The sequence below is a fragment of the Hypomesus nipponensis genome, chromosome 6 (genome assembly GCF_054491055.1).
Source record: "Hypomesus nipponensis isolate SF chromosome 6, ASM5449105v1, whole genome shotgun sequence".
In the NCBI taxonomy this organism is placed as follows: Eukaryota; Metazoa; Chordata; class Actinopteri; order Osmeriformes; family Osmeridae; genus Hypomesus; species Hypomesus nipponensis.
This window is the reverse complement of record NC_140366.1, coordinates 15382734-15450000: the sequence shown is the minus strand read 5'-3', so window position 1 is coordinate 15450000 and position 67267 is coordinate 15382734. Positions and strand designations below refer to the sequence as shown.

The 67267-nt window shown below is 46.7% G+C and overlaps 2 protein-coding genes and 1 long non-coding RNA gene across 5 annotated transcripts in view; all 3 read left to right on the top strand.

The window, feature by feature from the left end:
* bcl11bb (BCL11 transcription factor B b) overlaps positions 1-2879 on the top strand; it is a 27043-nt gene extending 24164 nt beyond the window's left edge. For both annotated transcript variants that reach the window (XM_084700690.1, XM_084700689.1), the window contains exon 3: positions 1-2879. This exon is cut by the window's left edge. In XM_084700690.1, coding sequence (XP_084556816.1) covers positions 1-1281 — 1281 coding nt within the window. In that variant the 3' untranslated portion in view covers positions 1282-2879.
* Positions 2880-10584: 7705 nt separating this feature from the next.
* LOC146287272 (uncharacterized) lies at positions 10585-13566 on the top strand. 2 transcript variants are annotated; one of them, XM_084700392.1, is made up of 4 exons: positions 10585-10604; positions 10819-10871; positions 10972-13217; positions 13320-13566. In XM_084700392.1, the coding sequence occupies exons 1-3, from the start codon at positions 10597-10599 to the stop codon at positions 13200-13202; spliced, it is 2292 nt and encodes a 763-aa protein (XP_084556518.1). In that variant the 5' UTR covers positions 10585-10596; the 3' UTR covers positions 13203-13217; positions 13320-13566. The 2 variants fall into 2 exon arrangements, with proteins under 2 accessions (XP_084556518.1, XP_084556517.1); XM_084700391.1 differs by having other exon boundaries at positions 10589-10604; positions 10816-10871.
* A 34281-nt stretch (positions 13567-47847) lies between these two features.
* LOC146287271 (uncharacterized) lies at positions 47848-48993 on the top strand. The gene is made up of 3 exons (XR_014758392.1): positions 47848-47987; positions 48473-48543; positions 48690-48993. It is a non-coding gene; the product is annotated as an uncharacterized LOC146287271 (long non-coding RNA).
* The last annotated feature ends 18274 nt before the right edge of the window (positions 48994-67267 follow it).

The following is a 67267-nucleotide window of genomic DNA, read 5'->3' as shown; positions in this document are numbered from 1 at the left end:
AGGCCCTACAAGTGTCACCTGTGTGACCACGCCTGCTCCCAGGCCAGCAAGCTGAAGAGACACATGAAGACCCACATGCACAAGTCTGGCTCCATGGGCAGCTCACCCGAACAGGGGATGAGAGGCGAGGGAGGAGAGGGGGATGAGAAGAGCCGAGAGGGAGACGGCAGGGGGGCGGAGAACGAGGAGGAGGAGGAAGAGGAGGAGGAGGAGGAAGAGGAGGAGGAAGAAGACGAGGAAGAGCTGAGAAACGGCAGCAGGCCAGAGTCCAACCTGAGCGAGGACTCCGAGTTTGGCCGGAGCAGGGAGCACAGACCCAGGACGGCCCCAGAGGACAAGGCCCTGGAGGGGGAGAGAAGGGCAGAGAGTGTAGTGGGAGGCATCATGCTCCCATACAACCACCTGGAGAATCATCTGAGACTGAATCCCAACAAGAGAAGCCTGGAGAGGCAGCCAAACGGGGAGGGAGGGGAGGGGAGGGAGGGGAGGCAGGGAGACTCAGGGAGGGGCGAGACGGACCGCGTCTTGGAGAGAGAAAGGGAGGAGAGACCCGTCATGAACGGCAGGATCAGCGCATCAGAAGACTCCTTCACCGGGCTGTTCCACCGCAGACCCACCCCCATCACCAGCCCCAACAACAACAACAACAACAAGAGGATCAAGGTGGAGAAGGAGCTGGAACTGCCCCCGGTCCCGCTCATATCCCCCGAGAACGTCTACTCCCAGCTGCTGGCTGGCTACGCCGCCTCCCGCCACTTCATCAGGGAGCCCTTCCTGGGCTTCACAGACGCTCGCCAGTCGCCCTTTGGCACGTCCTCCGAGCACTCGTCCTCTGAGACAGGCAGCCTGCGCTTCTCCACCCCCCCTGGAGAGCTGCTGGAGGGCGGGGCCGCCTCGGGCCGCAGCGGCAGCAGCACCCCTCACCTCCTGCGGGGTCCCGGGCCGGGGAGACCCCCCAGCTCCAAGGAGAACCGCCGCAGCGACACGTGCGAGTACTGCGGCAAGGTGTTCAAGAACTGCAGCAACCTCACGGTGCACCGGCGCAGCCACACGGGGGAACGGCCCTACAAGTGCGACCTGTGCAGCTACGCGTGCGCCCAGAGCTCCAAGTTGACGCGCCACATGAAGACCCACGGGCAGTTTGGGAAGGAGGTGTATCGCTGCGACATCTGCCACATGCCCTTCAGCGTCTATAGCACCCTGGAGAAACACATGAAGAAGTGGCATGGAGAACACTTGATGTCCAACGAGGTGAAACTGGAGCAGGCCGATCGAGGCTGAGCCCTGGGTTCTGTAGGCCGTGTCAGAGACTCGGAAGCCACTCTCCCTCTTCTTCAGTGTGGGACTTGGCTGGATCATCTTTCTCCTCAATAATTTTGAGACAATTTCAATGTTTATTCCTTTCTTTTTTTCACTGTCACAGAAACTGCTACCTGAGAAATGTAAACCAAGGGAAACTTTAAGGAGACATCATCTGATACGCCTAATTTAGTGTTTCCTGGCAACCGTCTGAGGATTCGCTCATTGCTGGATTTGTGGAGCCTTTCTACTGTGCAATAATTTCTGTATTTATTTGATTTTTTGTAATATTTTGCATGTGCAGGTGCATCTTTGTGGGGTTTCATATGGACTTAGTTTTAAAAATGTGCTAAAAAGTTTTCTAAAAATGATAACTGGAAATCTAGTCACCCTGAAATAGAAAGTAGATTTTGTTTAAAATTTTATTTTCCTGTAAGGAATCTTGTCATATCCTGTAAGAGTGTTTGTGTGAAGCGGTCAACTCCTAAAAGTAATGATAGATGTTTTCTAGATCTTCTTAGGTCAACCCCGCGGATAACAATCCATATTCTTACAGACATGAAGCACTGAATGTCAATTATGACAAAAAATATATATCAAATATACATTTTGGGATTTAAAAAATCCTATGTAGTCTTGGGAATCTAAAAAGGGGGACAGTCAATTTTATAAATGACAACTTGTCACTCCTAAAATCTGCATGTGCACTACAAATGTACAGCAACTGCAACAGTAATACTGCCCCTGCAAATCCTGTCCCAGTTTGTAAACGTGAGGAGGGCACATGACTCTCAGAAACATGTAGGAGCACCCCACACTGGGGATAATGAAGATTAAAAAAACGTTTTTTTTTAATCTAATTGTTGGGAAAGAAAACAGTCCTGTAATTTGTTTATGCCATGTAAATATTTCATTTTGTTAAAACAATTAAGAGAAGAGAGATTATGCCCAAACACCATTTCCATTCTGAAGGGGCACTGTACTAAAACAATCAGGGGAAGAAGCTATTTGTGTTGTCTATCTGTCCTGAGTAAAAAGTATGTACAATGTCGTTTTAGAAGACTCACCAGAAGACTGCAATACCGATCTTCTCTAAAGCGCTTCCTAAGGCTACGCTGTTTACATCGGACACAACTATAGAGACTGGTCCCCCTACGACACCTGAGTGTGTTTAATCAAAGCCAATCCGTTACATTAGATTCAAACGTACCACTTTGTCTTCGTACATACATTCCACTTCAGAAAAAAATTTATCTATGTGTATGTGGATTTCTTTTTGACTTGGGTGACGCCTCGCACCCCTCAGGATTTGCAGAACGGTTTTGAATGAAATTCCTCATCAGCGCGTGTGTTTCACCTGCGTGTGCTCTAAGCCTTTAGCCGACGGTGTATTTTCACAGTTCAGTAACTCAGATTTTGTGTATTAGAGCTGCTTTGGAAACGGCAGACTGTTCATTCCCCACTCAGAGTGATGTGGATTTAACTCTCCAATAATAGATTTGGAGACACTGAGGTGTGTTCGTGACTTTTAGGGTTTACAATCGTTTTTCTTACCACCCCCCCCCCCCCCACCACCACCACACACACACACACACACACGCACACACATACACACACACACACTTCGTCCGTCCCTGCATTTTTGTGAAATGGAAGAAAAAAAATACGCTGGCTGAGTTATGGTAATTTCCAACACAGCTTTGAGTGATGACCGTGCGACCTTGGCTTCTGATTAGATCATTCTAGTGGTGAAAATGTAAGATTGAAAGAAATAAATGAAAGACAGGCAGGCAGATAGACAGAAAGAAAGAGTGATAGAGCGATAAAGACCGAAGGGGAGAGACCTGAGTAAGGGTCAAAGCCATTCAAATGAAATTGAAAGCTATGAAAAGTGTGTTTTTACCCAAATGCTAGTCCACTGGTCAGATCTGATTGAAGGGAATGAGAGACAGAGGACAAACATTAAGCGAGATTGAAGTTAGAGATGTAGCGTAAGTGCTTGCCTATCATGCTTGGTCAGTTGTTTCATAGGACAGCTATATTTGACCCTATTCACCAGGTAGATATCTTTACATCTCAGATATTGACTAATCTACCAAACTAAACTTTTAGAGCTTTATTTTATGATATCATTCGATTTGACAGACAATAGTCTTCTATATCAAATTTCTGTTGGAGGGCAAAATGACACCTTGATACCTTCTCAGAATGAATTAAGTTGACTGAGGAGATGGAATACATTTGGGGGATAAAAACAGGTTTTGATCATCCACAAAAACATGCTTATCTGAGTACATTACTATCAGCAAACATTTGTGTTGCTGTGCACTTCCATTAACTTGACTTAAAGCCAATTCAACGAAATATGGACCCAAATCCAACACAATTATATTTAAATACATTTAAGTAATCTATACTATTGACCCAGGCCTGGTAGCCTGTAAATGAGTCTGAATGCCTCTGAGAACAGCTATGCATTAATTCTGCCCACTTCAGACCAAGGAAGAGTTGAACTTTGACCTATTGCATTGCAGACAGTGAATAGGAGAAATTCTAAACAAACCAGAAAGTCAATCCATACCAGGACATGCAGTCTTACGATATGTTTACAGTGCTGAAGTATGCCATTGACAAAATCCTTTGTGTATGTGTTTGAAATGATAAAAGTATTATTCTTTCTTTCAATGATTTTGGTTTCAGATGTTTTGTGAATGCCATAACGGTCGGATTTGTGTGTTTTTGTTGGTGGAGGGATTTAAACTTGTAACAAATTTTTCTGTAATTATTTTTGTTCATTGTAGCCTATAAGTATACACAGTGTATATTTAAAATTGATAAATGCGACATTTTACAAAAGTGGTGGAAACAGTCATATTTCGTAGACCCAATTAAAATGTAATTCTCTACAAACTTTTTTATCAATGTAGGCCTATAATGTTTATAGTTGATTCCAGGAAAAATATGCTGTTGTGGATGTTCAATAAAAAATACGAAAATTGATAGCATCCATAAACACAGACGAATCTTGGGCTGGGGATTATGCAATGGCTTTTGGGGTGTGATGCTTTTTAAAAAGAATCTTAGAAGGCATTCATGGACAACATTGTTTTATCTCATGGTTGGTTGAAGTTCTTGTGATCGCACTTAAAATTGTAATTTTAACACATTTTCGAGTTTCACATCTTTCTCTTTTCACTACTTCTCTTTGTACAAAACTCTTTTTCCTTTTTTTCCTTCTTTTTTGAGGGAATGCATCGTTGTGAAAAAAAATGTTTTAGAACAGTCAATAGGCTGTTTTAAACATATATGTATTTTTGTAATGTGTTGAAAAGATCAATACGAGAAAGTCAACAAATCCAATAAATGTTGCAAATGCCCTATCATGTTTGTAGTCATTATCCTCATTATTGTCCAACTTCCATAATGACATTTATAATTTAAATAAAAAATGCAATCAGTCTACACAATAACCAGCTCTAAGTTAGTGTTACTTATGTGATCCTACGGTGCCCTCATAACACCTGCCCCTTCTATGGTATTGGCCACTTTTCCGATTGTGAACCATCCGAGAAACTTCATTACCTCATTTCCTGTTGGGCCAGCTTCTTGTTGTCCAGCAGGTGGGCCTTTTCAGTGAGAAGAATGATTTAAGAGAAGGAGACCACCAGCCCAGCCCACTCCATGGACTATTCAGATTCTAACAATCACCAAGACCTGCTCTTGAGGGCAGGCTGGGAGTATACAGCTCTGGACAAAATGAAGAGACCACTGCACCTTTTTCTTTCATTTAAAAAAAAAAGGTTGAGAGGGAACATTTTGAGTGAAGAATAGAAGGGTAAAATATAAGAGGCCACTGCACATTTTACCCGTCTGTTCCTCACTCAAATCGTCCTTCTCAACTTTTTTTTTAATTTAAGAAAAAGGTGCAGTGGTCTCTTAATTTTTTCCAGAGCTGTATGTGGTGACCCGTTTCTGTGTGGTATTTATTCCATCCAGCCAGCTCGGTCTGCATGGTGGAAAACTAAAAAAGATCAGGTTCCAAATGTGAGTTCCTAGCCAATCAGAACCTGTTGCCGTGGGGTTTTTGAGGTGAGGCGGAGAGATAATTTCACGGACGGCTCGTTTGTATTCATTTGTATTCATTTGACAAAGAAATGTTTGGTGCTTCAAAACAATCAGACCAAAGAAATACCCCGTACTGAATACGAATTCACATACACTTATCCTGCCGAATCTTCCAGGAGCTGATATTGAGACTGACAGCAGCTCGTAAGTGTATGTTAAACTGCAAGGTAACAGTATTACTGTTGGTATTTGCTGTGGGCATCACCCTTAATTTTCCATTGAGTCCCAGACTGCTTCTCGATAAATGAGTTCTGGCAGGAAGAGCAGCCGCTCTTTAGACAAGTCTTGATGTGAAGCCAACACTAGTCAAGCCTGTCCTCGCCTCTGCCTCTAGGACATGGCGTTGCATGACAGACAGAGAGAGAATGAGCGTGTGTTTGTCAGAGTGTTAGTATGAGAAAGGCAAACAGTGAGGAATCTACTCTTACCTCAACTCAACCGTCTCAGCATGTGTGTCTCTGTGTAGTGTGCTCTGTGTGTGCCTGTGTCACTGTGTGTGTGTGTGTGTGGGTGTGGGTGGGTGGGTGGGTGGGTACGTGTGTGCATGCGTGCGTACTATGTTCCACAGTGTGTGTGACTTAGAGGTGACATCTGCTTGCCAGGTCCGATTCTGTCTCTGCTCTTCTGGACAACAGACATGTTGTGGTGAAAAGACAAGACGTTCCCAGAGCTCCCATCTACGGCTGCCTCCCTGGTACTGGTTTAACCCCTCCGACCTCCCGCCTCTCTCACTCTGCAATACTCACAAGCCACACGAATGCCCCTAAAGGCATCCCTTCAGGGCCACTCTGGCCACCAACAGCCAATGTCATAGTTCATGTCTGACATACAGTTAAAAAGATCCCTTTAAGCAGACGTTGTCACGGAGGCCCACCCTGCGTTTGCACCAAAGGCATCATGGGAAAAAAGTGGTCTCTAGCGACAGTGGTGAGGAAGTCCTGTCTCCTCCTCCTCAGAAAGGACCGGGCAGAGAGACGTGGCCTCCGACAGAGAGCCGGAGAGAGAGAGAGTTCTAAAATCACCGTGTGGAGAAAAACCACGTCCTCGGGGAACAGGGTGTCAGAGGGAACGGCGGTTCGGGTCTGGACCACACAGAACCGCCACAGTCCTGGCTTCCCTCTGGATCACAGGGCACCAGGTCCCTGGAGCCTCACCAGCCCAAAGACACTCACTAATCTGCTGGCCCCGACCAGGGCCCAATCACACGTCGGGCAGGCTTGGCCACGCCCCCCCCCTCTCCCCCCCGGGGGCGGAAGAGAGGGAGACCAGAGCAAATAAGGCCCAGCTGCGGCCCCTGGGAACTGGAGAGAGGGATGAAGGGATGGAGGTTGGAGAGAGAGCTGTTTAGAAAGGCGGTCGGGTGACAGCGAGCAGTGTGGTCGCACAGCGGTCACTCGCCAGCTGTGAGCAGGGAAGACGCCGTTCCCTGGAGGGCTCTCGGACCTAGCAGAACAAAGGATCTGTGGTCGTGGCGATGGTGGAAGTAAGCACAGGAAATGCGTACGACATACTGGGAGTTTTTTTTCTTCCAGTTTTAGTGGAGACTAGACCGTGTCATCCGGTATTAAAAGCTGCGCATTTCAAACCAGAAATTTTCAACTGAGGCTCCTACAATCGTCTCCTTTGCCCGGGTTGCATTGTTCATACAAGAGTAACAGAAAAACTGGTCTATTGTTCAATGTTGCAACACTCTGATTTACTTGAGCCCACCCAACCAAGGAGCATCGCTGTTGAAAGGGCAGTCTGGTAGGATGAGCTTTGATGATAGCCCCCCCCCCTGACTCCAGAGCGGAACGCCACCTGATCTAATCCAGTTTCACGCAGATTCATCCTTATCCTTACAACACTGATCCTGTTTTTATCACTGAAATAACTCCACGGGTTGCAACAGTGCGTGTCTTCCAAGACTACCTGACATCTCTCTGCAGAGGAAGAGTTGGGCAAAACGTTTATTTATCTTCATGCTAAAAACACTGCCTTCCGCCTGCATATGAAAGCTGGTTGTAATCCTTTCCCTCGCGTGTCCAGTGGTCTCCCTCGCCCTTGTTCTCCTACACAACCCCTTCCTCATGCTCTCGTCCTCGTTTTCAGTTCTCTCTTTCTATGCTGACGCATTCTCCATCCACCTCTTCACCTTAAGCCTCTCTTCCCTCCCTCCATCCATCCCTCCATCCCTCCATCCATCCACCTCTCCCCGGCATCCCTCGATCTGAGTCCTCCCAGGGCAGTCAGACCTCCTCTGAGCAGCCTAACACAGGTAGATTACTGCAGCGGGATGGCTGGCTCCAGTGCCGCCCCCCCCCACCCCCCACCCCCTCCACCGTTCCCCCACGCCATTGTTGACATTGGACACATGCTCGTCGTGGGGAAATATTCAATCTTTCTCATTTGATTTGGACTGTAATTATGTCGTAAAAACAAACTGGCTGTGAAGCCGTGGCCCGCCAGTGTGATCTGCCTTCATCGTGTGCAGACTGGTTTAATTATAGGCCTCGCCGTCACCCATCTTTCACTGGACAGATTCTCCTGCTGTTTCTTTAGGCCTTCACATTCTTTTATTGTGCGTTAATCACAAGGCAACTGATGCAGTTTTCTGTGGCTGGGGGTAGGGTCTGACACTAGTCTACACACATCCTGTGGATGGGGGGGGTGGGAGCGTTGAGCTATGCAGTGGAATAGGAGAAGGAAATGGAGGACTTCTCAGTGGTTTGATGATATGATGTTCATTCCACAATAGATGTTCAGATCAGGTGAAGTATTTTTTTCTTGAGAATAAAGGAGAGATTGTGAGGAGAGATAAATCACGGAAGTCACTATCGATATCTCTCCACAATTAGAGTAATTTGATAATGCTCTTACGCTGTACAGCTTCCACAGAAAATCATATGATAAGAATTCTCTCTTGGAGATGAAAGGTTCTATGGCAGTTTTTTGTGTCAAAGGTGAATCTGAAAGTTTATTATGTTTCTTTTCTATCTTAATGAAATGATGAGAGGGACTGAAGCGTGAAGATATTATCTGTTTTTATTATTCTTCCTTCTATTATCTCCACACATTGCCTAGACTCCTCTTTAAGTACGTGTTCGCAGTTCTTTATCTATGACACGGTTAAGCATAAAGAGATATCTTTCTTTGTCAAACAATTTGTTGAAGAAGGTCATTTGGCAAGTAGACTGTGCTGTCAAATGTGTATCCTTATGTGTACAAAGGCAAAGAAGAATACGATTTTCAAAACTGTGTTGAATGGGAACCTCACATTAATTCTTTGTGTCATAGTCACACTTTATGGAAGGGGTCTCTAACCCCAGTTTCTGGAAGGCTACACCGCTGCAGGCACTCCAACACTGATCTAGCATGCTAATCAAGCACACAGGATTCTAATAATTAGCGGGTTTGACAACTGGGATCAGAGCGAAAACAGCCAGGTAGCTCTCCAGGGAAAGGGTTGGAGACCCTTGCTTTAGAGTATGTGTTCACTTCCCAACCTTCACCACGGAGAGAATCCCAGCCACAGGACCCATTAAGTAAGCAACACCTGGGTGTTAATACACTTTGAGACTTGACAAACAGTCCATCTGAAACGCTGTCCTCCTCCGGGGCATTGTGTTCCATCCCAAACGAAGAGCAGAAGCCCTATTCATGTGAAGACATGAAGACCCAGCAGCCGTACAGGAAGGCAGACGAGGCTCACAGTCCGGGGTCTGTGTGCCCCCTAATGAAGGCGTGCGTGAATGAGGAGAGAGGGACGTGGAAGGAGTGGTGGGGGGAGGGTCGTCCGACAAGAGGGGTTACCCCCTTGTTTTATGTCCCGAGTACCGGAGGATAAAAAGAGGGCGACTCAAAGCGGCTGGGGGGCAGTGGGAGAGAGCGGTGCTGTTTTTGTCTCGCTTCGCATTTGATCCCTTCTTAACCTGTGTTGTGACAGGTGTGTGCAGCAGGCCCAACTTAATTGCCTTTTTTTCCCGTGGGTTATTCTCTGTCTTCAGAGAACCTGACAGACTGTGCACTCACTGTAGCTGCGGTTCCAGACAACTCACTCGCATACAAGCAGAGAAAAAAGAACAGACAAAGAACGACCATATTCGGTGTTACAAGAGGCTACCTTCCAAACCTTTTAAATGAGAATCAGACATCCGAGACACAGTGGCTGATGGATTCGACAGTGTGTTTACAACAAACACAGTGAACTGCAGTAAGCATGCTGTCTTGCTGATGCTGCTGTTCTGCAGAGGCCACAGTCTGGCCTTGCGGTGCTGCCATTACTGTGCCAGGGAGAGAGTCATAAAGGTGATTAACAGCCACCTCTAATTAAAGATCAATGGAGAGTCTTTGGAAAGTGATTTGTTCGATGAATTAGGAAGCCCACTGTCCATTAACGACATCAAGCAATGTCAGAGTGATGGATGCTGTATTGATTTTGTTTGGTTTGGCCACTGCTCAAACATAACAATACATCAGAATGGAAAACTTAATCGCAAAGCATGTTCAATACATCCATGATATCTTTTCATTTGCAGCAGTGTTTGTTTTTGAATACCCCTTGGTTTGGACCCCACTTTGAAAGAATGACTAGTGTCACTATACACCAATCTTACTTTTCTGCCTTTTTACATGGCATATTATGCAGGTTAATAGTTTTGCAAAACTTACATGGGGGAGGGGTGGGGTTAATCTTTTGTTTGGAAAAGTCTAGTAGTTAATGTAGGCTATTTGCTTGATCACTGACAGACAAGATAACATTGAACATTAACAAATTCAATTATACCCTCAAGATGGCTACTTTGAGGAAAGAGCACTGAGTGTTGGAAATAGTCTCAATATCAGGACACAGGAAGTGAAAAACTGAAATGACACCATTCCTTTTAGCTTTCTAAAATGTGATCTTTTTTAGCACATTTACATAGACAATGGGTCATATTATCTTGCCTTGCAATGCCATTGGATAAATGTGGTCTTTCAAAAAAAGAAATATAGCAATTAGAGAGCAATTTTTTTTAATTTTACAACCAGGGTTAACAATTTACCTCCTTTCAGACTCCATCAACAGCTGTTCTCCATTATGTAATCACATTCAGATTGGCCAAAGGCTTGTCTGCCACATGTAGCCTACCTACTTAAACCACCTGACTTTAACGGAACTATTACTTTGGGATCATCATGGCTGTCAGTGTCATGATAAGGTGATAGTAAAGTTATTTGCATTTCACAATGTATGCGTCATTTTTTGGCTACCCACATTGTTCTCATTGTTTATGATCATTGACCTGTGCAACTTTTGTAAAGCTCTTTCTCGTAAGTCGCTTTGGATAAAGGTGTCTGATAAATTCCTTAATCGGGGGGAGGGGGGAAGTGGTAAAGAAATGAAATACTAAATGTTTCAGACTTCCACAGCAGACTCTGTCTGGTTTTGCTGAGCTGGAGTGTTCGTTGCTATGCTGGTGACCAAGGTAAGAAGTTCCAGGCTCGAGGAACACACCGTAACATACTGCACATGTAGAACACACTGCAGCCTGATCGCTAACTTATTTTTGCCCTCACTCCCTCCAGGTGTACATTGGTCTTATCTGAGGAGTCTGAACTCGGACCATGGCGCTTTAAAGGGTGGCTATGGACCAGGCCCGGTCACCAATCAAACTGTAGACGCGAGGTTCCCTCTGAGACGTCAGCTTTCTTTGAGGAGAGAACCCAGTAGCAGCTCCAGGAATGCTTCCCGTGTTCCTGTGTCTGTTGTCTTGAGACCTACGTATCCTGCTGGAGGGTCTCAGCAGAAAGGGAGGGTACCTGCTGCTGGTTTTGCCAGGACTGCTGCGCATGCCTCCCCTGCCACAGGACAGGCTGCTGGTTCAAGTCCAGGCAATGTTGCCCCCAGTGTGCGAAAACTAGCTATTAAAGGCATACCCATCAACCTGAAGAAGCCTGCCTCTTCCCAGCCTGCCAAGCCTGCCTCTTCCCAGCCTGCCAAGCCTGCCTCTTCCCAGCCTGCCAAGCCTGCCTCTTCCCAGCCTGCCAAGCCTGCCTCTTCCCAGCCTGCCAAGCCTGCCTCTTCCCAGCCTGCCAAGCCTGCCTCTTCCCAGCCTGCCAAGCCTGCCTCTTCCCAGCCTGCCAAGCCTGCCTCTTCCCAGCCTGCCAAGCCTGCCTCTTCCCAGCCTGCCAAGCCTGCCTCTTCCCAGCCTGCCTCTTCCCAGCCTGCCTCTTCCCAGCCTGCCTCTTCCCAGCCTGCCTCTTCCCAGCCTGCCTCTTCCCAGCCTGCCTCTTCCCAGCCTGCCAAGGCTGCCTCTTCCCAGCCTGCCAAGGCTGCCTCTTCCCAGCCTGCCAAGGCTGCCTCTTCCCAGCCTGCCAAGGCTGCCTCTTCCCAGCCTGCCAAGGCTGCCTCTTCCCAGCCTGCCAAGGCTGCCTCTTCCCAGCCTGCCAAGGCTGCCTCTTCCCAGCCTGCCTCCTCACACAGTTCCCAACCGGTTCCTGCCCCTGCCCACCGCTCCAAACCTGCCCCTGCCCACAGCTCCAAACCTGCCCCTGCCCACAGCTCCAGACCTGCCCCTGCCCACCGCTCCAGACCTGCCCCTGCCCACCGCTCCAGACCTGCCCCTGCCCACCGCTCCAGACCTGCCCCTGCCCACCGCTCCAGACCTGCCCCTGCCCACCGCTCCAGACCTGCCCCTGCCCACCGCTCCAGACCTGCCCCTGCCCACCTCTCCAGACCTGCCCCTGCCCACATCTCCAGACCTGCCCCTGCCCACATCTCCAGACCTGCCCCTGCCCACATCTCCAGACCTGCCCCTGCCCACATCTCCAGACCTGCCCCTGCCCACATCTCCAGACCTGCCCCTGCCCACATCTCCAGACCTGCCCCTGCCCACATCTCCAGACCTGCCCCTGCCCACATCTCCAGACCTGCCCCTGCCCACATCTCCAGACCTGCCCCTGCCCACATCTCCAGACCTGCCCCTGCCCACATCTCCAGACCTGCCCCTGCCCACATCTCCAGACCTGCCCCTGCCCACATCTCCAGACCTGCCCCTTCACATGGGTCTCAGGTTTCCCCAGCCCGTTCAAAGCCCTCAGACTCTTTGCATCGTGCGTTTGTTGCTTATCCAGGCCTCCTTGGGAAAGCGGCTTCTGTCGGCTCTGGTACTCGGGGTTCCACTGTCTCTGGGAAGGGCAAAGGTGAGAGACCAGAGCCTAAAGACTCAAGCCCTGTTGTGAGGAAACCTGATAAGGGCTCTAAAAGTTATTCTGCTGAAATGTCCTCTAGCTCGGCCAGGCAGGAGGAACCCATGAAAGCCCCTAGAGTCAGGATGTGGTCACAGAAGCCTGACCTGATGCCCCTCACAGATTCCAGTGAACTGGTACCTGGTGAACTTTCCCACCTAAATGCCAAGTATGAGCACGGGGATGAAGTCTTTGAGACTGACCTGTCTCATCAAGAATCACCTCGACTACACAGCTCTGAAGAGGCCTCCACTGAATCCATGCAACTGAAGCCCCATTGGGCAAGCCATGAGGCCCAATATTTCCACTTTTTAAGAGGGAAACTACCTCCAGGCACGCTTACTCACTTCAGCAGTAACTACGAGCATGGGACTGACCACTGGAGAGATTTCCATTATTTGCGGATGCCCTACCCTTACGTACCAGTCTCAAGCGAAGAACTGGCTCCTCAGCATCCGATGTGGAAAGGCCACAAGATTCGGGTACAGGATCCACCTGATGTTTCCAGTGGCACTGAAGGCAAGAAGCCCAAACGATTCCATGTGAGCCGTGGCTTCCATCCAAAATAAACCTGCCCTTTCCAGGTATCTCCATACATCCATGTGTTGAGGTTTAACTTGCTGACTATCTATAGGCGACCCTGGTTCATAATGTCTTACACTGATGGATGTTTTCCTCCACCTCAGGTTTCAAGCTCAGGAAGATGACCAAACCAACTTACAAGGATGTCTTAAAAAGCATAAAAAGCATTTTTATTCAAGTTCAATCTTGTAAACTTTGCCGTTGGGTTATCATGTTATGAATGCCAATTGATAAATCAGGATGGTTGGTCTCAGGAACTATTTCATATACACAGTATATTCAAGCTTGAGTTGGTGTATATGCTTTGGGCCTGATGTCATGTAATGAATAAAACCAATCACCCACTGAGAATGGCTGACTTTGTGCCAAGTTTGCGTGGCTGCTCTACATGGTAGCAATTTCCGTCTCTTGAGAATGTGCTTCCTGACTTCCAATCAGAATGGTATTCTGAAGCTCGCTGTGGTTCTATTCAGGCCTTGTGAACAGCCCTTGTCACTAACATGGCTGCATGGAGGCCACAGGCCACCAGCTGGATCCACTTGTCTGCCTCTGGGTCCCATGGCCTGGGAGCCACTCATGAATCCCAAGCATGGCAACATTCCTCTTAATGCTTTTTGTAGTAAGTCACCTTTTCAGTCCTCTCAAACGTGCTAATTTTTCCTGGCTGATTAGTTTGAGTCTTGGCTATCAGGATTGGTGGTGGTGGAGTGTGATGGACTAGATAAATGCAGTACAGGAGACAACGCATCTAAATGACTCAGGTTCAGTACCCCTTCACGCGCTCAATTTGTTAGCAATCCAAATCTGATTTGGCTCTGTGCGAGGAGACAGTGAAGACCATTATTAATAGAGGGCGATCGATAATTCCATATCGCGTTTGAGAACCAATCTGAATATGTTATCGTAGCTTCTGAGATGTCCACTGCCTGACAGTGGATGAAATGTGAAACCAGGCATTAAAAGGAAAACATCCTGTAGGCGTGCCAATGGGCTGACAAGGTAGCAGGTGACATCCTCATGCACGCCCCTACCAACATGCACACATGCGTCCAGAAAGCCAAACGCTTCCACAAAAATTTGCATGGTGCTCAGTAATGCATTAGTGAACATCACTTGGCAATCTGTTCATACGGGCTTAATTGGATTTTAATACCGCCTCTGATCTTGTTTTCTAATTAACGGCGGTGGCTGGCAACCAAGCAGAACCGTGCACCCGGCCCCACCTTTGATCCCAGCCATATGGAGCTGCTCCAAGCCTGGTGCGTTGGGGGTAAAAACCCTTCACCTAGACGTGGGTGAACAACAGGCCTGGAGAATCAGAGGATGGAGAGAGGGGGAATGAGGATCAAGGCTGTGGGAATGCTGGGATGGCTGGACGAGGGGAAGTGGTGTGCTGGGTGGCAGCAACACGCACGCGGGTGCCGTCCCGGCATCCCGATGGCGTTGCGATTGATTCATTTCTCTTGTGATTAGTTGTGATCACAGATGAATAAAATATGAGAGGCAGGGGGCCCTCGATGTGAACACCACCGCTGCTGACTAGAGGGAAAATATCAATAGTTTTTCTAATCTCTTTCTTTCTCCCCCTTTTGACAACTTTCTGGTGAAGGGCTGCCAAAAGATGTCCTTTCTCTCCCTGCCACCCTCCCGCCTTCTACACTTGACGAGATGTAAGCCTTGGGTCATGTATCTATCTAGCACACCGCACCGCCATTAGCGACTGAACGTAGCTTCTCTTCAGGGGCTTGCTATACACAGCACCTGCTCTAATTGCAGGGTATCATCAATATACGTCCGCACCGGCTCTTTCACACCTTGTTTGGCAAAGCACTGCCTCACCTATTCTGACTTTCCCTCAGAGAAAGTGTAAGAAGGAGAGAGAGACAGAGAGCGAGAGAGAGATAAAGAGACACCCTGACACTGAATAGCTCCTTTAACAATGACAGTGAGTGAGAAAGCAAGGCCTGCTCCCTCCTACTAGTGATTGCACCTGAAGGAGGACCATTCACATGGTGTAGTTGTCCTTCATAGGGCAATTATTTGAATAATGCAAATTATCTTTAAGAGGGTTTGGCACAGGCATATGTTTTTTTTTCCTCCTCACCCTCTGTGTCTCCAAACCCCCCTCACCCCCACCTCGCTGGTTTCCTGTGAATGGGAAACTTATTGTGCCCCAGCTTTTGACGAGAAATGTATTACGACTGAAGTGGGGAGTCTAATGAAGATGCTTGTGGAGGTTTGAAGGCTCCTTCTCTTTCATGCTGGTGGAAAGGGAAAACCTTGCCCTTTGCCCGTCGTCAGCCCCAGCCAAAGCGGTAAGGTGTCACAAAGTTTCTGAAATATACATGAGTAATAATAAATAAATGTGTTTTTCAAATGCCATATGTTTAAAAACATCATGATATTTGTCTTTGCCAACACTGAATGATTGAAGTGCTCAACTGCCTTCCCTGAGTGGAAAAAAGACAGCTTGTGTGCTATAGCTAGCAACTTCCCTGTTTTTCTTTCTTTCCAACTCCGTTTATCTTATTTTATCTCACAATTTTTTCTCTCATTCCCAAACAAACGTGCACATTTCTCAAACACACACACCAGCTTGTCTGCTGCAGCCTGACTTTCACTCTCTCCCCACCCTCGCTCTTTTGTTCTCACACCCTGTCCTCACACACACACGTGAGTTTGTCCAGAACACACAGGACAGAAGCCGTTCATCTCGTTCCTCAGATGTCAAACAGGCCTGTCAGTCAAACTCAAATTCACCGAAGGAAGCTACACAAGGTATCCATCCACAAACACCTGGCAGTGTTTCCTCTGATGGTTATAATTACAGACAAAGCTGAGATGTAATATATACAGTTGGTCTCTTATTTAGGCCAGCCAAGTTCGGCCACAATGATCACAGGCACGTTTGTTTCACTGAAGATGATTCAACGTTTGAGTGGGTGATTCAAGTGAGTCATAAGTGAATCTCTGACTCCAGGGAAACATACAGTAGTTGAGCTTGAGGAATGCCCAAGGGGGATTTGAATAAACTAGATGGGCTCACCCTCATATATTATTTTTTTTATTGCAAAGCCCCGCTCACAAATCAAGACAAAATATTTGACTCCTAAAACTGAGTTCTAGAATTCCAAAATGAAAAGGTAACTTAGATCGAATGTCGTCTTTGACTCATTCCACAAGAGAGGGAGAGAGAACACCCATGTTGGGGTCAGTTGTGAATTCCCCTTGAAGGTATATATAGGTGCATAGTACAACCAATGATACTATATATTTGACTCTGAGTTGCCGTCAAGCCATAATTATGTGTTCCATAGAATGGGAACACACACAAACACACACACACAAACACACAAACACACACACAAACACACACACACACCCAGGCAGTGTCCGCATGGCAGTGAGAACCCACGCCCAGTGTTCTTACCCCTGGGTAATTTTGGCATCGGAACAGAAATGGGAAGGCAAGTCACATCAGCATTGCAGGCCGTCCCTAGGGGAATAAGATCAACATCAATGAAATACCAAGGCAGTTAGCGAGGAGAGCTGGGCGGTTAGCAGCAGGTCCTGAAAAGACCTACTCCGAGACCGAGCTTGCTCAATCAGCGTGGGTAATCGAAAGCAGAGTGATAAACACGTATGTAAATACAAGCTTGATTTATAGGATGTGTCTGTTACGCTGCCAGGCTCACACAGCAATCGTGTCAAGACGGGCTCAGAAAGACACCACTTCTTCAGGGCGCAAGAATTTCTGCCTTTGACGTTCTACTATCGAGAGGACACACACACATCACATAATGTACATTTGTTTTTATTTGGACCTGTGTGAACCCTGGCTTTCACAATTCTCTCTGCATATCATTCATCCATTCGGAGAACCAACTGTCGGTTAAATGTGCATCGCAAGTGTCGCCTTCTAACCAACGCGTGGACAATGTGAAGCCATGTGAAGCCTAAGGCTCGGAGCCAAGGTTTCTGTCGGGGTTAGGATGCAGGTTCAAGGAGTAGTGCAGTGGTTCTCAATCCTGGTCCTCAGGCCCTCCTACCCTGCATGTTTTAGATATTCCCCTGCTCCAACACACCTGATTCAAATGAATGGGTCGTTATCAGGCTTCTGTTGTGCTTGATAATCACCCATTTATCTGAATCAGGAGTGTTGGAGCAGGGAAATATCTAAAACATGCAGGTCAGGGGGGCATAAGGACCAGGATTGAGAACCACTAGAATAGTGTGTCTCCTACGACCCAGAAGAGAAAGATTGTGCAGGTCAAATCAGAACTCCTTTGTCACATGGCAATTCCGTTTTTTTTTGTTCCCTTTAAAAGAAGAGATTAAGTTGTCAAACCAGCGGCCCAGCTCCAGCCTGGTCTTTAGAGTGGATGTGAGAGCAGTCTGATCTCCACCAGTGCTAATAGCCAGGGCTTAGCAGGGAGCAGAGAGAACACAGGAGGGAGAAGGATGCAAGGCTTTAGGATCACTTTACCTGGATTCAGCCGTGTGGCGCTGGTGGATTAGGGCGCCGGGCCTGGTGGCACGCTAGTCTGCAAACGGCCCGATCAGACACACACACACGTGCACACGCAAGCACACACACACACGTACACAAGCACACACATGCACACGCTCGCATGTACACACGAGCGCGCGCACACACAAAATGTGATCGGTGTCCTTGCAAGTTGCGTAACAATTCAGGTTCTTGAGCGGTCCTGAGCCCTGGAGCCACTCCTGCGATCCTCCCATGTTTACCCTTCTCCGGATCCTCTGCTGTCAGACGGAGCTATCGTCAGAGGCCCACTCAGACAACCACAAACTCATGGCACCTTTTGAAGTCTGTTCCTGGTCTGATACGACACAGTGAGGTCAGTCACTCATCCGAAACCTCCGAATCACCGACCAGAGAGGAGCGATTCAGGTTGTTCTTGGCACCGGGACCTTGCAGCGGCGTCCTCCTCTGTCTCGTCTCTTCCATCCCTCTTTCTCTCCATCCCTCCTTCCCTTCCTCCCCTCAGTACCTGATGACTTCTCCCCCAGTTTTAATTGGTAATTATTTTGCGGGGTTTAATGCCTTTATTCAGACTGTCAGTGTGGAGTCAGGAGAGGAGGATTAGGTGCCCCTGGGGGACGAGACACTGGCACGGGCAGGACAGCTCATTTTTACACGGGCAGAAGAGGAGGACAGCTCATCTTTGATCCGGTCGGGGCTTCGCAGGCCAGAGGGGTGACAGCTGCACTTTCTTTAGCCCACATTTGAATTTGAATTCTATCTTAGGATGCAGCGCTGTGCGGACTTGGCAGGGCAGTTGGGTAATCTGCTCGGCGCAAACGCCTGGTCTTTCTTCCTGTGTGCCCTCGCAGAGATTGGAGTAATTAAAGTTAAATGGAATGCATTAAAAAACTCACTTGTGCCTAGGCTGTGGAGGCCGTGCCAACAGTGAATGGGGGCTAGGGCTGTCCTTTACACACTAATCCTCCACAATATATGTTCCCCATGCCACTTTGATGCAGCTCAAACCAAAACATAGGAAATGGCTACCAAGGTAGCTACAAGCCCAACGGCTTTCACCTCTCTGAGCTTCTTGAAGGGAGAATGCAGCCCAACATTCCTGTCGCAGGGTTGATTGGATTCACCTCAGGCATGTTAGGTTCGTGGAGAACTGTCCGGTCTGGTTTGAAGCTGTTTGACGTTAGCAACAGACTCATGCATACAGTTAACTGTAGGTGAATCTGCAAATTTACCCTGATAAATGGTTGCTTGTGTAGGTATTTGAAACTGTACGCAACAAAACACAGCCCACCTATTCCAAAAACTAGTTTGTAAAGGAAACTAGTTGGCCCCCAGTTTACTATTGGACCTCAATGCAAGATGATGGACAATGATTGCAGTGAAGGAGAATTCCAGGGACCCTTATCGTTCCATCCCTCCATCCCTCCATCCTTCCTCCACATTCCATATTTCTTTATCCGTCCATCTTTTCATCCATCCATCCCTCAGTCTCTTTATTCCTTCACAACCCCATCCTTCCAGTCCTTCCTCCCCCCCAGCCCTCAGCCACGGGGCAGGAACCTGGCCACGCTGTCTGGGGTGGATGTCTGGGGCCTGAGGTTGCAGACCTGGGAAATAATTACTGTCTTCTTTCATTTCTGAAGAATGTGGACAGAACCAGAGCAGAAACTACAAAACCATCATCACAGCCCCCACACCTTCACCTCCCATCCTCCAACCCCAGATCTGTGTGATCCTAAAACCCTTTCAACTGATCACAGGGGGGTGTGAGTGGGGGAACGGGGGAGTGGGGGACAGACAGCCTGAGACAAACAGACAGAGACAGACAGACAGACACAGACACAGACACAGACACAGACACAGAGAGAGAGAGAGAGAGACCTTCCAAGGCAGACGCCAAAGCGGGGAGATCAGAAGGGGACACAACCTGGAGCAGCCCTGACGGACACCCAGACACGCCCACTACTCTTCACAAGTCGGACTCACAGGAACACTTCAGCTAATGGAGACGTTTCCCCTGCAGGTCAGGATTCAAGTGCCACATGTAGCAATCAGAGCATCTTTACTTTGTCCATTCACTTAGATTAAATCACGCGAAGGTACCTCAATTATAATCACGGCACCATTGTCCTAAATAAACAGGAATGCTGTCATGTGGCTGAATCAAGTGTGGTTGCACGGTCAGGAGTATGTATGGTTAAATAACTCTGTGAGCCACTAGTTTAAGTTTGATTCGTTGTGATTGCTCTGCTTCCTCAATGATAGTCTGAAGCAGGGAAGATATGAATGCAACTCGTCTCACAAGTTCTGGTTTTCACGGGCAGCACTTGAAGTGTAAATGGAAAGCATTAAAAGTGAGAAGACCTCCAATGTCTGGCTAAGAATGCACTTTAATAGATACCTGTCAGACGTAATTAACTATGTTTTTCCTATATCATACGCATTCCCATTGCCCCCAGGCAAAGTCTACTCTGTGTGTTTATGTGTGTGTTTGTGTGTACATATGTGTGTGTACCCTGTGTGTGTACATGAATCTGTCTCAGCGCCTTTTGCCACCCAGCGATTCGAGACAGTTTTAATTGCAACGCGACAACCACAAGAAAAGACCAGAAGCCCCATAAAACCGAGGCAAGCTGGCAGGCGTCCCGGCATGGAAAAGCTAGCCATGCCATAATTACAGGTAAAAGACCTCTAGCATGGAACGCCGCGGTGTGTTTATATGACACCAATCACACAAATATGCAGGTATTCGAACAATAACGCACGTTGTCCCGACAAGATGGTTGCTGATGGGGAGAGTCCTGGACAAGGAGTGCAGCTTGAAGACAGAATGCCTGTGGGAACATGAAAGGAGAGGGCGAAAGGCCTTCAATTAAAAAAGCTCAAAAGAGTTTAGCCAGAGCCTTTGTAGTATTTCCGGCAGCATTGTTCCAAAAGGAGAGAAAAAAACGCATCAATTATTCATGTGACATGATCCAGTCGTTTCTGTCTCAGGTGAGTCCAACTCCAGCGCTTGTCGCTCACATATCTGCGGCACACTGGGCCGACGCTCATTAGCGACACGGACGGGAAGATTTCACCGGTGATCAGCACAGTTACTCCTCCTCTGTCATCGCTGGGTTTCCATTGTCACTCCAGCGTCCTCCTGGGGTTGAATGAAACACTTCCTCCTTTGACTCTGTGTGTGACTGTGGTGTCATGAGAGCAGTCAAGGCCAGATGAGGGTGGGTCACGCATGATGGCACACACATTCATGGAGATAGGAGAGGAGGGAGAGAGGAGGAGAGAAGAAGAGGAAGACAGAGAGTGTGTGTGAGAGACAAGGGACGATAGAGTGAAAAAGAGAGAGAGAGAGAGAGAGAGAGAGAGAGAGAGAGAGAGAGAAAGAGAAAGAAAGACAGAAAGAGAGAGAGAAAGAGAGAGAGAAAGAAAGAGAGAGAGACATGGGGAATCTTTAGTGACTGCACTGACTGTCTATCTACAGAATATAAATGTACAAGTGGCACTCACTGAGCTCTGCATTAGGGGGATTGTGTGTTCTTTATCATGTGACTAATGTCCTTCTAAAGCAGCCAGTTCATTAAAATCAGACTTCATCTCTCAGTGTTCAAGAATCTCATCGATAAACAACATTAATGCATAAATCACAAACGTTTAAAGACAGCATCGTTCTCAGTTCGAAACTGAGCCCTTACATAAATCCCACCTTTGTGAGTAGTTTATGAGAGCTCTATGTGTGTTTTATGTTTTCTTTACGAGTGCATAAAGGCAGCATCTCGAATGACACTGTTCCCTGAGCTATTGAAAAAGAAATACATTTTACAGGCTCGTTTTCCATAACATATGCTCACTTTCCCACTTAGGAGCAGGCTGGATAAAAAAATACAAGGAAACATGTTTCTTCCCACCCCCCTTCTCTCTCTCTCTCTTTTTGTTGAGTTATTCATTCATTTGTTCCTTTATTCACTTCTTTATTTATTTATTTATTTATTTATTTATTCTCTCCTCCTGGTTGTGGTGATTTACTGTGCGGGTAATGACTGTCAAGGCAATTGCCTGCTAAAGTGGCGATCCAGAGGCCCACACGAAGGCCTCTGTTTATCACCGTATCGACTTCCTGACTGTAGCGTTGCAGACTCCTTTGTCACGGGGCCGGGCCACTCAGGGAGCGAGCCCGTCGTGATGGATACGACGGGAACTGACCGCCGTCAGGAAGACATTCTCCGACCATCGCTTTTGTCAGTATCACTTAGGGGCTGATAAACGCTGTGCTGAGTGGAGGGAGAGAGAGAGGAGGAGAGGAGGAGAATGTTGGGGGAAGCGGAGAGGGGAGAGGAGGAAAGGGGGAAAGGGGTTAGGGGAAAGAGGAGAGGGGAGAGGAGGAGAGGGGGAGAGGGGGCAGGAGAAGAGGAGAGGGGGGAGAAGAAAGAGGTGGGGGAGGAGGACAGGGGAGCGGGGGGAGGATCTCCCACAGCTCGGAGAGAGACAAGGAGGGTGGTCCTGGGTGGTGCTGAGCAGGAGAGAGACAGGGAGGGTGGTCCTGGGTGGTGCTGAGCAGGAGAGAGACAGGGAGGGTGGTCCTGGGTGGTGCTGAGCAGGAGAGCGACAGGGAGGGTGGTCCTGGGTGGTGCTGAGCAGGAGAGAGACAGGGAGGGTGGTCCTGGGTGGTGCTGAGCAGGACAGCGACAGGGAGGGTGGTCCTGGGTGGTGCTGAGCAGGAGAGAGACAGGGAGGGTGGTCCTGGGTGGTGCTGAGCAGGACAGAGACAGGGAGGGTGGTCCTGGGTGGTGCTGAGCAGGAGAATGAAGTGGGGAGGGGTTTCACCTCTCTAAAGACGTATTTTGTCTCTGAGATCAAGAGGAAGGAGGGGCTCTGGTCTTGAGAAAGGACACACACACTGCGCAAACATGCCTGCACACACACTCACACACACAATCACTAGAGTCGCAAGACCTAGAAACGATGTTATCTGTTCCTATTTTCCTGGGTAAGACAGCCACAGCAGTTCTCTCTGGTGGCTGCAGATTTACATATCTTTCTAGAGAGTATTTCCTGGTAAGTAGAGCAGTCAACGCTCTCCGGAGAGACACACACACACACATTTGTAGAGAAACATCTTAGCTAAAATAGAACAAAACAGTGTTACACTCCCTTTAATGATCCTACATGTTCAAAAGGAACTTATTCATGATCATGCAGGGGTAAGCAGGGGAGTCGTGGAGAAGGCATAAATCCTCCTTATTTAGGCCTTGCTGATACATTTGTTTCTGTATATGGTATTCACCCCCATTTCTTTGTGACAGGTTATATTTCCTCTGCCTGAGACTCGGTTTGCGATGAACTGATAAGGTGACCTCTGAACTCACAACACAGTCAGAGGTTGCGTTTCCTTCATGCGCTGACTGGTGGAATTTGGGCGTGGCTTGTCTGGTGTGTTGTGTGTCCGTGTGATTGACAGGCCTGATTAACAAATTGGGGGATTGGGTTGGAGGAGGATCTGACCCCTTTTCTCCAGACTCCATACATCACAGGGTCATGGTTTAAAGGTCAGGAGATAGAGAAAGGTCAATCTCATCTCCTGGGAAAGCTCGACCCTGAGGGCTTTCTGGAATTTTCACAACCTTTCACCTTGGCTCCCCCTCGTTCTTCTCTCTTTCTCTTCCTCCCTCCATCTCCGTTCTCGCAAGGTCCAAAGTTCAAGTTCACCGTCAGTCGAGCACAGACATGTAGAGCACACACTGGTGTGTCTGAGAGACGGTGTGCTGGGGAAGGGAGGGGGTTTGGAGTATACGGGCACATGTGTGTGTGTGTGTGTGTGTGTGTGTGTGTGTGTCTGTGTGTGCCTCGGTATACCTATTACTTTCTGTGTGTGTGTGTGTTTGTGCTTGTGCATGAGTATGTATAAGCATGTTTGTATCAGTGTACCTGCGACTATACTTATGTGTGTGCGTGTGAGCATGTCCCAGGAGTGGTTGGACCAGTCCCCCCCAGGCAGCCGTTTCCTCCCCCAGCCAGGCCTCCTCTCCTGGGCTTCAGGGCTGATGGCTGGCCTGATAAATGACCGTGATGGATGATGCCACTTTTCTATCATTATTGTCCTGGTTATCGTTGTCAGTGCTGATAACATACATCACTGTGTCCAAGATCATTTTGCGTGTGATAAATAACAGGCAGCTGGAGTAATGTGTTAAAACCATTTAGCCCTGTGAGTAGACCAATGAACTGAGGGCAGCTAATGGAGGTTCCACCAGGTAAGAGCACTGAATGTGAACACTGGATGAATACTCTGATCATAGTCTTTTATTATTAACTGTAAAGCTTACATTGGTGGTATTGGCATGTACTGTAGATTACAACATAAATAAACATACAGACAATTGACACTTCTTTCTTGCCACACACACACACAGCTGTGCACAAGAACACACACACACATGCAGACACAGAGGTGTACACACACACACACACACCAGTTGTGTCCTCTGCGAGTCATAACTTTTAACCCACTGTTATTGCAGAGAACTCATTCAACCATTTGTCTCCACTTTGTCAAAAGGATTAACTGATTTTGATGGCTATCATTGCAAATCTATGATGACACTCAACACTTTAAAGGTGATGCAATCACACCCGGCAATTTATGGATCACAGTCATTCGTGTTTAGATAAATTATGCTCTTATTAGTCTCATTTGTCTTCAACACTGATAATGGAAACCGTGTGATTTGCACAGTAACTAATTTCTTTGGATTATTTCATATAGACATTTCACACAGAAAGAGATAGCATCAATTACAGGGAAGAGATAACAGTTTCAGGAAGTATACGCTTCATCTGTGTGACTATCTAGCAACTCACCCCTTCTCATCCATCAGATAACATCTGCCATCTATCAGATTTTGCATTTCTGGAACAAATACAGCGAACAGCAACGAGGCTTGAGGAACAGAACATCTCTCTTATTGGTCTATACTTATCATGACCTTTGACCTTCCTTCGTGAGGTTGTGTAACATGACTTCCTGACCCTTAGCTATCAAGCTGCTGACCCTAACAGGGTGTGGTGGAGAGGTGTGTGAGGCTGTCTACACCACACACAGCACTGCAGCTCCACACCAAGCATGGTTGGGGTTCACCGACCAACCTTGAGTCCCGCTCCATGGACCATCAAAACAAGCTTTTCTTTCACATTCAATTTCACTCTCTCTCTCTCTCACTTCTCTCTCTCTCTCTCTCTCTCTCTCTCTCTCTCTCTCTCTCTCTCTCTCTCTCTCTCTGTCTCTCTGTCTCTCTCTCTCTCTCTCTCTCTCTCTCTCTCTCTCTCTGTCTCTCTGTCTCTCTCTCTCTCTCTCTCTCTCTCTCTCTCTCTCTCTCTTTTCTCTCTCTCTCTCTCTCTCTCTCTCTCCCTTTCTCTCTCCCTTTTTCTCTCCCTTTCTCTCTCCCTTTCTCTCTCCCTTTCTCTCTCTCTCTCTCTCTCTCTCTCTCTCTCTCTCTCTCTCTCTCTCTCTCTCTCTCTCTCTCTCTCTCTCTCTCTCTCTCTCTCTGTCTCTCTCTGTCTCTCGCCCCTCTCTCCCCCTCCTGATCATTACAGGGAGGGAACGTGTCATCTGATCCCACCAATTAGTGTCGGGTCCTCAGACAGGCCACAACTACAGCCCAGTCTGGAAGAGATATCCTTCTCCTGGGGCAAGGGGTTGGGGGGGTGGGGGGTCACATGTCTTATTGAGGGACTTATGGAACCTGCTGTGTCACCTGGGGTCCTCTGAAGAATAGGTCCCTCGACATTATGACACAGTGACACTGGAGGGCTATCCTGTGGCGTGGATGAGAAGACGGACACTTTTGTGCTGAAAAGCTTTGCAGCTGTGCTGTTGATGGGACCTGCTGGCTGTTGTGGAACAGTCCCTGAAGGCTGGTCAGGGGGCTCGACTGTGGAAGGGACACTATCAGGTCTAAAGGGAACGGGAAGCTCAGTATCAGTGCTTTGAAACCAAATGTTTCATTAGGATTTTGATAAATTCCAGAACTGTAAGTGGTCTGCAAACCCGATATGTGTAACTGGTTTCTAAACTAATCTTAGTTCTTAATCAGTTCAGGATAGATGATACCCACATGTTTGTTCAGGTGAAATGAAGACCAGGAGCACAGAAGCAGGTGACCTGGAATGGCAGTAAAACATCCCTCCAACACTGTCCATGAAAACCCCATCTATCTCTCTCCTCTTCCTCTTTCTCTTTCTCTGTCTCTCTCTCTCTCTCTCTCTCTCTCTCTCTCTCTCTCTCTCTCTCTCTCTCTCTCTCTCTCTCTCTCTCTCTCTCTCTCTCTTTCTCTCTCTCTATGTCTCTCCTCTTTCTCTCTCTCTCTCTATCTCTCTATCTAGCTTTCTCATCTTTCTCTCTCCTCTCCCTCTATCTCTCTCCTCTCCCTCTCTCTCTCTAGCTTCTCTCTCCAACTCTCTCTCACTTTCCTCCTCTTTCTCTTTTTCTCCCCCTACTTCTGTGACTCTTTCCACTCCTCTCTCCCACTCTTTGTCCATTCTATCTCTCTTTCCATCCATCTCTTTTCCATACAGACCATGTAGTTGATACGGTGTGTTTTGTGTGTGGTGGTGTAGTGACACAGTTCTCTCCCAGGGGCGAGTAACTCTGCCTCTCAGTCCGTGCTCTCTCCCTTGTCCCTCTCCACCTCGATCACCCTGTGGCCTGCAGCACCGATGCCCCTCGTCAGAACAAAACACACATGCAGGCCTTTCATAAGGCGCCTTTATCTTCAACTGACAAAAAGACAGCTTCACCTTTACACTGTCCCCATCCTGAGACCCAGAGCCAGGGACAGCCACCCTCCCCTCCCCTCCCCTCGCCCTCCCCTCCATCTTCCGTCTGCTTTTCAAGCTGCCCCACAATAGAGGTCGAGTAGTAGCTTTGGACATGGCCTCCATCGTGGTGTGTGAATAGGCTTGGAGAAAAACACACCTGCACCTTTGTGACTGAAGTGACAGACTTGTTTTGTGCGAATGTGTGTGAGCCATGGGCAAGGATAGATGAGGATGTGTTGAAGTTGGTTATTCTAGGCTAGGCTAGGCTAGGCTTGGCTTGGCTAGGCTACACTAGACTAGACTAGGATGGGTTGGGCTGGTTTTGGCCTGTCTCAGCCTGCTAAACTGGGCCAGTCTGGCCAATATACAACAGCGGGTGTAATGTAATGGTTTGACGTAATGAACATATGATATGGTCCCTTGTTTAACATAGAGGAGTGCCATTCCCTGGCAGACGAGTAACGATGTGGTGGGATATTTGCATTGAGTGAATACAAAGTGGGTCATTTGGAGGCAGCGTGTGTAGAGTCTGTCATAAAACCAGACGTGTTTACATATTCAGTAAATGCCCTGTCAATGTAATGTTCAAGTTCATTTTCCCCCTTTCAAATGTAGCCTAGGCCATTTGACTAGGTCCATGAAGAAATCATTATACCCATGACCTGGAGCCATTAATTAAATCAACCCTCTTCCTCTCCCTTCTCTCTCTCTCTCTCTCTCTCTCTCTCTCTCTCTCTCTCTCTCTCTCTCTCTCTCTCTCTCTCTCTCTCTCTCTCTCTCTCTCTCTCTCTCTCTCTCTCTCTCTCTCTCTCTCTCTCTCTCTCTCTCTCTCTCTCTCTCTCTCTCTCTCTCTCTCTCTCTCTCTCTCTCTCTCTCTCTCTCTCTCTCTCTCTCTCTCTCTCTCTCTCTCTCTCTCTCTCTCTCTCTCTCTCTCTCTCTCTCTCTCTCTCTCTCTCTCTCTCTCTCTCTCTCTCTCTCTCTCTCTCTCTCTCACTATAACAGACACACATACAGTGCACACACACACACCTACATTCTCATCCGCATTACTTACATACACGAGCACACAGGCCTGAAGGTAAATGACAATCTAACCAATGATTTCATGCAGTATTACTTATTGCTTCACATACGGCGACACTAGATACACATTAAGTATCATTAATGAATCTACCCTATTCTATAACTGAAGATATCCCAGCATATGAATCATGATCATCTGTGACTGCACGTTGATCATCACGTTTAGCTACATAAACAATCCACGGCAGTCAGCTCAAACCCCAGCCATCCAACCAGATAAATAGCTATCCAGCCAGCGAGCCAGCCATCCAGTCAGCCATCCAACCAGCCATCCAGTCAGTCAGTCAGTCAGTCAGATCCACACAGAAGCTAGGTCTGGGAGGAAGCAGCCAGTCAGCCAGCAGAGTTGTTTGGTGCAGCCGCTGGAGCCTGGCAGGTCTGAAGGCTTCCTGCAGACCAGAGACACAACCAGGCTGGCTGGACTGAACCCAGAGCTGCAGCCTGGAAACCTGCTCAACCAGTCAATCTGTCAACCAAGTCAGTCAGTCTGTCTGTCATTCCCCTTTTTCTGCTGCCACAGAAAAACAACTGCAGTTCAGTGTTTGATTCCCACAAAGAAGTGGAGCTCATTCCCTTCTAACTCACACACGCGCACACACACACACACGTTATTCACACACGCATGGACACATACATACACAAGAAGGAACCTGTTATAACCCCCCCCCCCACCACCCTCCCCCACCCCTTCTGGCTGCCTGCCAAAAGAAACGTGCTGAGAAGAACACTAATCCACTTTAGATGACAGCAGCTCAGAGTGGCCCAGACCCAGGCCCAACTGTGATACGGCGTCATTAGTCCGTCGTGTTGGGGCCTCTTGGCTGGGACCTCGTGTCAGAGGTGTGGAAGAAGAGGTGCCCTCGCTGAAGGTGTCAACTGTGTAGTGAGAGCAGTAGGGATCCCAGCGGAGAGCGTTATCTAGCAGGGTGTGACCTGCCGGGCAGCAGACAGGCTGGGGAAATACTCCTCTGAGGGCAAGTTGTTACGAGCACATTTTCGTGTAACTGATATGTTTTTAAACAAATCTGAATGCAAAGTGGGGTGAAAAAATGAAAATAGGGTGAAAATAAAGTTTGTGATGTAGAGCAGCTGAGGTATCCATCAAGTGTGTGTGTGTCTGTTTGTGTGTGTGCGTGTGTGTATGTGTCTGTTGTTGTGTGTGCGTGCATGTGTTTATGCATGAGTGTGTGTGTTTCTCTGTGCCTGTGTGCAGGTCTGTAAGTGTGTGTTTGTGTGCGTGTGTGCGTGCATATGCACAATTGTGTGTGTGTGTGTCTGTATGTGAATCGATCTGCTTCTTTGAGAGGCTTCATGTGTGTTTCCAATAGAGTAGAAGCACTGCTTCCATGTCAGCTACCAGACAGAGAAGGCACCACTACTGCCCCCTAGTGGTATCAAATATCACCATCAGTGATTTCAGGCCTGGAACAGCAAAAAATAATTTGTGTGGTATCAATTTCAATGTAGGCTGAGACAGAGGTATGTACATAAATTCTCTTGGAAATAAACCTACGGTTATTAAGACAAGGGGTGAACTATCATATCAGGATTTACCATTACATTCTTTAGTTAGTGTTACCTGATTGGCTTAATTTGATCAAGTGATATGTAGTACACTGGAAACTGTTTTCTTCATAAAGTTAAATTGATATTAGGATGAATATAAATCCACATAAGTCTAATTATTTACTTAGCCCTTAATGTGTTGTGGACTAAATGAGGCTGGTGTGGGATCTCGACATAAATGATATCACAAATTTCCTCCGGGTTACTGATTTGATAAGGAATAAAATTGAAGCAAATTGTTTTCATGAGAAGACCATTGTAGGTGAGAACCATTAATGTGAATACGGGGGATAGACAATGAATGTTTCATCAAAAACAGCATTTATAAATACAGTCACAGTTTCTGTGGCGTTCATGTAAGATCATGTATCTGAAACAAACGTTTTTTGTCCTCTGACCTGACAGTCTATGTGTCACAGAGCTATGAAACATTCTGAACCCACCCATTATCCGATACCGAGGATCAATATCCGATCATACATTGATCCAATATGTCTCTCACCATTAAGGGAACTCACACACATGAATGAATGACAGCCCTGTATTTACTGTGCAACAAGAGAGAGGCTAAAAAAAGGCAAACAGGAAGAAGTGAGAGAAGCCTGGCACCGGACCACCTTCACAGAGGAGACCACCTTAATGCTTTCCATCGGAGGTTCACAGAAGCACTTGAGCTGTAATACTTTAATTGCTCAGGGACTCAAAGTCTAATAAGGTTTCTAAATCGAGCTGCTTTATTTGTTTTCCTTTGACTCGCGGCAAGTGAAAAATGCAGCCACTCTAATTGGAGTGCCGTCATTAAGAGATGTGGGGAATAAAAGTTTCTTCCTCCCAACGACAACTTACAGTCCAACTGTTATTGTTTTTTTTAAGACTGAATTGTGAAAACCTCTGTCGTGGCAATCTCGTGGAGGAAGTCGTTTTGGTGAATGAATTCTTGAACAGAAGTGAATGGTAAAATAGAGGTTACAATTTAGTTTACACTTAAACCTTTTCTGTGTGATGCTGTCTCACCACAGAAAGTCTGTTGTGGATTATCTCACTAGTAAATGATTTCATTGTGGAGTTTTTGTGTGCGTGTGTGTTTGTGTGTGTGTGTTAGGGGGGCTGTGTATGTTTGGGGGGGATGGGGGGTGTTTGTGTGTGTATGTGTGTGTTTTACGGTGGGAGGACTGTGTCTGTATAACATGAGGATGCGTGTCTCTGTGTTTCTAGTTGATGTTTGAAACAACATCATCAACAAAAAAACGTGTTGATGCAGTTCATAGCCCGACAGTCCATTAGGCGTAAAATGTTGAATAATAAAATTACACAATTTCTAATTACTATCCAACTAATTTCTTTGTGATGTATACATTATTTCTGTAATTTTCTAAAGTAATGTGCAAGGCATATTTACCTTTACATCAAATTCAACAATAAAAAAATTATATTTTCATGACTTCTTCGTTTTAATTGAATTAGCAGTAATGAGTATGTTCAAGGTGTCTGTCAGATGGATATGTCACAGGTACAGTCTTCACCACACACACACACGGGTCCTGTACCTCACCTGACGGGACACACAATGGCAATCACAACTCAATTAACACCTTCTATAAATACATGTACACACACACACACACACATGCACACACACACACACACACACACACAGATAGAAACACCTAAAGTCTGGAGGAGGTATCACATCACAACAAGACCTCAATCAACACAATGCCACCAACACACAGCAGAGAGAAAAGGACATGGCTGTTTTTCATCTCAGATTGAGTCTCAAACTGTTACACCTGTTTTTATGAATGCCTGTGAGGTGACGAGGTGAGCCAATTATCTTCACAATGGTTCCTGGTAAGGTGAGGAAAACTAAAGTTTACTTTACATGTAGATAAATTAGCTATTAACTTTTGCTGTTGTCCTGAAATTAATTGACTTCAAAGATCAATTGACAAATGCATTTCTGTGAAGAACTGAAAAACAAAACCAGACAATTTTCCAAGTGCCCACTGTACACAATAGCATGATATCTGTGTGCCTGTAAATCTGTCTTGACTGACTGATGTTCCAGTTTTCAATCATTCACATGTTTAGGCAGTCGGTCAAGCCTTCTTTTAGCTTTACCAGACACATCACAGACCACTGACTGAAATCCACCTGAGAAGTTAACTCTCTCTATTTGTCTTTCTCTCTCTCTCTCTCTCTCTCTCTCTCTCTCTCTCTCTCTCTCTCTCTCTCTCTCTCTCTCTCTCTCTCTCTCTCTCTCTCTCTGTAACTCTTCCCCCTCTCTCTCTTCACCCCCTCTCTCTCTCCCCCCTCCTCTCTCTCTCTCTCTCCCCCCTCTCTCTCTCTCACTGTAATTCTTCTCCCCCCTCTCTCTCTTCCCCCTCTCTCTCTCCCCCCCTCTCTTTCTCTTTCTCTCTCTCTCTCTCTCTCGCTCTCTCCCTCTCTCTCTCCTCTTTTTCTCTGTAACTCTCTCCCTCTCTCTCTCTCTCTCTCTCTCTCTCTCTCTCTCTCTCTCTCTCTCTCTTTCTCTCTCTCTCTCCTCGTCTCCTCTCAGGTCCTTTCTCTGTCGAAACTTGCTTCTCTTGATGAGTCCTAGCAGGGAATCACAGGCTTGGAAAAAGGTAGGGCTGACAGAGATTGATGTCTCAGCGCTCCCCCTGATTCGCTGATTAAACCCATCAATCAATATGCAGAGGAGGTGTCTGATGCAAATGGATCCAATCAGGTGGAACGGAGTGGTGTGTCTGGACGTGGTGGTGAGTGTTGGAGGTGGAGGTGGAGGACAGGCTGGGGGCAGTTCAGTCTGCTGCCTCTGGGACTGAGGTAGCACTGGGCTCTGCTCCTCCTCTGTGGAGGTGGACTGGGGAAGAGCCATCACCATAAACACACTCTTATTACCATCTGATGATCGGGGACAATTATTTGGCGTAGCACATGACAGCATAAACAAGTGACATTGTGTATCGTCGATGTGTGGCTGTGATGGTTTATTTCTCACGCTCTCTCTGTCTCTCTCTCTGTCTCTCTCTCTCCGGTGCTCGCTAACACCCATGTACGCACCACACATATCAACACACACACACACACACACAGCCTCTTGAGCCTTGTACGGAGGCGGGACCAAGGGACTCATTTGACTAGTTAATCTCACATACACACAAACACACACACGAGCGTACACACACGAGCGTACACACACGAGCGCGCCAGCATACATCATCTGGGCACTCTCCTTGCTTAGTCCCCATCAACACACACTATCATATTTTCCATGTCTCTGTGTTCATCCAATCTCAGTGTAATGGTTCAGCTGGGACTGAGCCCAGATCTCCCCTCTGGGTCTTTCTGCCCCCTGAAGTATGTGTCCTGCCTTCACTTCAACACTCATTTGAATACAAGAGGCAGACGCGGTCGTTACTGGGAGTCAGTCCCTCCTCACTTGTCATTGAGACGGGTTTCAGACGGGTTTGGGAGTGACTCAACAGGGATGGATACAGCCTCTCTCTGGGGTCATGTTTTGGTGAAAGTAGCTATATGCACGTTGCTTTGATTTGTGAGCCGGGACAGCACCAGAAGCTGTCAGGCGGTGCTGGATGATTGTTTATTTTCAAGTGGTTGAAGTTCATTATTCATTATTGTTCTGTCAGTGCTGTGTCTCTATCACTACCTCCACTCGCCACCCTCACTCAAACAGCCCCAACAGACTGGCTGGTGATTTGTTTTTAGTAAATGACACGGCTGGCTTTCGGTGGCCTTCCTATTTTTGTGGGGGTTTTGTTGCAGGGTGGGGTGTTGTGTGAATGACACGCTGACACTCTGGTGACTCTACCCCTCCTTCCTCATTTCGTTCTCCTCCCACCCTCCTTCTCTCCTTCCATCTCTGACATTCATCTCTTCCCTCCCTCCATCTCCTCCTCCCATAATTCCTCCTTCCTCTCCCCTCTGTCTCCCTCCAACCCTGCCTCCCTCCCACTCCCTTGTTCCTTCTGCTTCCTCCCCTCCTTCCCTCCCTCCCTCCCTCCCCTCCTTCCCTCCCTCCCTCCCTCCCCTCCTTCCCTCCCTCCCCTCCTTCCCTCCCTCCCTCCCCTCCTTCCCTCCCTCCCTCCCCTCCTTCCCTCCCTCCCTCCCTCCCTCCCTCCCTCCCTCCCTCCCTCCCTCCCTCCCTCCCTCCCTCCCTCCCTTCCTCCCTCCCTCCATCTCAAGCCCCTCTTCCGTTTCCCACTTTAGTTCACTCCCTCCTTCCTTCCAACCCCACCACCTCTCCCACTCTCTTGTTCAGTTTTCCCTCTTCCCTTCTTTCGCTCGCTCGCTCGCTCCCTTCCTCTTTCCCTCCCTCCCTCCCTCCAACCCCACCACCTCTCCCTACCTCCCTCCCTCCCTCCGTCAGGACAGCTCAGAGAGAGAAAGAGAGGGCGACGGCGGCGGATGGAAAAAACAACGAGGCCCAAAATGTCTGCCGCCGGTGCCAGGGGGACCACAGGCTGCTCTCCCATCTCCCATAATCACCGGGGCGATGCTCGGATGCCTCCCCCATTTGCATAATGCCATCCTGACACTTTCACTTCCGCCATCCATCACCGCCGGCGTGGGTCCCGCGGCCTGCTCCGTCGCTCCGTCTCCCCCTGATTGCGTCCTGTGTTTATCTGCCCAAGCACAAAAGATTGATTCCCCGCTGTCTCTCGGCCTTATGTTCAGCAGATAGGGATTTTCACCGAATGATGAAGCACCCAGTCAGCTAATGATAAACAGAAAACACATATTCAAAAGGACGGTCTCCCCCCCCTTTTCTCTCTCTCTCTCTTCTTTAGTACACCCGCCGCTCTCCTCTGCCATGTGTTGGGAAGGGAGAGATGTCAGGTTAAGGAAGTGAACATACTCTGCTGGGAGTTCAATTTGAAACGCAATTGTTTTCCTGTCAGTCCTTCTACATTTTTTTGTTGATTTGCTCAGGGGGTAGAGAAAGAGAGAAGGGACTGGAAGGAAAGGGAGATAGCAATTAAAATAAAACTGTCGTTTTGATGGCTGGTCTTGTTCTGCTACATAGTACTGAGCTTGGAGATCTGACAGTTGCTGGTTTGAGAATGCATCCAGTCTGAAAGATAAAAGCATACATGTGTGAAGTGGAATAGCTTTTAAGAGCCTGGAATGGTTACAATAAGGTTTCTTTGCCACCACAGTAAGAGGTACAAACCAAATAAACACTACTGCATGTTTTGTTCAATTAATTTGGAAATGTGTTACAACTTGTTCATTTAACCCCTCTATACACGTTCAGTAATGATACCATATTTTTTTGTAGACAAACAATAATAGACTTCCATTTTGGTGACATTCCATCATAGCAACAGAGCAAATTGCTAAAAACAGTTGTGGAATGATTATCATGTGATATGCACATCTTGTGTTCCAATTTAACAGGTACACTGACACGATTTGTAACATAATACACAAACTGTTCCACGCTATGCAACCAGGATCCTGCATAGTAAACTTCCTCATTCAGCACAGTCTTGCTATGCGCACAGTATGCCAAACATCTCACCAAGTCTGCAAAGTTTCTCTCAGCGATAACAAAATAGCATTAGCTGCTGTCACATGCAGGAGAAGAGAGATTATTTTATTTATTGAAATGAGATTGGAATGATAAATCTCTCTCCCCATGATAAAACACTGGGACTCATAAGCCTAGTGTGGGGGATAGGGATTAGAAAAAGATAGAGAGAGAGAGAGAGAGAGAGAGAGAGAGAGAGAGAGAGAGAGAGAGAGAGAGAGAGAGAGAGAGAGGGAAGTGTGGAGGGTGGAGGGAGAGTAAGTGAGAGAGAAGGAGAGAAAGGGCGAGATAGGGAGAGATGGAGGCAGAGAGGGAGAGGGAGTAAGTGAAAGATGGGCAGAGAGGGAGTGACAAGAAATGACAAAGATAGAGAGACAGAGTGAAAGAGAGAAAGAGAGAGAGGGGGTAGAGAAATTCATAATGCATAATAAAACAAAAGGTGTCGTGGGAAACATCACTGATATTAAAATCAGAAGCAGACAGATCTATATGAAAAATGCAGATTTGAAAATGTAAATAACCTTGGCCCTAGGGGGGAGGGGGAGTGATTCAAGATAGGATGACAACATGAAGAGAAAGGCATTTATTTGGAGCTTTGATGTTATTCACAACCAAATTTATGCTACTGACGACCAAAATAATGCCAGGAAAAAAAAGGATTTAACACAGTGTTTGGCAGAACCTGTTTCATCCTATGGTGTTTTAAAAACATTATACTTTGTATTATCTGTATGCCAGACTGGTAATGAGATGATTCCCATTGAAGTGGGATACATGAATAATAGGATCAAGCCATTGTCCCCCGGACATTACTCAAGTAAGAAAACAGAGATGAGAAATGTTCTGAAGCGCTACCTGAATCAGACAATCCCAGACATAACTTCCTCACTTTGGAGACCCTCTCTCCAGATTTCTAAATGCGGCTAAGATTACCTTGATTTCTGTCCATGTACGACTGTCACTCAAAACAATGAGGTGTTCGTACATGTGCCATCTGTGTTGAGAGAAGCATAGCACCACAACAGTTTGTCTTCAGAGGTACAATAAAGCAAGTGCTCTTCAGGTGAATGAATTCCTATGGTACAGTCAATAGGATATGACAACAAAACGCAGCATTGCTAGTTGTCTGAAAGAAGCATGTTGAAATACAGAAGACCTTAGGTTTGACAGTAGTAACAGTTACACCCATACAGCGATGATTCAAACATATTGTTTCAACAACAGCTCCACACAATATACATAAACATTTACTGTCACTGTCATGTATGTACATAAGTATATATCATGTATTATGTATGTAATACATATATATATATATATATATATATATATATATACACGTGTGTGTATGTGTATATGTATATGTGCATGTGTATGTGATATTATTTATTGTTAATTTATCGGAAACTTTTATCCAAAGCACTTTTCACAGTTCAGCTGATAATAAAGGATCAGAAGCGTGTCGGGGTGTCAGACCCTACAAGCGGTTTGTATTTCACCAGGGAAAAATGATCTGGAGGGATCAATGAACAAATAATGTACAAACGATAACATAGAACAGTCTGTATACAGCGTTAAGATATCAGTGTCTGCTACAGGACCAGTCCCGTGTCAGTTGGTAGTAGCTTGCCAAGCCAGGCCACAGGGAGCATATGCATTTACCCAAGGTTGTCCTGGGTCAGTCTGGGCTCCTCAAACCCATAGCAGGGGCCTCACCCCCAGCCCTCTGCACAGCTGCTTCTAGTCAGGACCTGAGTCCCTCCATCTCTCCATCCCTCCACGCCTCCATCCCTCCTGCCCCACTCTCTTTCTGTTCTCATGCCAGGACTGTAATCAAGCCTTCAGTTTGTGGCCTGTTTCCCTAGCCTGGGTCTGAGCTGAGAAGTCACCACCAGACTCAACAGAGGGAGACATGGCCGGGGAACTGGAGAGGAGGAGAGGAGGGAGGGAGGGAGGGAGGGAGGGAGGGAGGGAGGGAGGGAGGGAGGGAGGGAGGGAGGGAGGGAGGGAGGGAGGGAGGGAGGGAGGGAGGGAGGGAGGGAGGGAGGGAGGGAGGGAGGGAGGGAGGGAGGGAGGGAGGGAGGGAGGGAGGGAGGGAGGGAGGGAGGGAGGGAGGGAGGGTCATTAAATATGTGTTCCTCTTTGTGAGATAAACCGGCCAAGGCTTCAAGAGAGGATTCATTTGTTTGAGAGAAGAGTGTTGTTGTTGGAAAACGTTGGCACTGTTGAAGACGATGCCCAAGAACTGTGACTGACGTTTGATCAGAAACATATGGACTACACATTCCAGGCTTTGCAGCAAGCTTGGGGCTGAGGCCGTCTGGATAGCTGGGTTGCCCCTCTCTTGAAATTTTTGTTTGGCAGAGACGAGAGAATAATGAGTGAATGTTGTGTATACAGTCGACATCCATTGGCGGAATTAGCCTGTCTATCTGTCCGTCAGTGATTGGTCTTTCTACCCGTTGCTATGAGAGGTTCAGCCTGCAGGTTTGGCTCCAGTGTCATCTTCCATCGCTGGAGGGAAAAGACTAACTTCTGGTCATGTCCAGACAGCCCATGTTTTGTTCTCTTCTGCTGAACACATACATGTCCTCTCAGATGACACGCTAAGAACATCCCATTATTCTAGAGCACAAGGGGGGTTTTTTCTCTCTCAAGGATGTGTTTTCGTCAGTGTTGCCTTTCAAGGCCAGGTCCAGTCGTAATATGTCAAGGTTGTTCCAAACAACAATGAGCTTTCTGACAGTGAAATATGAATGTAAACTTATAGCTTCCCTCTGCATACATAACTATTTTTTTTACAGATAGAAAGCACATGACACTGTGTGGCACTGATGAGAAAACGGAAGAATGAAGAATGAAGACATTTAAAACAAGTTTGTTTGTACTTGAGCCCTGGTTTCCTTTCACCATTTTTAGAATCAAAATATTTCTCTTTTCCAAATAAAAAAATGGTTCACTTCTATTTTCTAAAGACATTTGTAAAGGAAAATCCATGGCAAGAAATCCGCCGAAATCCTTCGAAAATCCAATAATATTTGCATAGAGCTTAAAAAATGCAAAGTCCCTGCATATGAATTAAGCTGGAAAACCCTGGTTCTGCATTTAAATGGATTGGGAGAGGTTTGACTCCTACAGGTAAAAAGGGATTCTGCCGGCTCAAAGTTGGGCTGGTTTCAAACCAAATGAAACACTGATGTCCATTACACAACAATGTCCATTTCCAGGGTCCAAGACTTCACTGTGTACTGGCCTTCTTAAACTAAGCACATATTTGCAAGAATTGAAAAGTACATCAACAAATTGAATTTATTTTTCACACCAGAAAATGCATGGTCAAGGACACAGTTCAACACTGCAGATAGTTTCCAAAAGTAGTCATTCCTACTACCTGTTTTAGTGTTTTAGTAAAAGATTTTCAGAGAAATTGTGAAGTACTAATACCAGAAATAATTTACGTAAGTACAATTTAAATAAGTACAGAAGTTACCTCCAATCTCTGAAACAGTATAACAATGTAATCACAGTGTAATAATAGTCATAAGTGTAACAATAATGTAATAACAACATAATAAATGTGTAATAAGTGTAATACTGTGTAAAAAGTGTAATAACAACACAATAACATTGTAATAACAGTGCAGAAACAGGGTAATTACACTTGCTCCATGCTTCATAGACTAGCTTACATTTGTTGTGCGTGAAAGCCAGTAAATGAAAGAAGACACGCAATGACAAATAATATTGATCATGCCACCAATTACAGATTACAATTAAATGAAAAAACCTAGTTTGAAAATGTAAGAAGTACAAAGTACAGATATTTGTAAAGACAATGTTTAAAGTAGTGAAATAGTGAAAGTAAAAAGTTGTCAGAAAAATTGTGAAGTACTGATACCAGAAAAATAGTACAGTAACAAAGTATTTGTACTTTGTTACTTCCCATCTCTGCCTACTTCATTCATCAGTGTTTGCCATGACGGTTGACTACTTGAGTAAAGTCAATAGAAATAGGATAATCAGTTTGCTCAATTTGGAAAAAATGTCCCCTTATAATGTCTGTGACTTTTTTGACCCGGCACACATCTTGAACAGGTCATGTAAACATGTGGTAAAAATGGCAGTTATCTGTTTGGCTCGAGGCATCCTTCCTCCTAGCTGTTTGGTTTTAGTGACTTCAGAGTTACACTCAGACCAAGCCTCGTGTCATGGTACCTTCGTCATGAAAGGACAACGGAAGAACAAGTACATTTAAGGCCTAGGGACTAAACCATGGAGAAGTCACCCAACAGGAGTCAACAAGAGAGTAGTTGACTTGTTCCCTCACGCTCGCTACTTCACTCCTCTTCACCCCTGCAGAAGCCCCAGGCTGTAGGCTACCTCTGCAGTAGCACACGATGCCCCTTGACCAACCTCTTGTTGTCTTAACACCCCACATTGTCACTCACAACACATTCCAGCCATGCTTAGGAGGCCAGCCAGTGGTGGTGAGGGACAGGAAGAGATGTCCTGAGCATGAGTCATTCTGTAGAGTATTTTCCATCAGACCTGTGACTCTGATGGACAGATTAAGGATCAAGGTAAGATCTACACGGCTCCACAGCAGCCATGTAGGACAGGAAATTGGTCCTGCAGAAAAGGGTAACAGCTTCTTAAACACACATTAGTGTCTATAGAGTGTATATATACATATATATATAGAGTCACATTATTGTGAAATGGTAGTTTATACATGCACACTAACACATACACACAGGCACGCACACACACACAAACAAATCCACACACACAACCAGACACACACAAACAAACACACACACACAAACACACATACACACAGAGAAACATACACCCGAGCATACACACATACACACACACACACACACACAAACTAAGGGCTACTGAAGACATCGACGTACCTCACAGAAGGTCAGAAACAACGTTCATCACACGTACGACGGCGTCTCCCACGTCTTGGAAGACGCCAGCCTCAAGGAGACCGGGGCGTCACAACATGTCGGACGTGCACGCGGCCCAAATCAATCCATTTAGATTGAAGTGATCAAACCGTAATTAATCACGTGAGGAGGGAAATGATCCTTGACGTGACTCCAGCTGTGCACGGGCACTGCTGGGTCCCACATGACCCTCTTACAGGGGGTCCGCCGGGGGTACATTACTGTAAGGGGCTTTGTGCCAATGTCACCTAAATTACAGTCACTTAACACAACAGATGTAGTGAATGTCAAGCAAATGATGGGTTCGGGAAGGGCGCCGCTTTCAGATGCATGGAATAAATTGGACTCGATGTATCAAATGTGTGTGTCCCCCCCCTTCCCTCCCCTCCTCTATAAAGATTTGCATTTTACAATGCAGGGGATGCTCGACTAAACGTCGCTGTCTTGTATTGCCGCTATCCCCCCCTTCTCAAAACAACTTAGATCTTTTATGCGGGAACGAGCTGGCCCTCACCTTTGTATTTTCACTCTGGGATAGAGAAGTGAAAATTAAGCGTATTTATTTCACGGCGCCCATCTCAGAGAGATTTTCTGAGCTCTTCTAGACTCAGCAGAGCAGATGCCAGAGCAGCTTAGTTTAGAAGATTATTTCCTCTTTGTGTGTCAGACTCCTCAACGCAGCCCAAAGAGATACAGGTATTCAGCCAAGAGCTCCCTGAGTTCTGCAGCCATTGTGTGTTTCAGCACACCGGAACAAAATGTTCCAGCATTGCAGGTGTGGAGAACAGGACAATAACCCGGCATTCGAAGTCACAAATTACATTTACTAAGTTTATCAATGGTTAGTCAGGGTTTAAGCCTGCAGTCACCCCTCAGTTGTGAATGCGCAAGTTAATTCTGAACGCTGAAGAAGTAAATTAACTCCAGACAATGAAGTTGCCTTCTGGTGTTTTCACCACCTGAAATACAACAACCACAAGAGATCTAATTTGCTATATTTTAATTCTAAATTGACTATAAAGTGTCAGTTCCACATCTACAGAGATCTTGCTCCTGAAGCGAGAGTCAGACAGATAGTGAGAAAGCTAGAGAGAGAGAGAGAGAGAGAGAGAGAGAGAGAGAGAGAGACAGAGAGAGGGAGAGAGAGAGAGAGAGAGAGAGAGAGAGAGAGAGAGAGAGAGAGAGAGAGGGAGAAAGAAAGGGAGAAAGAGAGAAAGAGAGTGAATACGGATGACACCCCCATCATTCCATAATTGCACTTTATTGAGCCGGGCACAGAGAAGGGAGTGGAGACGTTTTCTGAAAAATCATAAGCTATTATGCTCCGGAGAGAGTTGCAGGGGCGGGGCATGTATCTACATAAAGCACTGCTGAGAACCACCAGCAAATTACCCCACAGCCCTGAGAAGACGAGGGGGGGGGATCACTAATTGCCCTCCATTCTGTCAGGTCAATTGACTCTAATTGGAAAAATAATAAAAAGCACACTACCCAGGGAGCTGTAGGGCTCTGAGCACGACAGGGTCCTTCCTTTTTTTTTTACGTGAAAACGAAATAAAAAAAATCTAAAACGTAGCATCGGAAATGTATCTTTATCTCTTGCCATTTCTCCATCTCCCTCCCAAAGCAACTGGAACATTCTTCTCTCCCCTCGCTGTGCAGCTAATTACAGGAAAACGGGCATGAGTGCCTACCCCCTAGTTTAATGAAATAATTTGGGAAAGTTGTCGTGCATTCATGTGAATGCTGTGGATTGCTTTACACCTCCAGTTATTGTCTTAGAAGGGATTTTCTATCGGTCAGATCCTGAGTTCACTCCTTGGAGAAGTTGGTTGTTTGAGGTCAAACGAGTGTGAAGGGGAGTTCGGGCCTGGTTACCTACCCACAACAGAGGAACTGGAGGAAACGACAAAGTATTGAATGGGAGGTCTGTGACAACTTGAAAACCTAAATTAAAAGCAGCGTACATGAATCGAACTCAGGGAGCCTTCAGAGGGTCGTTTTGTTTCTTGGAGTGTGGCCTTCACACCGATTTCTCATCAAAACCCAAATTAACAGTATCAAGAGCTGCAGGGTCAGGTGAGATAAAGGACCACCTCATTGCGTGGGTCGCTGTGGCCTGGAATAAATAACTCTGGCACTGAGTCCTTCAACTCTGGAAGTCGGAGACGCCAGGAGATCCCTGAAGGATCTCTTGACAGACTGCAGGATGACAGAGATGTTCTCCTGAGATACCCACCGACGCATCCCCGCTGGCAACACCTCCCCCTCGCCTCCAGAGACAAACTCGTGATAGAACAATGACGGGAGCCTTGACATCTAAACCATCAGCAGCTCACAAACCAGGGCTCCGCCGTAATCAGCGAACCTTCGCCGGATCTCGACGCGCCGCAGTCTCGTGATGAAAGACCCTCTCGTTACTGACCGTCTTTGATGGGCCGCCTGCCTGGTTTGAAATGTAAATGGGAGGCAGGAAACGTGGAGGCGCGGGACAGGAAGAAAAGGGGACCCCGCCCCTCCCTGGAGATTAGCACCACCTCAGTCAGACATGTGTCAAGAGGGCTTGATGAATCCTGGGAAAGAAGAAAAACAGAGATACATGAGGAGAGAGAGAGAGAGAGAGAGAGAGAGAGAGAGAGAGAGAGAGAAAGAGAGGAAGAGATGGAGTGAGAGAGGGAGACGCGAGAGAGGGAGAGAAACCTTCCACGCATCCAACCGTCTCAGATCATCATCTCCCGCCCTTATTCTGTCAACGCCCTCTTGATGCTAACCGTCAGAGGTGCTTCTCTTTTGTAGTGCTCCTTGCTGTTGCTGTCGCCCTGGCGATGCTCTCCTCCTCTGCATATGCGCGAGCAGGCGGAAGAAAGGCGGGAGACGCGGATGCCTCCACTGCAGCGGCTGGATCTGACACACCTCTGGGGATCCACAACCAAAGGACAGAGGGGAGCGCTCCTGCAGGAGCACTGCGAGTCTGATCTGGAGGGGGGATGTGGGGGCGGAAGGGAAGGCGCAGGGACAGAGTCGAGCGAGGCGGGGGGGAGGGATGGGATGGGAGGGGGGTAGATGCGTGAGGGGAACATTTGGAAGGGGGGTGGGGGTTCAGAACAGGGAAGGTGAGGAGTGGTGGATGAAGGCAGAAGAGTGGGAGACATGGAGAGAAGGAAGGAGGGGGCAACGGAGGGGGAGAGTAAAGGTGGGGGGGAGGCAAGCTCACGTCTGTCAATTGCACTGGGGCGGTGCTGTAGGGCGGACGGCAGCCCTCGAGTCCTCTGAAGCAGGGGCTAGGGGCTAGGGGCTAGGGGCTAGGGGCTAGGGGCTAGGGGCAAAGGGCAAGGGGCTAGAGAGTATGTATACAAGCCATGTTTGGGATTGTCAACCTGGACAATGAAAACTGCAGTCCTTCCCCTTGTAACCAGTTCCCTACATCACGTGCGTGTGTGAGTGTGGGAACCTTGTGACTTGGATAGTGACATCTTTTCCTCATTTGCAGGGGCGATGAAATGGAATAGTTAAATAACGGCCCAGCAGGGAGTCCACTCCAGAGATCATACAACACGGAGGGCCTGCAGACAAACGGCCAGCTGTCACGTAATGAGGCCGGGCGAACTAGACCACTGATTACCGCTGCTCCTCTCTCCACACAGAGTGGGGGACGGATGGGTATGGGGGAGGGGGGGGGGGGGGGGGGGTTGACTGGCCCTCTCTCAGAGCCACCACCTTCACCCTGGTGCACCCACCCACCGACCCCCCTCCCCGTTAACGAACTGAGAACCCATCTAATTACAACTCCAAGATTCATGAGGACCCTCATTAATATTGAATATCTGTTGTGGGCTGTGACTTCAAAATAAGCACTTGCATATGCAGATGGAAGGTGAGAGGAAGAGATGGAGGGAGGGAGGGATGCAGGGAGGGAGGAACAAGGAAGGAGAGAGAGCGTGCGTCGCATCACCAAAGTAAAGTGAAGTAAAGGTGTGTGGGGGGTGAGGAGAGGAGGAGGGAAAGGAGGGGGAGATGAGGGAGGATATGAGGGGTGGGAAGCGGGAAGAAGATGAAAGACGAGGAGATGGGGGGGGGGGAAGGAGAAAGAAAGAGAGAGACAGAGAAAAAAGCAAAGGACCCCAGAGAGCTGTACCTGTGGAGATGCGGTGTGCAGCGAGGGGAATCCTCCTGGGAGAATATGCATGCTCCTTAATGAGGAGGGAGGGGCTCTAAGCAAGAACACAAAAAACACCCTGTTCTTAATACCTTGCTGAAACTAAGACTCACAGGTGACGCTGTTTCCATCTTCCACTCCAGAATAGGAACCATTCTAGGATGCACTATATGATAAAGGATGAAGTCATTTAGATCTAGTCTTTGAACTTCCAGCAGCCATTGTTTGCCTGTTAGGTTATTCCGGGGTTTTCTATTTCCAAGCTTTGACATAAACATGCGAGGAGAAACAGAGGAGATGGGAAGATACAGTTCATTAACTAGGCGGCATCAACTCTGTAGTCTGCTCGATCATGACAGCCGTTCCTTGGTGATGAGGTAAACAAACAAACAAACTCTTGCCCTTTGAGACAATGAACCAGAACATTCTTGTGGAGAGCCAGGGTGAAGGCTTCTCATGCAGCCATTTGGCCCCAGAAAAGGCTCTGCTGGTCTGACCTGGCTTGATCTGACATGGCTCAGCCTAGTCTGGCATGGTCTTGGTTTTGGAGCCAAGGGGTCAGTGTGTGTCTAATATGTGTGTGTGTGTGTTTGTCTACAGTAGTATGTGTGTGTTTGTCTAGTGCGTGTGTGTGTGTGTGTGTGGCAGTGTGTGAGTGTGTGGCAGTGTGAGGAGGTGTGTGTGAGTGTGAGTGTGTGTGAGAGTGAGAGTGTGTGTGTGAGGTGCCTGCGGTTGCAGACCTGAGGGCCTCCAGCAGTAGACCGTGGGAGGTCCAGGAGCAGAGAGGACTTTGGAGGGCGTGGACCTGTCTCCTCAGGGAGATTTATGCTCTTCACTGTGGATCTCTCTCTGTCTCCTGTGCCAAGTTAAGCTGCTGCATAATTAAAACCTCAGTGGAATCCTTCTGATGTTGACAATGGCCTCTTAGAAAAACCTTCACACAGACACAAAGACGTTCACATTTGCACCAACAGATGCAGACAAGCACACACACACATGCACTCACACACACGCATGCACTCACAGACTCACTCTCATACGTAAACACACAAGCTGGCACATGCGCACGGTCACGCACAAGCACGCACGCAAAGACACACACACCAATCACTCATCGATATATACACAGAGATAGGCAAACACATCTACTGGTAAATACAGACTGTGTAGCTGCTATTACTCTCTGTCCCTCTCTTTCTCTCTCGTTCTCTCCAGTACTCTCTTACACCCACACACACGTAGGACAATTACTCACATTAAACACCAGCAGATGCTGTGTTGATTAAATTTGACCGCACAAACACAAATGGGGGGTGGAGCAGGTCTGTGAGCAGGCTTCTCTGAGCACATGCTGCTCTGGTCCACTCAACCAGGCAGGAGAGGATAGGGGAAGAGAGGAGATAAAAGGAGAGAGGAGGGAGGAGGAGATAAGGGGGTGAGGAGGAGAGAGGAGAGAGAGGGAGAGAGGAGAGAGAGGAGAGGGAGAGAGGAGGAGAGAGGAGACAGAGGGAGAGAGAGGAGAGAGGGAGAGAGAGGAGGAGAAAGGGGGAGAGAGGGAGGGAGAGAGCAGAGAGGAGACAGAGAGGAGGAGAGAAGAGATAGGAGGAGAGGAGGGAGAGGAGCAGAAGAGAGGAGCAGAAAAGAAGGGCCAGGAGAGTGGAGGAGACACACATACAGACACACACACACACGTCAGGGTCCTCCCTTTAGAGATGTCTGTATTCACAGGTGTGTGTTAAGGCCCTGGCTTTATTACTCCAACAATAGCATCAGCGGGGAGATCATGAGTCGTTCATTAGACAGTTTAGCCACTACTATGATTAGTCGCTGTTTTCTTTGGTCTTTCACAGTTTCTGGAATCATGGCCTGTGCCCATAGCACGAGAGATCACAAGTATCCTGCCTCTGTAATGTCATCACAGCAGGGGTTCACAGGGTGGGCAAGTCGTTATCTAGTGGGAAATGAAAATAAATGGCTGATTCTTATCTGCTGTTGCCTGTAGCCCAAGCGTGCTGGTAATATGCATCAATAAACTCATAAACAAACGGTAATTACTTAGCCATTAGAGTCAAGTCCTCGCAAACGCAGCCTCATAATCCTGACACAGTGGAGCTGGGAGCTTGTCGCTCCGTTTTCATAACCCATTGAGCAAAAAACTGGAGTAAATAGGACTTGTGATTGGGGGATAAATACCACGGCGCATTTCAACTTTCAGAGCTAAGAAGAGATACTGTATAGCAAATGATGTTCTTGTCCATGATTGCATGGCCTCTTTCTGGAGCACTATTGAATCTATATGATTCAAGTGTCTGGAAGGACTGGTCCCGTGGGTCTTGGGGAGGCCTGTTGCCTCTACAGCTGTGCAATCAATGAAACAAACGCACTAATCAGGATACAAAAGCCAATTTGTGGAAAACGAACCATGGTACCGTAGCTAATGGCCTGGTTGTGATTCACTCAGGCTATATGGAGTGTTCAGAGTTCCGACGCTCAGTGTTCTATGGAATGCTTGTGGAATGTCTAGACAGAATGTTGACAGTCCCGGCCATGTCTTCACCTAGGCAGTGTGGAGTCCAGAGGGATTGAAGACAGGGACTGAATGAGCATTCAGTATACAAGACTGTCTCTTCCTAGCTCACCTCTAGCCAGTCGGCCTTTAGAGGGAGACTGAAGCTTTCCGGTGACATTTTGGACATTAATATTGCAGGGATTTGGGTATATCCTCTTGTTATATCCTTATGTATTCTTATGGACTCCTTCAAAGGCACCGGTCAGGTCCCTTCACCTTAGGCACACTCACATCTCCTCGCCTTCTTACTGGGGACAGACAGGATGTGTTGTGATCCAGAGACAGTTGAGATTCCGGGGGAGGTCTGCCTCCTCTCCCCTAGCAAAGCTGCCTCATCCTCTGCCCTTCACAGCAGCAGCATGACTATGTGATCAAGCAGGCCGAGCCCAGCATGGCCCAGCTCTCCGCGGTGACATTTCTCAAACCCCAGGTAATCTAAGCAGCCCTGATCCTCCCTGGGATGTTTATGCAGGAGAGACAGGGCGAGCTAAAGCTTCTGACTCCGGACCCACAAAGAACATCTGTTCACTATCAGCCACTGAATGTAATCATTGATTATTCATCGTCGCATCAAGTGATGTTCATTATTCCCATTGTGACACAATCAAACTATGAATAATACGACAATGCACTCTATAATTACATAGAAATAACCCAGTCTATTGACCTGTCACTCAACCCCTTAGACAGCAGCTCACTGTGAAAGCAGCTGGAGAAGAAAGAATCAGTACATCGAACACCTCACAAGTTCCCTCATTAAAACACGGAAAGGAAGTAGCTATGTTTTCTATTTTCCTTCCCTGCACTTCAGGGTATAAGACAGCATGTCTAAGGTCGTATGTGGTAAATAACTCTTGCTGCCTGAACGTGGGTACATATTAATTACAATACCTGCGATACAAGGATGGATATTCTCCAGAGCGCTACCAGGTTCAGTCGCTAACACCGTTAGCGTTTGACCGGCTCCGAGCTCTCTAATGTGTCCACGGGGACCTTGGCCGCTAATTAATCCTGAGCTGTCGGCCTAGCCAAGACGTCTCTGGAGACGCATCCGCGGGAGCAGAGAATATCATCTCACTTATCCACAGATTACACCCCAACACCCACACTGGGAACAGGGGAAGACAATGTGCTCAACTAAAGCCTGGAAATAAGACGAAAGGAGGAGAAACTTTATTCGGTCGTTTCAGGGAGTTTTTGTGTGATATTCATTTAGAAACGGGTAGGAAGTTGAGACAATATCAGTCTAAACGTTTACGTAATATATTGTTCGTAAAGGAGAAGTCTTCAAGAATCATGCCTCTGTGCATTGTGGGTTATTTCTTGGCTCACTCAGCCCGTCAGTGCTGAAAGGTTGTCAGAGGGAGGGTGAATCTCATGCATGTTTGTCAATATAATTTGTTCCCCTCAGCCCCCCAGGAATGAAAAGACCCCCCCCCCCCAGGATTCAGACTCAAATGTCAACATCTGTCAGGTAACAGCCAGTATGAGGTGGAGGAGGATGAGACGACATTCACGAGAAGAGCCCTACTCTGACTGGAAGTTACTCGATTACGTTTCAGGTGCGTTTTCTGTTTTATTAAATTTTGAGTAGCCTATCTTCATAGCGAGAAATCGATCCCTATCCATTCATATTGACTGTAATTTCTCAGTATGTAATGAACGTAAATTGGTCAGGGAAATAGATACTAGGAAAACATTTATGTCGCCCCCGGGGAAATCAGTCCCTAGATGTTTCTGCCTACAGAAATACACTAGATGGGATGTCATGGTATAACTACCAGCTGACATTTTGGAAACATAATGGTGTAATAGAACAACGAAAAAACTCTTCCAAGACACTGATTTGGGTTCAGCTAAACGTCTAAAAAATATTTATTGAGAAACATTGAGTTAATGGCGAGGCCTACTAATGCATCTCCTTGTTCAGAAGCAACCTATATGAAATGAAACCAAATATGGTGGAGTTGTAAGGCCAGGTTAGGGCAGGGAAGGGGAGGGGTGATCATGCCATTCAGCGTGTTCTGTTTGTCTGAATCCACACCAGGCCTCCAGCCTCCCTCTTCTCTGACGCTGCTACGGAGACAGAGCCTGACAATGAAATAAAAGAAGATCACAGTACGGTACATCTCTATACCTAGTCACTTTCATTATATTGTCATTTTGAATTATTGGCTAAGGCGTGCAGGCAAGGGATGACTGACACATTCTTGCTAGCAGCGCTGATACAGCCAGGGCTCTCTCTCTCTTCCATGTTCTGGCAGGCCCGGAGCGTACATCCCGCCAGACTGGAGAGATGCCTGGCCAAGTGTCTGGCCAAGGGGGCTCCGCTAATACCACACAAATGGGGGGAATCCCGGGCCCTCGCACTGCCTGGCAACAATAGAACGATGTGTTCTAGAACTATGTCAAATGGAAGGGGATATGCAGGGGAATGACAAAGGCTCATCTGTGGACGATGAGGTGTAATTGCCTGAAAAAATGTAATGTAAAAATGATTCTCATTCAAAAACTAAGATCATCACATTTTACTGTACCTGCTGCTTCGTGTCAGTTACCAATGTAATGTCTAAGTCAAACTGTGACATTGGTGAATAAATCTGACATTTTTGTACCGGAACTATGAGGTCTTGTAAATAATGTATCGCTGACAATCGACCTAAAAACAAAGGGAGGGTGACATAAAAAATATCACAATAAAATGTGGTTTTAGCTGCAAATTAGATCGTAGAGCCACGGGTTACACCACGATTTGCATTTTGCATGTAAGCAGCACAAAGCCAAAAATACTTGGCGAAACACCACAGCGGCTGTCTCTGAGGACTTAACAGCGCGAACAGAGGAGTGCATAACAGAGAAAAAGACAATGAAAAAGGGAAAAAAGTACAGGGAAAAGTCGCTAATAAAAAAGAGCGGAGTCCCAAAGCCTGCGGAGCAACGGGGCTAGGATCTCGTCTTGCGCGACACCCAGTTTCACAAGCCACTGGGATCCACATCAACCAGTTAGCAGCGGTTTTACAGCTATGAGACTGTGGTGAAAGCCGCTCCGTTCCCTAGGATGTAAATGATGTGTTCCAACAGAACCATGGGCTCTGTCATCTGAGGATTCCAAAACCTAGGCTAGTTGTTGTTTTTTTTTACTTGGCAGACAACTTTAAAATGCTTGAGGAGAGGCAGACATGATTGAAGTCATTCTGCCTCTATTGACCTCTCAGTCTGAAGTAACTGAGTTTCTCAGAGGAATCCTTCTAATGAAGACTGGGAACATGGCTGCTAATATCATAGTATACCTTCCCTATGTGTGCTATATTCCCTATATCATATAAAACAGGGTTTATATATATATATATATATATATATATATATATATATATATATATATATATATATATATATATATATATATATATATATATATATTTGACAACAGAAGTGGATTACATTTGGATATTGATACCATGTTCTAGTTTGTGTGTTGAAAACATTTATATGGCCTGGGCTGCTGAATGGCCCGTTAAATAGCGTTAGAAATGGAAAGGCTGCGACCTGTATGCTGAACAGCCTGACTGTACTGGAGCTTACATTTTTAACGCTTCGTTGCTACAAAACCTGCTTGCTCTCCGTCAAAGACACACAGACACAAAAACACAGACACACAGGCATTCAAAGACGCACAAAAAACACACACAGACTCTCTCACACACACACACACAGAATTAATGCCAAATCCCCCACAAACGGAATACCAACCCCTCCACAGAACCATGTTGCTTAATGTTACACAACATACTGGGTGTCTGGATCCCAGAGAGAGGCAGAGAGAGACAGAGAGAGAGAGAGAGAGAGAGAGAGAGAGAGAGAGAGAGAGGAAACCCTACACACAGAGTGTTAGACCACAGCTTTATCAGACTCCCTGGCCAGTAACCACATAGGTGGGCCACACATACGCATTAACACACACAACCCTAACTCACACGCATGCACATACATAGACACACACGCAGACAGAAACACACATCCATGCACAAACAGATACCCACCTTACAGTACGTGTCAAGAGAAATTATGTTAGTTTGTCCAGTTCAGAGATACTAGGAAGATGTTTGCCATACAACAAACCTATTCTCATACAGTATTGTTCACACCTGATCAGAAACCACTCACGATGTTGTCAAAGTGATGACATTATCGAATATTTAAATTACTTCCTGTTGCAAGGGTTGGAAACAGGGAATTGGTTTACCCTGGCTCAAGGTCTCAACTTTGCGTTTTGGGTACAAAATTAGTCTTCCCAGAGATGTGCCGTCGTAATCCTAATGTGATAATGTTTACAGACAAAACTATAACTGTCTGTCTAATCTCCCTCTCAATCTTCCCCTCAAGGGCCAAAAAGGAAATATGGATACTTTTTGTCTTTCTTCATCATTTCTGTTTTAAAGAGATGAGTGTTTGAGGCCAGGGCTAAACCACAGAGGACCGGACGCTACAACTGACTCTGACTATAAACATCCTGACGCCAGTTAATTGTTGGTTGGTTTGAATATCACCCCTCCCCTCTCCTCTCCTTCTCTTTCTCACTCTCTCTTATTTGCTGTCTCACTTTCTCTTGTTCGCTCTCTCACTCTCTCTTCCCACCATCCCCTTCTCACTCCTTCCCTGTGAACCCTGGGTGCAGACCGAGGAGAGAGGAACAGACAGAGAGAAAGAGGTGCAGCTCAAGAGATAGAAAAAGAGATGTAGTTAGAGAAAGAGGGAAGGAGGGATAGACAGAGAAAGAGCTACAGCTCAAGAGCTAGAAGGGAGAGAGTGATAGATAGAGAAAGGAAGAGGAAAAGAGAGAGAGAAAGAAAAAGAGAGAGGGTTGTTGGCGGTGGTGTGAGAAGGGGCGTATGGCACCCATTATCTTGTTTATTAAAAGCGAGTTTCTTTTCCCCTCCCTCTCCCTTCTCCTTTCCATGCAGCCGACCACAGATATTTCAAGAGGCTCTGTGTGCCTATACTTCACAGACATCCAGAGAGGTCACAGAAGTTGAAGACGAGGGGGGTCAATGGTCTGTTTTGGTTTGTGACCCACCCAAAGCTTTGTCGATCCAGAGAAGACCCACACGGGTAGACTAAACCATCCATTCCACCCTCTAGATCTCAACTGCTGCAGGAGAAAAAGTTTGTGAGTCCACCCCAGGATCATCTGACCCATCACAGCTAACCTACCTAGGAAACAGTGTCACAACCACACAGAGCATTAGTCCAAACAATCCAATCACCAGTAGAAAGAATACTCATGTGCTTTCAACTGTGCGTCGGTATCTTCCCATGCCACCATCTGCTGTTGCAGAGGATTGTGTAATTTTCCTGCTGATTGAACTGACCATTAGGGCACCCTGGCTCGTTCTTCGTTGTCATATGGGAACAGGCCCCAGACCGGTGTAAGTTTGCAGTGGTGGTAGGATGAGCAGCTAATCCTGCATGTGCTGTAGTGAGCCTATCAGAGGCTGCGTTAGATATGAGACATGACAAGTACATCAGATAGAACACAGTCTCTCAGATAGGGCATGATGTTTCACAAGGCACTGTCATCCCTATCCCCAGGAATCCCTTTCAGACTTCACGCGAACACCACGCTCTGCAGTGAAGGAGCCGCAGACAGGGTACAGTGCATCCAATCATAGACCCCAGACAGGCAGACAGACAGGCAGACAGACAGGCAGACAGACAGGCAGACAGACAGGTCAGTTGGTCAGTGGATAGATAGATAGATAGATAGATAGATAGATAGATAGATAGATAGGTAGGTAGATAGATAGATAGATAGATAGATAGATAGATAGGTAGGTAGATAGATAGATAGATAGATAGATAGATAGATAGATAGATAGATAGATAGATAGATAGATAGGTAGATAGATAGATAGATAGGTAGGTAGATAGATAGATAGATAGATAGATAGATAGATAGATAGATAGATAGATAGATAGATAGGTAGGTAGATAGATAGATAGATAGATAGATAGGTAGATAGATAGATAGATAGATAGATAGATAGGTAGGTAGATAGATAGATAGATAGATAGATAGATAGATAGATAGATAGATAGATAGATAGATAGATAGGTAGGTAGGTAGTTTGAAAGATATATACATCGCAGAATTAGGACCTGCTGGAGGTTATTACCCATTCTGTCCCTGCAGTTAGAATCGACCTTCTGTTTGTAATCAGAAGTCTCATTTAGCTGTGGTTCTATAGAGCAGAATGAGACTGGGTGGTCTAGCAGCTAGGCACTACACTGCCTGTGTCCTCACAGGGTCCAAGCTGTGTGTGTTTGTCCACTTGTATGCGTGTGTAGGTGTGCGTGTGCATGTATGTGTGTGTGTGTATGTGCATGTGTGGACTGTGTAAGTGTGCAGACATTGAATTCAGACGCATATCTCTGATCGGTGTAGCTGGTAATAACAATAACCGTACAGAGCTGTAAAAGCAGAGCTCATATCAGAGTCAAGGCCTCCGTCCAGAACCCAACACCACCCACACCACAACCCCGTTCTGTTTGCATGTCCTGCTCTGTGATCCCATCTAATTGGTCGTCATTACACCCCACATTACCCTATCAGGGCCAGGCTGGAGGGGTAAACAGACCATGGTGGCGAATGGCATGCTCTGGTACTCCTGCAACACACAACTCCAGGGCCATGACTAACATTGTTGTAGTGGATAAGTGCTAATGTGTGCGCTGGAACAGATGCCTGTTGTAAAATCACAACTAATATAGTCCAGTTACCCTTCTCGGTAGGCTGAGTTAGACCAGTCTGATGGAGGTGAGGCCCAGGTCAAGCACGCACTGCATGATAGCTTTCAATTACAGTGTGTGTGTGTGTGTGTGTGTGCGCATACTTGTGTAGAGATGTATTGCTTGGATTGTAGAGGGATTTAATTATGGCTCGTGTTTAGAAAAGCGGCTACCACAGAATTAAAGTTGAAAAGCAATCCAGTACGGTCATAAACGTTAATCTACAGAACAAACAAATATGTGTTTGTAAGTAAACATATAAACAGAAATTGCCTGAGAAGACAATATGAAAAGACAAAACAACCAAATAGATTACTTCCATAACTTCTATAACTCCAGACTTGTTTGTTTCTATTCCGAAAGCATGTACGTGTTAATTATTCTACCCTCAGAGAAAGAATGAAAACATTTTGTACACAAAACAGAAACTCAAACCGAGCACAAACAAAAAACTGCCTCCCTCAAATCCACACCTCTCTGTCAGCTTTCTCACTCGACGAAGGAAGCGAAACATCTGCCATTCTATCACTTCTGGAAACACTGCATCTTTGAGCAATTTAGTTTTCTGGTCAGGCCTGGGATTCCCTCGCCACAGACGAATCCAATTTACAGCATTTTTGGTGGGAGCCCAGCTCCCTTACACCACAGGCTGTCTCCTGTAGAGGCTGAGGCTAGGGCTGAGGCTGGAAATGAGGCTGGGGCTGGTGTTGTGGCTGGGGCTGATGCTGTGGCCGAGGCTAGGGCCGGGGCTGAGGCTAGCTGGGGCTGGGAATGAAGTGGGGGCTGATGCTGGAGCTGAGGCCGGCCTGGGCTGGGGTCATGGCTGGGGCTGGGGCTAGGTTTGTGGTCGAGGCCAAGCCCATAGTGGATGACTGTGGCCTTGACCCATACTCTGAGCTGCACAACGTTTGATTGAAACGCACCACACTTGAGAACATCAGCGCCTTGCATCCATTGAAATAATAAGCTGGGCCAGAGTGCTGGCTCCCTTTGAGCCCGGGCCAAGCCATCTGAATCCACTCTCCCCAAATGAGGGCTTACTTTTCAAAGCGTCTCTCTCATGTGCGCCTGCCGACCCTGCACCCTTAGTGATCTGACTTTGTGTATGAGTGTGTGTATGTGTGTGTGTGTGTGTGTGTGGGTGTGTGTGGGAGAGAGAGTGAGAGCTGGGCCATGTTAGTAATGGGCTGATCACTTCCATAGCTAAACAGTTTGTTTGGTGAGTCAGATGTTCCTAGGAAGTGGGTTTCACACTTTGGGAGGGTTAAGGCTTTTCTTAACAACGTATTCACTTGTTTTCTTCTATTCACCCCTTCTGTTCACATTGAGTATGGAGAGGAACGTGACGGCTACACACCTCAGTGCTGTCAGCCTCCAGTGAGTGTGTGCCCTCCTAAGACGGCATCAAGGCCGGACCAACAACCATGTGTCTCATTAACACAACAATGTCTCTGACTTTACGACACATCCACCACGGCATCCATACCAGCGGTCTGCAACTCTGTTTCTGGAGACCTACCTGCCTGTGTGTTTCTGGAGACCTACCTGCCTGTGTGTTTCTGGAGACCTACCTGCCTGTGTGTTTCTGGAGACCTACCTGCCTGTGTGTTTCTGGAGACCTACCTGCCTGTGTGTTTCTGGAGACCTACCTGCCTGTGTGTTTCTGGAGACCTACCTGCCTGTGTGTTTCTAGAGACCTACCTGCCTGTGTGTTTCTGGAGACCTACCTGCCTGTGTGTTTTTGCACCAACACTAATTTAGCACACCTGATTCTAATAATTAGCTGATTGATCAGATAACTGTGGTTAAATCAGGTCAAATAAGTGTGGTTAGAGCAGAAACCAACAGGCAGGTGACTGTCCAGGAACAGGGTTGGAGACCCCCCTGCCCTGCCCTATACATCTCTCCCTCTCTCTCTCTCTCTTTCACTAACCCTCGTTTTCCACTTCAACAACTCTTTACAACATCTGACATGTGTTTGAATTCAAAAGGGCCGAGCTGAAACTCCTGTTTTTCCACGCTCATCCGTTAGCTCTCCGCCTGTTACCCGGCCCTGATTAGGACTGTCGTTTGGCCGTCATCACTCGGATACGCCGGCTCGCCCTCGCCACACACACACAGACTGCAGTAGTGCCTTGTTAGAAGACATGAATCTGAATGAACTTAACAGTTTGTGAGTCCTTCAAGGGGCCACTTGGAGAGGAGGAGGGAAGGCTTGGAGACGGAGAGAGGGTCAAAAGGGGAAATCTGTCCACATTTTGACACTGCCCCCACCCCCCTCTCCTCTTCACACTCCCCCCAAGCGGGAAGAGAAAGAGTAAAAAAGAGAAAGAGAGGGAGTAAAAAAGAGAGAGAGTAAAAAAGAGAAAGAGAGAGAGTAAAAAAGAGAAAGAGGGGGGGAGAGAAAGACGTCACCATGCAATCTGCTCTCTCAGCTCACAGTCTGTGATGTGGTCTGGCACCTAGTTCACAAAGCCAACCAGATCCACACATTGCATTCATATATCGCTGGAAAGGAGGGGAGGGATGGAGGGAAGAGAGAAGAAAGGGAAGAGAGTGTCTTTTGTGTTTACTCACACCCAATCCTTGCCAGAAAACTTCAGACCACATAAGCTATTCACTTTTGTCATATTGCTGACCCGGTCACATGTTAAAGATTGATGAGAGACACGATGAACCAAAATAAACCAATCATCCAGTCACATGAGCCAGACAGCCCTCCTGAACAGGTCCAGACCCAGACTCTGGTCCAGGCCAGGCTGTCGCTCTGTCTGTCCAGCTCCACTCAACCCAGTGTGTTGGTCTGGTAATCGGTGCTGGATGGAAAATGAGTTCTCAGATAACTGTGGTTGGATGTCTCTTGATGAATCATACTGTTTGTATATGTCCTTCTCGACATGGGTTACACACATTTGATATGCATTTGAACTGTAATACGTTTTCATTTTATACTCGTCTTTTTTTGGCTTGAATCTGTAGTCAGAGATACAGTAGCAGGAGACAAAACTACTAAAGTAGTGCAATTTTCTTTTTCTATTTTGCATGATTTTCGTCGTGCATTGCATGCACTCATTCAAGATACAGCTTTAGAGCCATCCACACCATCCACATCATGGTGGAAAACCTTTTTGCCATGATAATTGATATATGCCTGAATCATTAAGCCTTAATGAGGTGCATTTTCGTACGAGCTACTTTTCATTTAAGAGATTGTTGTCTAATTAGTGTGTTGTAACAGAGCACCACTCCCTCCCTTGAGATTCTAAAGGCACATACAGGATCGTTCCTTTTCAATTAGATCCTACAGACTGACCAACTAATTGAGTATTTATTTGACATTGAGACACTGTGAGGTAGCAAAGCATATAGGAACACACTGGTCTGCTCTGCTAGTGCACGGAGAACCCTGTATATGCTGAGACTGGGAGAAAACAACAGGTTGTAAAATAGGACTGCATGTAGCTGAATGTGGGATACGGAGGAATTGGAAATACATCCTTGGCAGAAAACATATTCCGAATAAAGATGACTTGAATTATGGCTCACTTTAAACATTGGGGACAATATTGCCACATGCATTGGGTATTTTGAATAGTAATCTATGATATTAGTACTGTATCAGGGGAACCTGTTTCAATAGAGAACGCGTGCAGACCTCTAGCAGTTTTGCATAATATGATATGTATGAAATATGTTCCACAAACATGATTATTCCATCCAGCCAGTTGGGCTGAGATCAGGTGTTAGGGCTGTCAGAATGGCACGAACCAGAGCTGGTTCTAAATTCTCTACTTGCACCAAATGAACCAGACTATGGAGTTTATCTCACAGTGCATGTAAAACAACAGTCAGAGATTTACAACCATCTCTTGCATAAAACAACTCTCTTTTCATCTGTTTTACACCCCCACCTTTCCCTCTCTTTTTCCCTCTCCCTCTCACTCTCTCTCTCTCTCTCTCTATCTCTCTCTCTCTTTCTCTCTCTCTCTCCCTCTCTCTCTCCCTCTCTCTCTCTCTCTCTCTCTCACAACCCCACCTGTCCCCCCTTCCCTTTCTTTCCACCTCTCTGTTCACTTCTCTCAATCCCCCCCCCCTTCCCCTCCCCGCCCCCCCCACCCTGCCTCTGACAGGTGTCTCACCCACACTGTGGCTGGTCTCTCGTCGGCAGCAGCAGTGCAGCACACAGATAAGGGCCGTACGGATACAAGCTCACATCCTGTGTGAGGTTAGCACCTCTACGACTCCAGCGCCGTGTCACTGAATCTACGTGTGTGTGTGTGTGTGTGTGAATCGTGTCTGTGAGTTTGACCGCAGTCACTCGCCTTCGTCTCCACGCCAACAGGACGAGGTTGCGGTCTACAGAGCAGGTGTGTGTGTGTGTGTGTGTGATGGCTCGTGCGACAAGACCTGAGAAGCTGTGACACACTCTGGTCTCAGGGTTCCTTTGATAGCTCTGTGAAAGAGGTCGGAGAGGGTGAGGTGGCTTGCCGTTGAGAACGTGGTTGACGGCTGTAATCATCAGAGATCTTTCAAGGTTAACCCCCGTCAGCCTATCCTGTCATATCTGAAGTCATATCTGCAGCCTGCAGAATGTGCATTCAAATTGACTAGAATTACAGCCTTTACTAATGTAGGTAAAGTCATATTGTAAGACATCTCCTAAGCCCCATTGCAGGCCTTTTGTGATAGAACTGTTGTGTCGTGAAAAAAAATATGTTTAACTGATGTAAAAAATTGAAAGATGAAAAATATGTAAATGTGTAAAATAAGATTATATATATGTATTAAATATGAGCTTGGAGTTATATACTTTAGCTTTGCCCTGAAGAGATTGTACACGGCTAGTTAGAGCAGAGTCAGTGTAGCGATTTGGGACAGCAATGCCCTCTCATGGCTGCAAACATATCAGACTTCAGCCAGCGACGACAGCAGCAGAACAGAAAGTGAAGAAACAAGTCAACTCCACGGTTCTCTCAGGGGTAAACAAGGCCAGTACATCTTATAGTTTTTATTGATATCTGCTGAGCGTATGTCATGGCAACTATTTTGTTCTAAATCCTCCACATTGATGCTGTGTAACCTCTGTACTGGGCTTGATCTCAGACTTTTACTCCCAATTCTCACCGTGTTTGCTGGCATGTGCACATAAAGAAGCCCATGTGTGCACGTGTGACTATATGAATTCATGAATAAACGTAGTTGATGTTAACTTATCCATTGCAGTAATCCTCTGTATGATTGTGACTGGTTTCTCAAAGCTGGGGTTGCAGCGTCTGATGTTTCCACACGCACGCAAACACGCATCCACAAACGTACACGCAAACACGCAGACTCACCAAGCCCAGGAACAGTTTCTCTAGCCGTCCCATCAAAGGCAGGCCAGCTCCCTTTCTCAGAACCTGACATATCTCACCACACTTCTAATAAGCTACCTTGCATATCAGTACCTCAGAAAAAAAAGACTGTTTCTCTGAGGGGGGAGCCGGGAGGAAGGGGGAGGTTGGGGGGAGGGCGGGAGGGGTTGGGTGTGAGTGTGTGTGTGTGTGGGTGGGGGGTGGGATGGAAGGAGAAGGAGAAGGGTGAAGTGGGGGTTGGGGGAGGGGGGGTAAAAATCGCTGAGACTTCTGTCACTTCATGAAAAATAGCTTCCCTTTTGGACAGAACTTCACAGGCCACAATCAAGCGGTGCCAAGACGCCGCAATCGTGGCAAATCAAGTCAGCATCTATTAATAATATTTCTGGGGCTGCGGTGAGTGCCTGGCGTGTCCTCCTGCTGTCACAGCCCCGTGATGGAGCGCTGCCTTTATCTCCGGCCTGGCACGCTTCTGTCACCGTGATAAACAATTCACACACAAATCTGAATAAGGATCCTCCCAGCAGACCTGTGTGCATCCTGCTGCTCTCCTCATTTTCTAGATGGGAGGAATGTAATCTACTGGCTCGGGCTCTCTGTCTATCTCTCTCTTTATTTTATTTTTTGCCCCGGCCCCCCCCCCCCCCTTCCTCTCACCCCTCCTTTTCTTTTCCTTTCTTTTCGATCTGTCTTTCAAAGATATGTAAATGACCTGGAGATGGGACCCCGGTGCGTAGGTGGTGTAGCGTGAATGTCAAAGCCTGGGCCTGTGAACCCTGTACACACACACACACACACATACAAACACACACTCACACACAGACACACAATCACACACAGATATATCCACACGCACGTACTCACAGACACTGATTGTCTGGAGCCATGCACTCTTCCCATACTGGTCACCATGCAGTCTGAGTCTGAAAGCTATCACCGCATAGAAATAACAATGTCATCATGAGATAAATTCATCAGAGAGTGGACAGTGGTGATTAACCTGGAGAGAGAGAAACACGTGCTTCACTGACTCTACCTACCAGCTGTGCTGACTTCACATTCTCCAGCCACCTCTGACATGCTAATTAAACTGGATCACTCATTCCTTGGCATTTGATAATTAGGACACATTAGTTCTTTCCATATAATTTCAGTGTGGTACACCTGTACAGCTGTCTGTGACGGCCAGTGGCTGTTCCCTGACTTGGCCTGGTCGGTACATTAAGGCAGAGAGTTGTTACCACAGAGCAACACAGAGAGGCTTCTAAATGAGATCTCACTCAGCAGGATGAAGCCTGTGGTGTGAGGCTGATGATGAATATGCTGCAAGATGGATTAGCTGTAGCAAGATGTGTGGTGAATACACCACCCCAAGAGGTATGTGCCTCTGTGTGTGTGTGTGTGTGTGTGTGCGTGTGTGTGTGTCTGGGGGGGTTCGGTGTGTGTGTGCATGTGTGGGGTGTGTTTGCGTGTGTGTGGTGGGTGTGTGTTATGTGTGTGTGGTGTGTGTGTGTGTGATAGACGGGATCAGCCTCAGTCAGGTGAGAAATGAGACCCGGAGAAAGAAGGTGGGGCAGAAAGTAGGAGGGAGGGAGGGAGGGAGGGAGGGAGGGAGGGAGGGAGGGAGGGAGGGAGGGAGGGAGGGAGGGAGGGAGGGAGGGAGGGAGGGAGGGAGGGAGGGAGGGAGGGAGGGAGGGAGGGAGGGAGGGAGGGAGGGAGGGAGGGAGGGAGGGAGGGAGGGAGGGAGGGAGGGACAAAAAAGTGAATGGAAATTAAAAAGATAAATAGGAAATAATAGAGAAAGACAGAGATGTCAGTCGATAGAGGTATCATAGGAGGGTTGTAGAGTCAGTCAGTACCGCCCAGTACCGCCCAGCCCACCCTGTCTAAGCCCCACCACAACCCACCCCAGATCTGGCATTAGACTCAGTCTCGATTCAGACCAGCAAGCATGGAAAATATGCATGCCTCCCCCATCTCCATCTCTGTGCCTCTAATAGTGCAGTGACAGGGATTGAGCTGTGGCCCTCCCCACTACCAGCGCCCTTGAGGAGGTTAGCTGCCCCTGACAACACCAGGGAAGGGGAGGGGGGTCACAGACACACACACACACACATGTGCATACATATGCATACACATATGCAAACAGGCATGTGGCTCTGTGCACATGAATGCATACAGATGCAGATGCACAGACACAAAACACACAGACACACCTTCTCACACACCATCAACACCTGGCTCACAGTAGGTCTCAGGCCCTGTGCCCTTTACACACAGCGCTACAGACCCCGAAGTTATACACAGGAAAACATGATACCGACAGCCAAAACATCACACGGACCATTCCCTGTCCTGTTCTCTCTTTAATGGTGGCACATGGAGGCAATAATCATAAAAGCAGGGTCTTTTAACAGTGACATTCGTCTCTCCCAGCCTCAGTCCAAAACTGGGCAATTTCCCCTCGACATGCAAAACTGGGAACACAATGTAGAAACTGCCATTCTCCATGCATATTAAAGACACTTGTCATCAAGACGTCACCCAAGAGCTATGCGAAACAAGAGGCGCAGTTCCTCTGAGAGAGAGTCACTTGCCATGGAAACCATGAAATTAGACCCGGGAAAATATCCATGTGATGGGAAAAATGCTACACTTTAGTGCATTTTGCATATAAAAAAAACTACAGTGTGAAACGGATGCATGTAAATTGCCTGTGCCACAAAGACAAATTGGTAATTCAGGTTTGGAATGAAAATGACACTAAAGTGCAAAAAGGAAATGGTGCAGTGTGAAAGGAGTAAGGGTTGTTAAAATGTCACATTTGAGATTCGCTGCCTTTAGGAACTGAGATGTATTGTTCGAGGAAAAGTGATAAAACACAAGGCAAATGTACGGGTAGCAAATAGAGCTAAATGTGGATCAGATGGCTCGTGCTCCACATTGAGGAGGACGCTGGCACAAAGACAGCAAAGGCAGGGATTGGACGAGGTGTAATTGGCAGTTGTTCCGTGTCTGACTTTGTTTTTTTAAACTTGATTTCTCAACAGCTGACCAACGGACAGTGTGCCGTGGCCTCCGCGTATTCACGTGTTCCACATCGGAATATTCTTGAACGTGCCTCTAATGTGCAATTATCCTGTCCGCTGTTTGATATTGTGTGTCAACTCCATATCTTCTGTAACTGCACACATATTTCACCTTGAAAGACTCTTGAATTTCCTAAGCGATTAATATTGACTTGAATCAAACTGAATGGATTTGAATTCAATTGAGTTGAATGGACTCTCTAACCTTTCTTTACCTGAAACATGGTTTTGTGTGGTCTCACAATATAAAACACTGATATAAGGACGTGGGCTCAAACAATGGGAGACCCACAGAGTAAATAACAGACTATAGAAGTTGTTTTCCACAGTATGTTAGCTGGACTCCCTGACATGCTACAGTAGCTAGGTGGTGACCAGAGCCTTCCAGTGTGTCTCTATCTGTTCCTGTCTGTCCTATAGGGCCAGTGTCCCCCCCTCTCCCCATCTCTCCATCCTTCCTCCCTCCATCCCTCTCTCCCCTCCTCGTCCCTTCGGTATGACAAATGGCCTTAATGAAACGGGACGGCACACATGCAGAAGAGGATGTTAAATATTGATAAGAGGGATCAACATAGAAGTGCATATACTGTTTAATATTTGAAGTGGCTGACTGACAGTCTATATGGCATCTCTGTCGTGAGGTAAATCACTGTCCTTCATCCTGGTCTTCGGCTACAATCTTCAAATAACACTAATTAAGTGGAACAAACCTAGTTTTAGAGGGATTTCCTTGTCTATTCCTCCGTATAGTAAACTAAGTTCAGGTTTGAGATCTACAGTGGGTCAGGGCCTCCGTGTCAGTTGAAGCAGAAGACAGTAGTCAGAGCTTCAAGACAATAAAGAGAGGTCTTTCAATTGTAGCCAAGATATAGGATCAGTGCCGTTTAGTTAAATTATGCAGAAACGTGTATTATCATAACACAGTGTTGAAGTGCTGTTTGGTTATATGGGGTCTACTGTGGTACATCAGTGTACATCTCCTCCAGGTTGTGTCACACAGAGCACCACTGCAGCAAGGCAAAGATCACATGAATAACCATTATTCAAATCGATTCAAATTAGCAGGGCACTCAAAGTAATCGGCTAATATCCTACAAAAAATCAATTCCACTCCAATTTGGACACAATTGAATGCGTCTGAAGAGGGCAATTATTAAACACACAGATCAGGTCTGTAATTGGGAGGATTGTCACCGGGGCTAATGGTCTGGCGTCGCCAGCGAGAACGCGGCAGACGCTAAGCGCTAACGGAGGAGCCGTAGGGAGGGGGGGGGGGGGGGACAGGGGGGGGAGGTTTGCCAGGGACCTCAGGTCTCCTGGGACAGGGCCCAGAGGGTCCCCAGGCCTTGGGACCATCACACTACTCTTCCTCCCTCTCAGCTCCCCACTCACTCACCCCTGGCCATCCCCTCCCTCCCTCCCCTGTCTCTCCCCTCCCTCCTCTCCTCTTTGTCCCCTGGAGACGGGTGCACCACGGGGTCTGACACACCAGAGGGATGGCCCTGGGATCTCATTATGCATACAACCAAAGTGTGCCCCCCCCTCCACACACACACACAACACACAGACACACGCCGCCACCACCACCCAACCTCAGGCCTATACCTTCACCCTACACCCTCCACTCCCTCCACTACCCCCTGAATTTGCATACAGAAGACAGACCAAATAAGGTAATAAATCAGGGCCTATATTCAAATGGATTTGCAAGGAGATTGAAACCCCCTGCATATACTCCCTGAGTAAATTCTCCCCACGCTGGGTGTGAGATACCCACTCTCATCAGCAGGACAAGGGCCGCACGACCACTGGACACCTATATATATATCCCCCTCATTGCATCGCCCAGGGACGAACCACCTCAATATATCAATATACATATGCTTATATCTCCCATGCCTCGGGCACACTAGCAGCCTTGGCTATCAGCCTGAGCTTTCATGATACCCGAAGGTCATACCTCATACTGGGAGAAAGGTACAATTTGAATATTGCACTTAATACCAGTCTTTGGACACTGGCTGTGCCAATTCACTTTGCCTCATCAATAATGAAATTGCCATGAACACGGAAATCAGAGATGTTTTCAACCAGGACCCACAAAGGCTTTCAATCTCACATGTAGTTGTCGTACATTCACAATCTGTGTGCTGTTCAGGGGAAGGAATGTTACTTTTGTTTACCACAGAGTAATACATGCAAGTAGTGGAAAAGCAGAGCTATGATCATGTTTGGTACGGATGATTACAAATCTAGAAATGAAAAGAAGTTGAGGTTGGGTTTTGTGTCTGCTTGAATAAAGCACAGTGAGATGGAATAATGGAATCAGACGTAATACAAAATAAGATGTGTGTGTGTGTGTGTGTGTGTGTGTGTGTTGCTGACTGGCAGGAAGACCAAGCCTATGATGGCGTTATGATCTGGTGGAAAATACATTTAGCCTAACTAGATCCACCACTTACTTCTATTCCATTAAAGTGGAGAGGGGGCGAGGGGGATGGATATGCATTTTTGGATACATGCATGCAAATAGCAATCCATCAATCAATTTGTTGGTCCCACATCTACCATCAAAGGAGCAGGGGCTGTGAAGTATGCAATTCCCCATCAACAAATGGAGGATTGAACCCCAATCCTTCAAGCTTAATTAATGAGAAGTCTGCCACTATTACTTGGTTTGTTTAACTCGCCTCACTCAGAGGGCAAGTTGTCCTTTTTTGAATCGCTGCACAGAATTTCACTTGTTCAACATCACTGAACTGCTTTCCATGCAAAAAACAATCAATCTGGCTTTTAATCCTTTCCTCTTGTGAGTCGACATGTGATTATTTTGAGCCTGTACGTACAATGGCTTTACATATTCAGCGTACCTCTAAGGCATGCGTAGTGGTAATCAGTAAGCTGACAATCCTATTTATTAACGCTATTTGAGGCAAATACTGCAAAGGCTCCTCTGGCCTTTTGCCTGACTTCAGATGGATCTATTGTTTTGTAATTTATATCTCAACAAACCTCAGGAACTGTATGTGAGTTATGTTGAACAGAGGTCAAAGGTTGCTATGACGTACTATTTTCCCGCTAAAAAGTTGCTCGTTTTAAGTCAAAGGCAACTTTCCTGAAGATAGCCAATTACATCTTGGTAAAGAAAAAAATGATTAAAGTTCCTGTTTTGTATGTTTGGTTGAAAAAAAAGTATCAAACGTCTTGAATGTGGCAAAGTTTGTTCAAAATGTCAAATCCATTCTTTTTAGGAGGGAACCAAATAGAAATGAGTCAATGTAAATAAAACGTAATTAAACCTCCCACCCCCGGTGTAAACTCGATCTTGAAATTCTACCAAAATATGTGAAACTTTTCAGTCTCTTGAGCTGAATAACCAGTGACAGGGAGAGGCTTAAACAAAAGATCAGTCAGGCGTTCATTTGAATATTCAAATCCTTTTTATTAAAACTCAGCTTGATTCTTTTCCCAAAGAATTTGTTAAAAACGGAATTTCGTTGAGAGAACATCATTTTAATTCTTGACTGTTGCATTCACCAAGCGCAAACTTTCCAGATTAATTTGAGTGTAATTACTTTTTGCCCGAGACAACTGTTTGATTTCCATGTGAGGACACAGTCCAGGGCCTCTTGTGTCCATGTACAAACAAAAATGCTGTTATGTAGATACAAAAGTAAGATGTGTTCACACACACAGAAGGACACACATTCACGTGCACATGCGAGTTGATTGTGCTGCCATTGTGCCATTGATCTACTAATTTGACAAGATGAACAGGCAGTGATCCAAATCATTGTGCAAGTAAAATGACAAACGCTCCAGAAACAGGCATCAAACAATCATGCTACAGTAGTCATTTTAAATGTATCCTATACTGACATGCACATGACTGGTCCAAAGTTAAACTCATATCTAATAGTCAATTCATGTGTCAAAGAATCGGTTGCGAGTGAGTAATCTTCAGAAACATTAAACTTTTCACTGTACCCGTGTGTTAAAAGATATTGAACCACATGTAATTATAACCACTGTGAGTCAACTGTAAAACATGAATTGATAATTACAGTTGTAAATAATCAGTGTGTGATTATATGACACACACTGCGTCCCTGAATTGGGTTCAAATGAAACCAGATCAAACCTGAACGTCCCTTTTATGGTTCTCATGTTACATTAATGTTCCTAACATCAACTTCCCACAGTTGTTCTGCTCGCGTGTTAACTAGCCATTTACTGATCTTTCAGTCCATAAATCATGTGTTAGTAGCTACTTAGCATATGCATGTTTATAAAAAGGTCTTAAACAATGTTGTTTTTGTAGACGTATAATTGGATGTTGCGTTTTTAAACAGTAGTCTGTTTGAATGGAAGCTTGTTATCCAGAGTAAGACATTTCTCTGTTACTTTGTGTTGGGTGACTGGCAGTACCTCTGACTGTTTCCAAGGCCTCAGCACTCATAAACAAAGTGATTTATTCCAACTTTCCATATCAGAGTCTGACTATCTAATTACTTCAGGGGGGCAGCATATTCCTCTTTCCATTGAGTTATGGAGAGCCTTCTTTATGAGTGAAGTTGATGGAATATCAGGCGAAAAGCTCATCATAAATCCTCAATAATGCAAACGTTTGAGGAATCTCTCAAAATAAAAATGCAAATGTGATTAAGAATGGGTTAGCCTGTGCTGATATGGCAGCTTGTATCATTTAAAGAGATGCAGAGCCCTCGTGGAAAGGTGGTGCGCACTTAGATGAGCTCAAATAAATATACAAGAGTAGATGCAGTATGGTAATATCTCTTTACAGAACACACACCCATACAGGAGGGCACGAAGAACATTTACCTCACACACACACACACATCACACATACACACACAGACACGCATGACACACACTAACAAAGTGTACATACTTATGGGGAAAAATAGTGTCCCCAACATTTTAATCTCACAACACCGTGGCCCTAACGAGAAGGCATAAACTTTTAGGAGGGAGGATGAAGTGACGTCTTGCAGATGCAAATGAAGGTGGTGGAAGATGGCGGAGGTACAATGCAGAGGCTTGTTAGTGAGTGAGAGGCGAACAGTGGGGACAACGGTGACACCTCGTCACTCGCCTTTTATCTCTCGTCACCAGCAGATGAAAAATCACTGTGAATCTGCTACATCCGTCCGCATTTACATAACAAAGGGTAGAAAGGAAAGGAGAGAGAGAGAGAAATGGAGTGGGAAAGAGAGAGAGAGAGCAATACCTGATCAACTGTCCCTCTCACATCTTCCCTAAAGTCCACCTGAGATGCCAGATCTCTCTCTCTCCTCTCGACATCTCTCCGTGCACCACAGAAACACTTGCACACACACACACACACACACGTGATGTATGTTTCATGCCCAAACACCACTACACAGACACAGGTCTGCACGCCAGAGGAACAGCTGTCTACCAGGCATCTATAAAAACATCGCCCCCATCCCAACACCTTCTCCACTCTGCTGGCTTGTCAGCACAGAAGATAGAAGCGTTAGAAACAGTCTTTCTTGAAAAGCAGAAGAAGGGAAAGAATAAGGAAACCCCCCCCTCTCCCCCTTCCTGTCACCCCCGCACCCCACACAA

Excerpts from the sequence above, each read along its gene's own strand:
- LOC146287272 (XM_084700391.1), top strand. Across the intron at positions 10,872-10,971 it reads TTGCTATGCTGGTGACCAAG|GTGTACATTGGTCTTATCTG; the intron begins GTAAGAAGTTCC and ends CACTCCCTCCAG.